This window comes from Crinia signifera, chromosome 3, assembly GCF_055691185.1.
Source record: "Crinia signifera chromosome 3, ASM5569118v1, whole genome shotgun sequence".
In the NCBI taxonomy this organism is placed as follows: domain Eukaryota; kingdom Metazoa; phylum Chordata; class Amphibia; order Anura; family Myobatrachidae; genus Crinia; species Crinia signifera.
In genome coordinates, this window is record NC_139219.1 from 94989391 (window position 1) to 95050338 (window position 60948).

The 60948-nt window shown below is 45.5% G+C and overlaps 2 protein-coding genes and 1 non-coding gene across 3 annotated transcripts in view; 2 read left to right on the forward strand and 1 right to left on the reverse strand.

The window, feature by feature from the left end:
- Window positions 1–9444, forward strand: part of TCP1 (t-complex 1) — a 13950-nt gene extending 4506 nt beyond the window's left edge. Inside the window, exons 2-12 of the mRNA XM_083176223.1 lie at window positions 1086–1171; window positions 2762–2890; window positions 3003–3100; window positions 3676–3786; window positions 4005–4186; window positions 4371–4497; window positions 6408–6583; window positions 7445–7568; window positions 8193–8385; window positions 8557–8720; window positions 9106–9444. Coding sequence (XP_083032349.1) covers window positions 1086–1171; window positions 2762–2890; window positions 3003–3100; window positions 3676–3786; window positions 4005–4186; window positions 4371–4497; window positions 6408–6583; window positions 7445–7568; window positions 8193–8385; window positions 8557–8720; window positions 9106–9319 — 1604 coding nt within the window. The 3' untranslated portion in view covers window positions 9320–9444. The remainder of the gene's footprint in view (window positions 1–1085; window positions 1172–2761; window positions 2891–3002; window positions 3101–3675; window positions 3787–4004; window positions 4187–4370; window positions 4498–6407; window positions 6584–7444; window positions 7569–8192; window positions 8386–8556; window positions 8721–9105) is intronic.
- LOC146065998 (small nucleolar RNA SNORA29) lies at window positions 1349–1482 on the forward strand. Its single transcript, XR_014472801.1, has one exon. It is a non-coding gene; the product is annotated as a small nucleolar RNA SNORA29 (small nucleolar RNA).
- Window positions 9445–33643: 24199 nt separating the features above from the next.
- Window positions 33644–47198, reverse strand: ACAT2 (acetyl-CoA acetyltransferase 2). Its single transcript, XM_083176224.1, has 9 exons — window positions 46887–47198; window positions 43585–43719; window positions 42932–43113; window positions 38321–38438; window positions 38086–38229; window positions 37536–37658; window positions 36941–37095; window positions 35600–35710; window positions 33644–34036 (listed from the first exon to the last, which is right to left on the reverse strand). The coding sequence occupies exons 1-9, from the start codon at window positions 46939–46941 to the stop codon at window positions 33863–33865; spliced, it is 1197 nt and encodes a 398-aa protein (XP_083032350.1). The 5' UTR covers window positions 46942–47198; the 3' UTR covers window positions 33644–33862.
- Window positions 47199–60948: the final 13750 nt, after the last annotated feature.

Sequence of the window (60948 nt, forward strand, 5' to 3'; positions counted from 1 at the left end):
GAATTGCTAGAAGGTCGACATGATTCTAGGTCGACATGGGAAAAGGTCTAAATGATTCTAGGTCGAAAGGTCATTAGGTCGACAAGGTCATTAGTTCGACATTGTTCAGGTCGACATTCACAAAGTCGACATGGGGGTTTTCACTGTTTTTTGAGCCGACATGTGCTGACAGGCGGTATTTCATGCCCTACCATCCACTAGGGCGTGGTGGGAGAATAAAATAGTGTGCCGAGCGTAGCGAGGCACCGTGCCCGACGCATTGCGAGCGCAGCGAGCGATGCAAGGGGATGCAGTGCACTTTAAACTGTGTCCATGTCGACTGTGTTGACATTCAGGTAAAAAAAACAGTGAAAACCCCCATGTCGACTTTGTGAATGTCGACCTAGACAATGTCGAACTAATGACCTTGTCGACCTAATGACCTGTCGAACTAATGACCTTTCGACCTAGAATCATTTCGACCTTTTCCCATGTTGACCTTTTAGCAATTCGACCTAATGGATTCAATGTAATGACATTCGACCATAATGCATTCGACCAAACGATCCCAACCCGTCTCAGCAGTGCTGCTTGCACGGTCCAGCTGTAGAGGTGCGTGAGACATACAATGTATGTACTTGACGTTCTATTGAATACTCTTTAAAGAGTGCAAGTAGGGTGTTGTCCAACTAGACTCTAGGGGCTGTATTCAATTGTTATCATGGCCGCTACATATACAAATATAGCTCCATCTGTCTGCCAGCATTTTAGCTTGCACCTCCTGGGGGTGGCAAGCTGAAATTTGTGAAGTCACCTGTTTGAGCACATAAATTGGACTTGACACTGCACACCTATTGGTTTGTTCAGGTTTAGCTGTGCGTTGCCTTAATGTGCACCCTGCAGTCTCGCACTGCGTTGGATAGATCAGGCACGATATTTCAATTGAATATGGCACTAGTGTGTATCCTGCTCATTGCCCACAGGTTATTTTTTATTTTTAATGCTTAATATAAACCTGCTCATAGTTTCTATTTTGTGAACTATAATGCATTTTTGTATTGTACATTTTTGCTTTTACTGTAACTTTTTTTTTTTTTTTTTTTCAGTGATGGCAGCCGCTTCTATTGCCAATATTGTGAAAAGTTCACTTGGACCAGTTGGTCTGGATAAAATGTTGGTGGATGATATTGGTGTAAGTACAATTTTTCACCTTGGCACAGTGTAATACTATATATATATATATATATATATATATATATATATATATATATATATATATATATATATATATATATATATATATATATATATATATATATATATATATATATATATATATATATATATATATATATTATACATCCATGATGATCCCATTTTAGTACCACTTTTTCGTTCTCCAGAATAAGTGGCTATGCTAATGGGGTAGATGAACATCTGTTATTGACTGAAGGAGTAGGTGGCTCTCACCTTCTGCTATATGATATAACAGGACATGTTTGTTGTGAGAGCAGGTGTTTTTTTGTTTTTCACATAAAGCATTATCAAAATTGTCCTTGCAAAGGATCATCAGTCAATTGTACACATTACAGCGTGGTGAGTTAGGACATATACAGATATCAAATATATAAGAGCAAAAAACATAGAAAAAGTGAACATTTAAAGAAAAGTATATGTTCAAATAATCCTTAGAAGGCACATAGCAATATGACAAACTAGAGGGATGGACACAGGCCAAACTAGAAGGACAGAACGGAAGAGAAATAAAGCAGGACAAGAACATAAGAGCATACCATGGCAATATAGAGAACATCACAATATAAATCAGTAAATAATACTACTGAGGTATGTAAAAGAGAGAAAACATACCCTGATCTAGTGAGGTTCAGAGGCCATTTGCCATATAAGAGATGAGGAGGTGTTTTCAAACCACTTGTAAAACTGTTTGCGCACAGTTTCATCAAATGAATTTAAGTATACTCACCATTTTTATGAAATTTAACAACCCTTCTGCACACTAGGCTAAGTCACCTGTGTCTCAAAATAAATCATGTGTATGGGGCTGATTTTTTTTTTTTTTTTTTTTTTATTTGTAATGTAACAAATGCATTATTGGGCAACCATGGTTATCAATGGAACACACATTATATCCTTCCCTCTTGGGCCCCTTCTTTTTAGGGATGTAAGAGTGCTGGATGAGAAGGTAGAGAACGGATCCATCTCAATATCATAATTAACAAAAATTGCATTTTTTCAATAACCAATCCATGATATATATAAATTGCGTTGCTCTACAAAGAGTAGCAGGGTCAGGCAGTGCAATGCCACCATCCTGACATATAACTTAAATTTAGCAAACACAATCCATGGCAGCCCCTAAACTAAAGGCTTTTTCTATATGACTCAAGTCAGCTTTAACCTATTTGTTTTGAAATCTCAATGTATGGCCTGCAAAACTTAATCTGAATGAGAGAATCTGGTGGACACTTTCTTGGTTCACCGGGGACTTTTGTTGTTCCTAGCGCAAAGTGCCAGCTTTTATACAGTTATGTTGTAGGACTAGATGGAGCGAACTGCTGGTACAGTATATCTCATTATGTAGCCAGTTTAACCTAGGTAGATCGAGCCTCGGTAAAATATGTATGGTACGAGAAGTTTTCTACCGAGGCAGTCCTACATTTAGTATAAAAAAAAAAAAGGATCCTGATTTAAGATTTTGTAGTAAGTAATCTAGTAAACTGTTTGCACAATTTCACTTATTGCTGCTTTTTGTTTTCTGCAGGATGTCACCATCACAAATGATGGCGCTACGATTTTGAAGTTGCTGGAAGTGGAACACCCTGCCGCCAAAGTCTTATGTGAACTGGCTGATCTGCAGGACAATGAAGTTGGAGATGGGACAACATCAGTAGTAGGTTTTCTTCTGTTTAACAAAACATTGAATCCAAATTCAGCATAGTAAACAAAAAGGAAACCGTTGCTGCTTGTGTTTTGTCACAACAAAGCCTCCGTTTTACACGCAGGTGATAATTGCTGCAGAGTTACTGAAGAATGCTGATGAGCTGGTGAAACAGAAAATCCACCCCACATCTGTAATTGGAGGTTATCGTCTGGCTTGCAAGTAGGTTGTTTTAATACTTTCATTATTCATAATTTCTGACCAATGGTTTTACCATACATATCAGTAACTTTGCATGCATTATGTGTGCTGCTATTGCGTACACAGTGTATATTTGCTCATTTTACTATTTTATGAAAATTGCTGAGTGATTTTCAGACATCGATTGTTTATTTTTTTTTTTATTTTTTTTTTTCTCCATGAAGGAGGGGGGGGGGCACTTTCCTTAGTAGACTATGGAAATTGTTTGGATGGTGGGAGAGCTGTTGCTGGAGTGAACATCAGTGCTCATTGCCCGCCCATGCATACTAGATTTTGAGCTTGTTTTAGCTCAAAATGGGAAAATCGAGCTACTTTGAGCTCAGTCACCTAGTTGGGTATGGGCCTTTAGTATACTAACCCAACCCATCAGGTTTCTGATCATTGTGACTGCTGACATCACCGTAGTATTCCTGTTTTATGTATTAACCCCATGCTTTGGGGTTTTCAGGTGTATATGTCCCACCCAAAGTGGCTACATTGCATACATGTAGTGCGTATCTCTGTTAAAACAAAAAACTTGCTTTTTTATCTAATAGAGAAGCCGTCCGATACATCAATGAAAACCTCACAATCCACACAGATGAACTCGGGAAAGATTGTCTGCTTAATGCTGCAAAGACCTCAATGTCTTCTAAGATCATTGGAGTGTATCCTTTTCATATTTTCACTAGTATGGATCAAAAATGGTGTAAATGTAGAACTTTGAGGCATCAATCTTGTGGCTATTGCTTGCATCCGAGACACAATTGTGTGTTTTTACAGAGTTGGGTATAATTAGTGTTGAATGGAGGTATGTTGTGTTTTACATGGCTTGTGCATAGATGCACACATTGTCTGGATTCTGATCCTTGACCTAATTGCTCAGTGACAGTGACTTTTTTGCCTCTATGGTTGTTGATGCTGCACTTGCTGTCAAGTATGTGGATCCCAGGGGTCAGGTTCGTTACCCAATCAACTCTGTTAACGTGCTGAAAGCTCATGGCCGGAGCCAGAAAGAAAGTGTCCTAGTCAATGGTTATGCACTGAACTGTGTGGTGGGCTCACAAGGTGAATAGTACTGACCATTTAACAAGCCTATGGTAGTATCATTTGGGCAATCGTTTTGTTAAGACTTTGTATGTGAACAGTTTTTATTTATGATATAACCTTTGGGCAGGGATAGTGTAAAGGGGCACACTGCACAGAGCGTCCTCCTAATCTTGCAATGGCTTTATCTATTGCTTTACTCTAGGAATGATCAAAAGGATCACAAATGCAAAAATTGCCTGTCTGGACTTCAGCCTTCAGAAAACAAAAATGAAGCTTGGTGTCCAAGTGATTATTTCAGACCCAACCAAACTGGACCAGATCAGACAGAGGTATGTTTGAGGAGACTAACCATGTAACAACTTATGGAAGAACATTAGTATATGAAACTTCTGTTTCTGTGCGACCCTTTTTATATATGCAGAATTGTTTTTTCTATCTATATATTCTATCTCTACATCAATTCCACTTTTCTTTAAGATGGCCACACACGGTGCGATGCGCACTGTGTTTTGGATTAAATTGCATCTAGTTCAAAACGCATGCCATGTGCTAAAGCAGTCTGTGTTTTGAACTAGATGCAATCTAGTCTAAAAAGTACATGTAGCCCATACACTTGTGCTTTGCGATGTGCACTCCAAAATGCTTCATGTGTGGGCCTTTTACTTTGTAAGAAGGCTACTCTCAGGATGCCTGCGGTCAGAAGACAAACTGCAGAATTCTGACACCTGGGGGGTAAGTATGCTAACCCATCTCACCCCACAGCATAACTTGTGCATTTTTTTTTTTTTTTGTAGTTGTCCCCATTTAATTTGCTGCCATACAGTTCTCATGGTATGAGCAGTTATACGCATGGGGTAAAGTATTATGGGGCTTTTGCTGAAATGGTGAGAATACATGTGCTTACACTAGATTAGCAAGAGCTCTACATCTGTTTTCCTGCATTTGCAATAGTCTCTTGCACCAGGAATTATTCTATTAAGTATAAATGGTATCTATACCATGTATTGCAAAATATATGGTCATATATCTCCTAGACGAGAGAGGGGGTAACTGAACAAGAAAGGAAATCTATCTAGCTATATATTATTGGATTCTTAATACTACATTTCTGCAGAGATACTGGATAGTGAGTTAGTGTCCAGTCTTGCGTATTTACTGTACTTAAACATATCTAGTATCGCTATTAAATTTCTTTGAGACACGCATTTACTGTACAGTATATACTGTCAGGTGACCACAATATTGCCCAGTAATGTTAGTAGCACACCTAAATAGACGTTGCTATTCCCAGTGTTCTGCAGTAATGGAATTCTCTTGTTTAGCATTAATGTATTCATTTGTCCAGATCTTATGATTGCATGTACAAATATATCAAGGGCCAATGAACTCTGTGCTTTTAAGGTGCCCACAGACGCATCAATTATCGAATGCGTTTTGTACTTTTTAAGCACAAATTGCATCTTATGTACAATTATTGGATGGTGTTTATGGGCTTGTGCGGTGCGATGCGTGTTCCCGGGAGCCCGATATTGTATGTCTAAAAAAAGTACGTGCTGCACGTACTTTTTAGACTACATCTGAAATTTAACATTACAAACATGGGTTCATCACATCGCATCGCATGCATCCAAGTGCACATCTCATAGCAAGCTGGAAGAAAAATTGTATAGAACCATTGTACAGACAAAAACGCATAGCACAGTACAATTGTAGCGTCTGTGGGCACCTTTAAAGCACAGGCAGCACATACTTTGTGCTGTGCGATGGGATGTTCACGGGAGCGCGCATCACTCTGCCTTGTCGCACCGTGTATGGGCACCTTAAATGAAACAATTATTGAGGACCCTTTAATGTGCTAAAGGCCTTTTTATCTTTGTACAATATTAGTGTTCTAGCAATTACCAATGCATGATATCTGTACTTACAACTGGCATTACTCTTTCTGAGTCTGGCATAAAAGTACAACTTTGTCACATAAAGCTACTCATTCAACAGTCATATCTGATAAAGTAGGTATACACAAGACGGCTATACACGATTTATTTTTTTATTCCATATTTTGCAATTACTAGTAGTTTTTATTTAAACATGTTAAAATGTCCTTTCTTCTGCTTTTCTTTAAAGAATTACATTCTCACTTATTTACCATTACCGTGTGGTAATGTTGCAATATTTCCACTTCATAGGTTGGTTACATTTTAAAAAGCCTGTTAAAGTTATTGTCTTTGTATTTTTCTAGGGAGTCTGATATTACCAAGGAGCGGATCCAGAAGATTTTGGCAACAGGTGCTAATGTCATCCTTAATACTGGTGGAATTGATGACATGTGCCTCAAGTACTTTGTGGATGCAGGAGCAATGGCTGTACGGAGAGTCCTGAAAAAGGATCTGAAACGCGTTGCTAAAGCAACTGGCGGTAAATGATTTTATTACTTTTTTTTTTTTCTCCTGTATTTTCTAAACCTTTATATTGCGTAATATTTGAGCATAGTTTTGAGTGCTGTATGATTAAGCATTTCATTTTGTATTTAATACTAATCGGTCATAGGGACCATTGATTCTTTTATGAGTGTAGTAGTTGGAATTCTGGACTGGAACAGTACTGGCCTTTCTCCTAGGCAGATCAGTATACACTTTATTAGGAAGCTTGTATGTTGACATTTTGGATCACTTATGAAACTAATATATTAAATTGTTCATTTATCACAAGTCACCGGCTAACCGGCAGCCTGGCTTGGCTGTCCTTGCGATTTCCTGAATTCCTTTTCATGTGCTTAGCTGTGTACCTTTTCACCCTAATATATCCCATTTGAAGGGTTAACTATGTTTAGGTATTTGGTAAATCATGGTGTATCAGACAAAAATGCAGAATACATGTATGGTATTCTAACACTGCTTTTCACCACTTGCATCTTGTTGGTTTAATAGGTTTTTGTAATAGTGTGTTGCGGTTGAGAGATGTAAAAATCAATCTTAGCACAGGCATTTCCAAATTATGGCCATCCAGCTGTTGTGAAACTACACATCCCAGCATGCCTTGCCAGTTTTTGCAATTAGGGAATACTAAACCAAAGGCAAGGCATGCACGGATGTGTAGTTTCACGTTAATCTAGTGACTGTAGTTGTCACCTTTACTTGGAGTTGGAATTCTAATACCTTTCTGAGGTCTACAGTAAAGCTTAAGTTTTCCATATTTGCTTAATTTCTGATAGGAACTGTAAATATTTAAAATGACTCCTTTTGTACAATATTTGACTATCCTAAAATTCTATTACAGCTACTGTTTGTTCAACCCTGGCAAACCTGGAAGGTGAAGAGACCTTTGAGGCATCAATGCTTGGACAGGCTGAAGAAGTTGTACAAGAGAGGATATGTGATGATGAGCTGATTCTTGTTAAAAAGTGAGTCTCCTACTTTGGGCTTGTAAGTCTTTCCCATTACATTTACTGCCATGCAGGTCCGTCTCATGGTCAGTTATACGCGTGGGATAAAGTAAAGAGTCTTTAACAAAACACGTTGAGTTTTAATTATAAAGCTTGACCCAGATAGCAGAGACTGCACACAGTACTGGTGAGACTTATTCATGTTTGGAGTCTTTAGTGATGCACATAGCTTGTTAACCGTTTTGTGGTCAGTTCAATTGGGCTGGGTTCACCTTGCTGGGAGTCTATATAATGGGCACCACACAGCAATTCAATTGTTTTTATCTTTTTGTATGCTTTAGTCGTGGGGGAGAAACCTTTCTACTAGAAGCTTCCTGAGGTCCAAAAATAAATGTGTGCAAAGACTGTTTGGGTGCCGTAACAGCTCGCTTAGCTGCACAAAGAGCTTATAGGGGTGTCTATGCTATTGGACACCCAAACGGAGTAACCGTTACATCGCTCAAGGTACCTGTGCATATAGACAGGCAAAGCAATTGACTTGCTACTGTTGTGTCAGTGCTATGTATTCAGTTTGAAAACCTTTAGGCAACATTTTTTTTTTATTGTGAAGAAATATATATATTTATATTTTTTGTGTTACAGTACAAAGGCCCGAACCTGTGCATCCATCATTCTTCGTGGAGCCAATGACTTCATGTGTGATGAAATGGAGCGGTCTGTGCATGATGCTCTCTGCGTAGTGAAGAGAGTGTTGGAGTCAAAGTCTGTTGTACCTGGAGGTGGTGCTGTGGAAGCTGCACTTTCCATTTATCTTGAGAACTATGCTACTAGCATGGTAAGACTTACATTAGTGTGTATATGCAATGTGAAGCTATGGAATACATGTAAGCATTGTGTGCGATAAAATTCTGTGATGGTTTGCTACTTTGTAAGTGATTTAACAATTTATAAAGGCTATGGTGAAATGAAATACTTTGCTCATGTGCTGTCATGTATTTATTACCAGGGTTCCAGGGAGCAATTGGCAATTGCGGAATTTGCAAGAGCACTTTTGGTTATCCCAAAAACCCTTGCAGTGAACGCTGCACAAGATTCCAGTGACCTGGTTGCTAAGCTCCGAGCTTTCCATAATGAGGCTCAAGTCAACCCAGAGCGCAAAAATCTTAAGTGGTAAGAACTTGGGTATATCTTTATGTACTTGATGTGCACCGCTTTCTAATAAGTCTACTCTTTGAACCGCTTCTACCCATAATGGAGTTGTCTTAAGGAACCCCATTTTTCTGAGTAGGTTGTAGCTGTTCCTGTCTTAGACATAAACATCCTTCTGCCATGATGGACACTAAATTCTATGCCTGTACTGTTAATATGGGCACATTCAATAAAATGAATGCCATAATTGGCAATGAGTGCTCTTTAATATGCAGAACTGTTTAAAGAGCAAATCGTGTAAATCATCAAAGTTTATTAAGTGCCTGACTTCTGAGGTGGGTGACTGTGCTGCAATTGCACTGAATTTAAAAACTATGTAATAAGTCCTGATTCCTTTTTTCCCCAGGATTGGGCTTGACCTGCTTAATGGAAAACCACGGGATAACAAACAAGCTGGGGTCTTTGAACCCACTGTAGTCAAGACAAAGAGTCTCAAATTTGCTACGGAAGCTGCAATTACAATCCTGCGAATTGATGACCTGATTAAATTGCACGCAGAGCCTAAGGAGGAAAAGGGGAAGTACCACGAAGCCGTGCAGTCCGGATCCATCGACGGATAATGCGTCCTAGCACTTTTCATTTTGTATTACTGTAATTTATGACTAGTAACTGTTTTTGTTCATTTTGCATTTGCACTCATGCGAAAACCTTCAGACATACACTTAATAAAAGCAAACTCAACGTATTTTTTTTCATCGTACGTTTTCTTGCATCAGTATTCATATTTCATATATTGGCAAATCTTGTACTGTTAAATTTCAGTTCACACAGCAAAGGTAATAGGTAACAATATGTATGAGTCATCATGGGCACTCTGATTTCTTTGTACGCTAATGGCTGTCCCACAACAGCATGCAGGGTTTATGCGACAAGACTCGTTACCTATGTAATAGGATTTGCAAACAGGTTGAACAAAGCACCGTCAGAGCTATCCATGACACCTAAGCAGCAAAATTGTGGGGTAGTGGTGATTGTAAGGTTATCAACAGTGATAGATATCAGGTTGCCAACTTACAACCCTTTCAGACAACAAATGCCAGAGCGTTGGCACATTGGGGGAGGAGGTGACACGGTCTCCAAGTACTGCCTCCTCTATAGTGTGAACAGGACCCAGGTCTATCGACCAGCAATCTGGGTCACAGCTGTGTTCATCTCTGGTTGTGACCAGAGTTGGAATGCTGGGTTGCTTGACCCAGGAAATGTCTTCCACACCGCAGACCATCCTGGATTAACACTGCAATAACCCGGGTTGATTTGGTGGTCTGAAAGGGGTATTTGCTTGTGAAAATAAAAATATATATATTTTTGAAAGGGTGAGATGACCTTAAACCTGAAATTGCATTTGGTTTTGGCTAACTGCGCTTTTAGATTAAAGGTGCATACAGATGTTGATGTGTGGTGATTGTTTTTTCTAAACCAGGGGTCGGAACTTTTTACCCCCAAATATATTTAGACATGCCAACGCTACCCCCTTGATTTGTACCACACACTGTGATGGCCACTACTCCATATGCCCTACACTGTGAATATGGGATGCGGTCGAAATACCGAGTGCCGCAATGCCGGCACTTTGTCCCTCTATGGGTGTCCACGACACCCATAGAGGGAGAATAAAATAGTGTGCCGAGTGCAGCGAGGCACCGCCCCCCCCTTGTCGGCATTGCGGAGGTTGGGATTTGTCGTCGGTGTTCCGACTGCCGGCATATCATACTGGACCTGTTAATGTGCCACTTACCTACATGCTCATTTTTAGGGGGTTCTTTCCCAATGCCAGGAGTTACATGCTTGATTCCAAAGGCATCATACTTGATGCCGAGGAGGATTTATGCTCATTGCCAAGGGGGTAGCAGTCTGATAACCGGGCGAAGTGGTGGGCTGCCCAGCTGTCTTCACAGCGGGTCCGCAGCAGCACAGCTTTATAAAATTGTGACAGCTGGGCAGATGTAGTGGGCTTCCCAGCTGTCTTTAGAGTGAGAGGGTCCGCAGCAGCATAGCATTAAAACAGTGTGACAGCCGGGCAGAAGCGGTGGGCTGCCCAACTGTCTTGGGAGCGGGTCCACTGCTGTTTGAAATCTCGCGCTGTGCTGCCAGCCACTTTAACGGTGGAGAACACTGCCGATTAGCGAGATTTGTGCTCACTGACAACAACTCTCCATCCAATCGTCCAGCGAAAGCGACTCGCACTGCTGTCGCTATGGCATTTACACACACACCGATGTAGGGGCAGTTTTTAAGTGACTTTGCCAAACTTCGCAAAGTCCCTTAGAAAATGCCTCTTATCGGCATGTGTGTAGGGGCTTTGAGCGATCTAGTCAGATTGCTTAGAAAAGAGCACAAAATCGCTCGATGTGTATGCCCCTTTAGATTTGCCTGCAGTCTTTTTTTTTTTATTCGACCAGGCATGTCCAAAGTATGGCCATCCAGCTGTTGTGAAATTACACATCCCAGCATTCCTTGCCATAGTTTTACCATTCCCTAATAGCAAAACTGTGGCAAGGCATGATGGGACTTGTAGTTTTACAACAGCTGGAGTGCCATAGTTTGGACATGCCTGTATTAGACACTGACTAAACGTGGCCAAGCATCGGCATCGAATGTGGCTGAACATTGCTATTCAGATTTAACTTTGTTTTGCTTTTAACTATATAGTAAAAATTTCTTAGCCAGAATCCGTATCTGAGTGTGGGTTTTGGATTCCGCACTAGGTTCATCCCACCTAGGGTGAGGGAGATCAAGAGCGATCTAGTCTCGCCTGTGGTGGGGGGCGGCCTGTGTAGCCTATAACCCAGTCTCAAAAAAGTGTATTATTCCCAAGTTGGGTGCAGCTATTCTGAAGAGTTGGTGGTGCTTCCCTGAGTCCAAATGTACAATAGCAGTGGAAGGGAGAAAAGAGGACTCTCTTTGTGGGGCACTCTTACTATGTCAAATGATAGTTTTTAAAACGTAACTTTTATTAATAGTTTCCTTTAAGATAAATGGGACAGAAAGGCCTTCTGTATAAGATAAGATTAAATTAGTCCCTTTTGCAGTGAGCCTTTATCATATATGCTATGCACTGGGGGATGTGTTTAATTAATAGGAAGGGTGATTCCCCCTCTGGGGGGTCTTAAATGAACAGTGTGCACCCAGTGTGGCCTGGCTCTAAAGTCTGTCTGGGGATCGTTATGGAGGCTACTGTTTATTATTCAAATCCTGTGTTGGGTAATTTAAGGGGTATATTCCCTATTTTTGATAAAGGATTCAAAATATTTTTATGAGGGTAACGTTCTCTCGGTGGAGGAGACTGCTATTATATCAAAGTACCTGATATTAAAAATTGGGGTCTGGCTGCAGCAAATAGATGTTTGTGATAGACGGGTCTGGCTGCAGTACAGAGGTGTCTGTGACAGCAGAATGTATCTTCTGATTACAGATACTGTTTGTATTCTGCTACATTAAGGATGTATTTGTGAATGTTGCAACATAGTCTTATTCAGTGTTGACAAAGCCTTGTTATCTCTATTGCTTTAGTGTCCTGAGGAAAAAATGGTATGTTTTAAACAATTCACATTCCAGGGATCACCTTTGCTCAATAGTGTATGTGAGTTGCTTGTGCCCCACCACTGTATCTGTATTAGCCGATGACCCTTACGGCAGATCAGAGTTTTGAACGTTTGTCACTGTTGGGTGACCAGAGCAGGTTGCAATCCTGAGCACAAGCGACAGGCGTATATTCTGTGTCTTATCAGAGATCACAATCAGTTACAATTGCACCAAGAATAAACAATCAATCGCTTAAATTTCTCCTCCCAGCAGCAGGGGACACTGCAGTCTACACGTGTGGGATAGTGTGGGTGCATTGGAGGAGTCGGCACTTTAAGAAATTTGAATACAGCTGGCTCCTCCCCCCGCTATCCCCCAGCAGACTCCAGTCTTAGAAAAAGTGCCCGGAGGAGTCGGACTCCCGGGCTATGTCTCCTAAGGAGATTAGGCTTTTCATTTATTTTTTTGGTTTTTTTTTTTATATATGCTTGGACACAGACAGGCTGGGAATGCCTGTCTGCGATGTGGGACCCTGGAGGGACATGGTCGGGCCTGCATGCAGCCTCCCTCCACTGTCCAGCCACCGGAGCCTCCGTTCCGGGGACCCGCCCGCAGCTGCATGCGGTGTGCGTCGCGGGTCCTGGGCTATCTCCCCCGAACTCCAGGGACGCCGGTGACATGTAAGGGCGCTGCGCGCCAGACAGGGGGCGGCCATTAAGCGCGATGGTCGGTGGCAGAGAGAGCTGAGTCGCGGTGGTGACGTCAGCGCACCCTCCAGTATGCCGGCTGTTTGGGGCGGGCTTGGTTTTCGCGCCTCAGCGTAAGAGAGGAGGGCGGAGCTTGCTTCTCTCTCTTATCTCTGAGCTTTGGAGCTGTGAGGTGGTGTTTGCGGTGCTCTCTCTCTGCAGTTGCTGTACAGAACGGGACCTCTGTTACCTGTGCAGCTCAGCGCTCCCCAGCGGACTACAGGGACACTGTAAGTCTTAAGGGGTACATTACACACACAAGAATCGGGGGTTATTAATTGGCTCCTCTTCCCCTGTAACTTGCCAGACTTCAGGGCTACTTTACTGGGTATTTCCCTGCTGTTGGGCTGTATTTGGGGTGTTCTTGTGTGACTGGTGTTGTGTGTCTGTCAGTATTGTTACATTAACTGGGCAGGATGGCAGGAAAAGCAACTTCATCTAAGGCTGCTTTGAAGGTTTATTCCTGCAAGAGCTGTAAGCAGCAATACACACAACATGTTAAAGGGTGTTCCCTCTGAGATTTGCTATAAGGCTTCTCAAATTACTGCTGCTCCTGCAGCACCTGGGCAGGCACCTGCTGTTTCCTCAGAGGTGCTGCAATCATTGCTGTCTAATCTGAATGCTGAAATGGCTGCCTCTAGGAAGGATAGAGAGGTGTTTCAGACTCAGCTCTCTAGATTGACCTCTGCAGAGCCTGCTTGGGCTCAATCCTTAATTCAGTCAGTGGACTCTTTAACTCAGTCTATGGCAGGTCCTGCTAAGAGACCTTCGGCTGCTGCTGTAACTAAGAGAAAGGCTATGCCCTCTCTGTTTTTGGCTGATGATTCAGACCATGAGGATTATATTATAGAGGAAGGAGAGGTTCTTCCCCCTGTGGAGGATATCCAGCCCTTGGATGTAGGGGAGGATGAATCACAGGGTGTGGAGGGGCTTATTAGAGCTGTTAGGTCCACTCTGAAATTAGAGGAGCCTGAGGTTACTCCCCAGGTGTCCATTTTTGGATAAGGACACTATATCCTTTCTCTCCTGAATCCAGGACCAAGTGGGAGACTCCTCCCACTCCGGATATCTCGCTATCCAGGTTATCTAAGCGAGCCACGCTGCCTGTCCCCGGGGTGGCCTCTTTGAAGGAGGCGCAGGATAGGCGTTTAGATTGCTCACTAAAGACCATTTATTCCACGGCAGGGGTCCTTTTGCGTCCTGCTTTGGCCTCTGCTTGGGTGGCCAGGGCTATGGAGCAATGGGCTGCTGATCTTGTGGCTGGTCTGGAGCAAAATATGCCTGTGGCAGATTTGTTGCCTATGGCGGAAGGCATCAGGGATGCTTCAACGTACATAGGTGAGGCAGCGGCAGACGTTTCGACTCTAGGAGCCAGAATTTCTGCGTCAGCTGTGGTAGCCAGACGGTCGGTCTGGTTGAGGTCATGGCAGGCTGAGGCTGAAATTAAAAAAGCTGTTGAAGCCTTGCCGTTCACAGGGGATATGCTTTTCGGGCCAGAGCTCGATAAACTTATCTCCCAGGCCACGGGGGGTAAGTCTACATTCTTACCTACAGCCGCTCCTCCGCCTAAGAGGCGGCCCCTCACTCAGTCCTTTCGGTCCTTTCGAGGCTCCTCTGCCTTTAGAGGCAGGCCCAGAGGAGGTTTTACGGCCTTTAGAGGCCGCAGAGGTAGAGGGGCGGGAACAGCAGCGGCCGCTGCTGCTCCAGCACGTCGCCAGGAGCCCAAGGCTTCCGACAAGACCGTGGCATGACGGTCTTCCGGCTCTAGTGGGAGAATCCAGGGTGGGCGCTCGTCTGTTGTTGTTCCCTCAGGTTTGGGAGACTCACTGCAGGGACGAGTGGGTCTTGCAAATTATTGCTCAGGGATACAGACTTCAATTTTCAGCGCCACCTCCAGTAAGATTCTTTCCAATGGGCCTTCCAAAGCTGGATCAGACAAAAAAGGCCTTACAGGATTCAGTTCAAAAGCTTTTGGACGCTTCTGTAATACCGGTGCCAGAACATCAGAGGGGACAGGGGTTTTACTCCAATGTGTTCGTAGTCCCCAAGCCGGACGGCTCCGTAAGGCCTATCCTAAACCTCAAGGATTTAAATCAATACATCTGTTACAACAGGTTCAAGATGGAGTCCATACGGTCCGTGATTGCATCACTGGAACCGGGAGAATACCTTATGTCGCTAGACATAAAGGACGCCTATTTGCACGTCCCTATTTGGGAACCTCACCAGAGGTTTCTAAGGTTCGCAATACAGGATTCTCATTTCCAGTTCAGGGCTCTGCCCTTCCGCCTGTCGTCCGCTCCCAGGGTCTTTACCAAGATCATGGCCTGCATGGTGGCGGTACTCAGGTTACAGGGGATAACGATCATCCCATACCTGGACGATCTCTTGATAAAGGCTTCTTCTCAGGACAAATTGATAGCAGACGATCTGGCCACATGTTCTTTTCTGGTCCAAAATGGTTGGATCTTGAACTTCGGCAAGTCTCAACTCAATCCAACACAGAGGCTTCAGTTTCTGGGCCTTATTTTGGATACGGAGCAGGAGGCGGTATTTCTTCCAATGGACAAGATCGCTGCGCTGCAGTCAAAGGTACGACAGGTCCTAGCTCCCGGCAGAGTTTCGATCCTGTTGTGCACCAAGATGCTGGGGATGATGGTAGCCTCTTTCGAGGCCATCTCGTACGGCAGATTTCATACCAGAACGTTCCAATGGAACCTACTGTCACAGTGGTCAGGGTCGCATCTACAGATACACGGGAAGATTACCCTGTCAAGAGCAGCTCGTCAGTCACTTCAATGGTGGCTTCACACTCCCAATTTGCTCCAGGGCCGGAGTTTCAGTCCATGCAGTTGGACGATACTGACCACCGACGCCAGCCTCAGGGGCTGGGGAGCTTTTGTTCTCAACCAGACTTTTCAGGGCCGGTGGTCGGCTCAGGAGGCAAGCCTTCCGATAAATGTCCTGGAACTAAGAGCAATCAGGTTGGCTTTGGGTCAGGCATACAACTTGCTCAGGGGACGTCCGGTAAGGGTCCAGTCGGACAATGCGACTGCGGTCGCATACATAAATCGACAGGGAGGAACCAAAAGTCGTGCGGCCATGCGCGAGGTGCGTCCTATCTTGGAATGGGCCGAGGCGTTTGTCCCTCGATTCTCTGCGGTGTTTCTGCCGGGCGTGGAGAATTGGCAGGCGGATTATTTGAGCAGACAGGACTTCCACCCGGGAGAGTGGGCCCTTCATCCGGAGGTTTTTCATCAGTTGACGGTCCGGTGGGGCATGCCTCAGATGGATTTGATGGCCTCCAGGTTGAATCGGAAGGTACCTCGGTATTGTGCCAGGTCTCGGGATCCGGAAGCTCTGGCGGGGGATGCATTCTCCATCCAATGGGATTTCCAGCTGATATATGCGTTTCCGCCGTTTCCACTCATAGCAAGACTGCTCAAACGCATAAAAAGAGGGTCCGCTTCAGTAATTCTGATTGCCCCGGACTGGCCGAGACGGGCCTGGTATTCGGACCTCAAGCTTCTTCAGGCGGATGTGCAGTGGCGCCTCCCACTCAGACAGGATCTTCTACAACAAGGACCATTCATCTACCCCGGCTTAGAGTCTCTACGTTTAACGGCGTGGCTGTTGAAGCCGACTTGTTAAGGAGACGTGGAATACCGCAGTCTGTAGTTCCAACTATGCTGAAAGCTAGGAAGGAGGTGACCGCTTCTCATTATCACAGGATTTGGAAATCCTACATAGCCTGGTGCGAAGCTAGATCAGTGCCAAGGGCAGTGTTTCATCTTTCCCATTTGTTGGAGTTCTTACAATCGGGTTTAGAGAAGGGTCTCGGACTGGCGTCTTTGAAGGTCCAGGTGTCTGCCCTATCGGTGTTTTTTCACAGAAGACTGGCTCTAATTCCAGAGGTACAGACCTGCTTAAAGGGGGTTGTTCGCATACAGTCTCCCTTCATTCCGCCCTCAGAGCCATGGGATTTGGAGTTGGTTCTGAAATTCCTAAGATCTGATACTTTTGAGCCTTTGGACTCGGTGGATCTAAGGTTCTTGACGTGGAAGACGGTCATGTTGATGGCGCTGGCTTCGGCCCGCAGGGTGTCGGAGCTTGGGGCTCTTTCCTGTCGTTCCCCGTTTCTGGTTTTCCACAAGGACAGGGCGGAACTCAGAACTCGCCAGGGTTTCCTTCCGAAGGTGGTTTCTTCGTTCCACGTGAACCAGCCTATTGTGGTTCCAGCCCTTTCGCGAGATATGAGATCCTTGGACGTGGTGCGCGCTCTGCGTATCTACGTTTCCAGAACGACATCGTGGAGAAAGACGGATAGTCTTTTCGTGTTGTATGGAGCAGGAAAGAAGGGTTGGCCGGCGTCCAAGCAGACGCTGGCTCGGTGGTTGTGCCTCACAATCAAGGAGGCCTATGCTAGGGCTAACCAAGTCCTCCCTTCAGGGATTTCCGCCTATTCAACAAGGGCCGTAAGCACATCGTAGGCTGCGGCCAGAGGTGTTTCGCTCACACAGGTTTGTAGGGCGGCCACTTGGGTGGGTGCTAGCACCTTTGCCAAGTTCTATAAGTTTGACAGCTTTGCCAGTGAGGAGGCATCATTCGGCAGAGCTGTTTTGCAGGATTCTCAGCGCTCTCCCTCCCGGGTTTAGTGCTTTGGTACTATCCCACACGTGTAGACTGCAGTGTCCCCTGCTGCTGGGAGGAGAAATAAGGAATTTAGTACTTACCGGTAATTCCCTTTCTCCGAGGCAGCAGGGGACACTGCACGCCCTCCCAGCGCTTTATTCCTGCCATCTTACAAGTTGTTTTACTTTAACATTGAATGTTTGCCGATTGCAAGTTGTGAGTTCTTGTTATGAGTTATTCTTGCTAATCTTTTCTCTTCTGCGAAGTGTCTCCTCTGTTCCAGGGATCGAGCCCTGGCCCCTATCCTCCCTCGGTCACAGTTTCTAAAACTGGAGTCTGCTGGGGGATAGCGGGGGGAGGAGCCAGCTGTATTCAAATTTCTTAAAGTGCCGACTCCTCCAATGCACCCACACTATCCCACACGTGTAGACTGCAGTGTCCCCTGCTGCCTCGGAGAAAGGGAATTACCGGTAAGTACCAAATTCCTTATTTCCCAGTGTATATGTGCAAATTGCACAGATAATGGATCACTTATATTTAGCAGTATATTCTTGTGTAACCAAAAGGTTTTTTAAAACAGTGTTCTGGTATTGGTCTGCATGACCTGCGATAGTAGCAATTATCTGTTAGTGTGTACCTACTTTTAAGCCCAATGCCTGGAAAGATCAAATCAAAACAAACAGTGGTTCAGTCTGTTAGTCACTGTTTGTCAGGACCGTATTGGCAGAAGTTGCACTGAGATTTCCTCCTATGGATCAGCCTGGCCCTTTAGTACCAATCGGATTTTCTGCTTTCTACTAGTCATGCAAAAGTGCATAGGACTAAAGATGAGAGGGTCTCCGATTGGACTGCAGGGTCATAGAAATATAGGCAGAGGTTGACACTCCTTTTATTGCCCGAATATATTTAAGCAATGGCCTGTTGCTAAATGTAGCAGTGCAGGGTATTATGCTATAGACTTCTTAGGCAGTCGGAGGAGTGTCAGGGTAAAAGGTAAAGGGTATAGGACGGTAATTGCAATCTAGATCGCGGTATAGGTGGTAGCAGAGAAAATGCTGTGAGTTACAGTGGAGTGCTACCTTCTGCTGTTAGTGAGTCATGCTCTAGCTGCGGACTCAGTAATGAGCGAGGTAGATCCTGTAATTATTCAGCAGAAAGTACAGGGTGAAATGATCGCTTCTGCTGTTAGAAATAAATGCCACAAACTTCCCTGTTGTCCCAAGACAGAGCAGGGAAAGTCAGTGTGCAGGTCTCTAATGAGAGAGCGATTAGGTACCTGGCTGTGTGCCTGGGATGGCAGAAGGTGCAGACAGGGGTAGGTCCGGTGTCCGTCTGGGGTGTCCTGTCACTGTAGTTGGCCCGTGTGGGATGCGGCTGTGTTACAACTACAGTGACATAGTAAGAGTGCCCCACAAAGAGAGTCCTATTTTTCTCCCTTCCACTGCCAGAATCAGTATCCACAGCTTAAGGCTGAGGCATGCAGGACTCCCAACTAATAGAGGAAGTGAAAAGGTAAGCATTATCAGATGTGTCAAATGCAGCAGAGTTCTGAAGATGAAATGAGGAATAGCCTTTCACATTGCAAACCTGGGTCCAACCTTTTCGCACTGAACATGGGATGCTCATTACACACTGTGACCTGGGTTTTAACCCTCCTTTTAACTTGGGTTGCTTGACTTGAGTTATTCACTTTGGTGCTTTCACACGGGTGTGGTATAGGGTTCCGACAGTCGGGATCCCAACAGTCATTAGCCCGACGTTGGGATCCTGACTGGCCGGACTCAGACAGTCTGGCAAGTGCAACAAAGCCCCTTGCGGGCTCGTCGCCTTGCTACGCTCGCCACCTATTCTATTCCCCCTCTATGGGGGTCATAGACCCCCACAAGGGAGAATAGCCTGTGGCTGTTGGGAACCCGTGCGTCGGTATTTTAACAGTCGGGATCCCGATGTCTGGTAAATGACTGGATATAGTCCGGCACCTCTTTCACACTGCACCTCAACCTGGCATTTACCGAAGTTATTTGTGCAATGTGAAAAGGGTTTTTATATATATATATATATATATATATATATATATATATATATATATATTGGCAATAACATACCATGTTAACACTGCGAGTGTGAACTACTCGGCATTTAAATGCCGGGAGCTGTGGCGAGGGACCCCCGTTCTCACTGCTAGGCAAATTCCCGAGTGAAGCAGTTCTACCTGGTAATTTGCCTCTAAACACTGGTCTACCCGTGTCTGCATACCCGGATCTCAAATGGGTAAAAAGAAGGGTTTTACACGTGTATTAGATCTGGGAATGCAGACACGGTTGACCCTTTCACACTGCTAAAAAAAAAACATGTTAAAAGGTAAGTTACCGGGTCGACATGCTAGACCCGGGAATCTGCCTGCAGTGAGAACGGGGTATAATTATCTTAAAGTTGCATGAGATAGAATGGTAATTTGAGAGTAGGATTAATCGCTATGCTTGAATAACAATGTAAAGGCAACAGAGAAATTACAGATTTTAGATAAGGTTGAGATACGCAATTGCAGGGTATAGTACTGCAGTGCAGAAATGTCTTAGTTAAGCCGAACAGCTCTCATTGTAAACTGAAATTTGACTTTGTCCCTTTTGATGCCGATTACAAAAGGAAAAGCTTGCACACACATGCAAGATGCAGGAAAATGCAACAATGTTTATTTCCTGTTAAAGGCAGGATACTCCGGTTAACTGAAATCCAGAAGTATTCCACAAGTAGGTCAGTAAATCTTGAGCAAACCTGTTCATTGAGCTGCAGTCTGATCTTATAGAGCAGGCGTTCCCAACCACGGTCCTCAAGGCACACCAGAAGTACAGGTTTTAGTGATATCCAGGCTTGAGCACAGGTGACTTAATTAGTACCTGAGTGATTCTGATTAATCCATCTGTGCTCAAGCCTGGATATCACTAAAACCTGCACCGTGGTTGGGAATGCCTGGTATAAAGGACCCCCATACACTAGTCCGACTGGTCTGAGGCACAAGTCAGACCTGATTTCCCTTGAACTCCCCCTGCAGCTCCCCAGGAGTCCTTGTATCTGATTTGGCACTTTTTTACATGCAATTTATCACTTGTAATAGGGCTGCCGGAGGAGTTCAAGGGTAATTGGATGCGTAACATCGCAGGTGCTAAAAAGCTCCGCGATGTGCACCTGACTGCCACACACCTGATATAGCCTACTTTTTGGAGGTTCAATCTCCAGGTCTGATCTGATGCACACAGAGCAGCGGACTTTATGCCAAATACACACGATTTGGTCAGTTTTATCTTGGAGCTATATACTTTGGGTGAAGGACTCGGTCCTTCACCCAAAGTATATAGCTCCAGGAGTATATTGTTGTGGCCTGTTGTCACCTAGTGCTAGTGGCCAATAACTGGTGGTGTGCGCATGGTTTTGCAGCCATTCCCTCCACCCCTGCAGCACCTGACCACAGCTATTCCCAAAAAAATTCAGAAAAATCCAATATCTGAAATACTTCTGATCCCGAGCACTTGTTAATCAGTGCAGATGCTCCATGCACTGCAAAACAAATATCACCATTATACTAACAGTTTAGTCTGCCCCATACATAAAATTTACATGCTGTTAAATCAATGCTGGCTTGTGCAACAGGTGTAGTGGATGGCCTGTACACCGCAATGGCTGAAATATTGGCTGTGTTGGCATTCAGACACAGCACTGGTACATAATAGCCAACGGACCAGAGATAACTATCGTCCATCCATTTGATTGGGCGATGTATTGGCTAGCGTGTAAGCAGCATAAGTGTAATCAAGCGCACACTGTGGTCTTCGCTCGTTCAGTTTTGCTACAGTAGTTATGTTACTGAAATTTTCACTGAACCTCTCGGCCCTGTTCTGTTGAACCATGGGTGATGGAAATCTTGTGTATGTTATAGTGTAATGTACTTTTAATAAAATACAGTAGTGGAATAAACAAATTATCTTACATACGTAATTGTGATAAAAAATATTAACTAGTAGTTTTGTCAAACAACATCCATATAAAGGTGTGTACATAGGCAGCGATGTGGTGGCTGCTAGGATGGGGGGTGGGGGGGTGACACACACATGATGCATTGAACAGCATGGCCTTCCTGCATTTGTTGGTGATTTATGCTCTAGAACAGGGGTTCTCAAACTATTTTCCACAGGTAAAAGGTCAAAATGGTTATATAGTCCACATCCAAAAGGTCGACATGAGGTTTTTATTGTTTTAGGGCAGGAGTGGCCAGATTCTAGTGTCCCGGGATCTACTTTTAGTTCACATATTTAGCGGAGATCTACCAATGGGCCTGATTCGGAGGTGGCCATATACTGATATTTAGTTTTGCTATTCCGCATGCATGAAAGTACCGGAAACCCCTTACTGCAGACCCGATGGCGGGCACAGTGGCACATGGCATTGCTGCCAGTAGAGATGGTAACTGTATATTTCTGCAGATATGAATATATAAGAATCAGCAACTGCATATTACATACATACATACATACATACACAAACATACATACATACATATATACATACATACACAAACATACATACATACATACATACATACATTCATTCATATGTTTGCTAGGCTGCTAACATACACAACCTACCAGTCTGTATCACTGGAACCATGACCACAGCCCACAGTTATCACTCCTGAGCTGTCAGCAATCCACGTGGGATCATGCCTATATTATATGCAATTCAGAGTTTAACATCTTCCAAATGTAACACAGAATTAATATTGTTTTTCCGTGTTGCTACCGCTTTGCAGTACCCAGTAACCCCTTTCACATCGCACCAATTACCGGGCCGAACTGGCAAGAAACCGCCATGAACCTGGTAATCACAGTGCGATGTGAAAGGGGGGTACTCTTTACCTAGAAGGGCGCCCACGATTTTGATCATGGGCATCGTTAGTAAAAAATTTTTGCGTCGGTCGCATTGCATGCGTCCAAAAAATCGCATGCAATGCGACCGACGCGATGCCCGCGATTTCCCATAGGAAACAATGTTAAATGTCCCAATTGACCCGATTTTCCTGTTCAATGTCTCAATTGACCCGATTTTCCATAGGAAACAATGTTAAATGGCCCACAGAGGCCAAATAGGCACCCTGAAGTGTGAAATGGCCCCCACAATTGTTAACGCCACCCCACGATCAACGTGGACCAGAAGCGTGGCGAGCGCAGCGGTACGCGTCCTACGACCTTTTCATACCTCCACTATCCACGTCGGCGTGGAGTTGAGAATAGAAAGTGTGGCGAGCGCAGCGAGCCACCGAGCCCGAAGCGTGGTGAGCGCACGCGGACAGCTGTGAAGGCCGCGAGGGGACGCGTATACCTGTGAAGGTGTCCGCGTCCCCTCGCCACGCTTCGGGCTCGGTGGCTCGCCACACTTTCTATTCTCAACTCCACGCCGACGTGGATAGCGGGGGTATGAAAAGGTCGTAGGACGCGTACCGCCGCCCCTCGCGGGCTCGCTGCGCTCGCCACGCTTCGGGTTGACGTTGATCGTTGGGTGGCGTTACCAATTGTGGGGGCCATTTCACACTTCAGGGTGCCTATTTGGCCTCTGTGGGCCATTTAACATTGTTCCCTATGGGAAATCGCGGGCATCGCGTCGGTCGCATCGCATGCGATTTTTTAGTGCATGCGATGGCCGCGATGGGCGCCCTTCTAGGTAAAGAGTACCGAAAGGGGTATAGGTTGCTTTTTATTTTACCCTTGTATGTCCTATTGTCATGTATTGCTAATTGCACATTGTAACCTACGTAGTGCGTCCAAGATGGCCGCCTGGCCTGGGACTCTCCTGTGTAGAAAGAGCCGTGACTGGTTCTGATAATTTTGCAATGATCTCTCCTAATCCCAATGTGCGTAGGAGGAATAATCCTTGGCATTGATTACACAAAATGTCTGTCACACCTTTGTATTTTATTCATTGTTTCTGTATTCTCTGAAAACCTAAACTTCTGTAATACGTTCATGTTATCTGTAACGTTTCCTGTGCCGAATTGGAGAAAATATTGTAGAAATATAATTCTTCTTCTTCTTTTTCTTCTTCTTCTTCCTCTTCCTCTTTCTCTTCCTCCTTTGTTAAATCTTCTTTTTATTTGTATTTATTATTATTATTATTATTTATCAGGAGTTAATAACCCATATATCATATAACCGACTTGCATTATTCACATACAACACATACAAATATAATGTTTCCCTACCAAACCTTGAGCGCATATTAGTCAGAGGAATTGATTCATTACTCCATAAGCCCCACCCATTTGTATGGTTACCTCAGAGATCAGGGTGTAAGCCTACTCCATATGCCCCTCCCATTTGTATGGTCACCTCAGTGATCGGGGTGTAAGCTTACTCCATAAGCCCCACCCATTTGTATGGTTACCTCAGTGATCAGGGTGTAAGCCTACTCCATAAGCCCCTCCCATTTGTATGGTTACCTCAGAGATCAGGGTGTAAGCCTACTCCATAAGCCCCGCCCATTTGTATGGTCACCTCAGTGATCGGGGTGTAAGCTTACTCCATAAGCCCCATCCATTTGTATGGTCACCTCAGTGATCGGGGTGTAAGCTTACTCCATAAGCCCCTCATATTTGTATGGTTACCTCAGAGATCGGGGTGTAAGCCTACTCCATAAGCCCCGCCCATTTGTATGGTCACCTCAGTGATCAGGTGTAAACTTACTCCATAAGCCCCACCCATTTGTATGGTCACCTCAGAGATCAGGGTGTAAGCCTACTCCATAAGCCCCTCCCATTTGTATGGTCACCTCAGAGATCGGGGTGTAAGGCTACTCCATAAGCCCCGCCCATTTGTATGGTCACCTCAGTGATCGGGGTGTAAGCTTACTCCATAAGCCCCACCCATTTGTATGGTCACCTCAGTGATCAGGGTGTAAGCCTGCTCCATAAGCCCCGCCCATTTGTATGGTTACCTCAGTGATCAAGGTGTAAGCCTGCTCCATAAGCCCTGCCCATTTGTATGGTCATCTTAGTGATCAGGGTGTAAGCTTACTCCATAAGCCCCGCCCATTTGTATTGTCACCTTAGTGATCAGGGTGTAAGCCTACTCCATAAGCCCCGCCCATTTGTATGGTCACCTCAGAGATCGGGGTGTAAGCCTACTCCATAAGCCCCGCCCATTTGTATGGTTATCTCAGAGATCGGGGTGTAAGCTTACTCCATAAGCCCCGCCCATTTGTATTGTCACCTTAGTGATCAGGGTGTAAGCCTACTCCATAAGCCCCTCCCATTTGTATGGTCACCTCAGTGATCAGGGTGTAAGCCTACTCCATAAGCCCCTCCCATTTGTATGGTCACCTCAGTGATCAGGGTGTAAGCCTACTCCATAAGCCCCGCCCATTTGTATGGTCACCTCAGTGATCAGGGTGTAAGCCTACTCCATAAGCCCCGCCCATTTGTATGGTCACCTCAGTGATCAGGGTGTAAACCTACTCCATAAGCCCCTCCCATTTGTATGGTTACCTCAGTGATCAGGGTGTAAGCCTACTCCATAAGCCCCTCCCATTTGTATGGTCACCTCAGTGATCAGGGTGTAAACCTACTCCATTTACTTTCCATTACCACCTCTGCTCTCATTTACCCACCAGCCCTCACTGCGACCTCCTGACCTTTTGGGGCATTTATTAATATAAATAAAGACAAATTCACACAAAATATATTTAAAAAATAAATGAAAACTTTTATTTTAAGTAAAATATATATATTATTTTTGCTCTGCATTATAAAATAGGGAATACTGGAACAGGATTGTTCCACAACTCTTACACACTTGTCCTATAAGAGGAACAAGATGGTGGAGTCATCCATCAGCACTCAGGAGAGGAAAAACCCCCTGTGGGGGAAACCTCTGGGGACCCATGGCTGACGGACTGCCCGTCCCTCTAGGCATTAAGAGACTTTGCAGAGTTTGCCCAAACCACCCACCCACTAACCTTATATAACCCGTCATCCCTTCTGTCACCCCAAATCTGTATTTTAACTTTTTTCTCAGATGATGAAGAACGCACCCGATGGCACCGGGGGGCACGCGCATGTCCACAGTAATGGGGGAGAGAGACAAGGTAGGGGGGAGAGACAGACAAGGTAAAGGGGCGAGACAGACAAGGTAGGGGGCGAGAGAGACAAGGTAGGGGGAAAGAGACAAGGTAGCTAGCTACCCATTAGTATTAGGACTCCATGTAAGAATCAGCCAGAACCCCTTTAGGACTCGCCTCTGGTGCTATAAGGGGTTAGGGCTGCAATGATATATATAGGACAGCTCTAACTCTGTTTCCTATGTCCCCGCTGGGTCTGATCTCTATACACATACACAGACGGCCGCCATGTATGTGCATTAGTCAGTAACCCATTGCCAACAGGCTGCTGGCAACACAGCAGAGGATACAGCGGAGGAGGGGACACCGCTGGTCCTCGCTGGAAAGATACTGTGTGTGATGGTAAATACCAGCGGCATATCCTGTGTATCACACGGACACTAACACAATATGCTGCCAGAATTTAGTATCACTCTTACATGGAGCCCAAACTATGATATAACTATAACAACAGTATCATATAATAACAAAGTAATGGGTACAGCACCGTATACATCTCTCCCACCTCTGCACATTAATAAGTAGGGATCCGTACGGGGACTTGATGCAGCATAGGACATCTAAGTGCCTTGTGACACGTCCTAACCGCTCCATACAGGGTTTATCCAGTGCCATCCAGACACCGCCCTTAGGTGTCCCAGGTGCAGCCCTAGTGACTGCTTAGTACTGCCCCCCTAGGTGGGAGATTTGTTTTTATCCAATACTGTCCTGTCGGTCAGGTGATCAGTCATATATTACAGTAGTCGCGCTCCGAGTCTGCCGCCGCATCGCACTAACCTGCCCTTATCTCTGTCCAGTCACTAACCTTATGTGAATATGTCCTCCTGCTGGTGAGCTGCGCACTGCCCGAGTCCTGTGAGGTGAATGAGTGAGACAGCCTCAGTACAGCCCTGATTATGACATCACTATACCCTCACAGACCCCACCAGGGCTGGCTGTTTGTGGTTTGAGGCCCATTATGACATCACAGCTCCTTTGTCTTTTGCATGACTGACCTAAGGAAAATGTGATTTCACTTCTTATTTTAAATATTACATTCACATCAGAATCTAATGTATTATTTGATGGCAGGATTTCCCTATAAATCTTTGGGAATGTGAGGTTTTATATGAACACAATTTTCACTGTAGTTACATTGTTTTCTAGCAGGGGTGGCCAGATTTTTGTGTCCCGGGATCATACCTCCCATCATAACCCATTCCAGGAGGGACAAGATGCTCTCTTTCTGGACATTCATGTCAGTGACAGTTGCAGGGCTGCAGCACAGTCCACAATTCAGATAGGGGAGCCCCACCAACTGACACCTTAAACACCAGAGTCTGGACTCACTGGCAGGTGTGGCTCCCCTTTTTGAATTTGCGACATTGGTGCAGTCCCACCTCTACAACTACCACTGGCAGCAAGTCCAAGAGCAGAGCATTTTGTCCCTCCTGGAATGGGTCATTTTGGGAGGTATGCGGGATCTACTTTTAGTTCACATATTTAGCGGAGATCTACCATTGTTAATGGGCCTGATTCGGAGGTGGCCCATATACTGATATTTAGTTTTGCTATTCCGCATACATGAAAGTACCGGAAACCCCTTACTGCAGACCAGTAAATCTAACTGTACGATGGCGGGCACAGTGGCACATGGCATTGCTGCCAGTAGAGATGGTAACTGTATATTTCTGCAGATATAAATACATAAGAATCAACAACTGCACATACATACATACATACATGTATACATACACAAACATACATACATATATACATACATACATACACACATATACATCTCTTATATATTTAGCCAGATCTGTCACTCATCCCCTGTGTAGGTAACGTTCCCGCCCAGCAGGATACACAAACCCGCCCCCCCGGCAAAAGTGTTCTATGTGTATAACGTTCTACACATCCAGATCCCACCCCCTTGACATCACCTCCCCCCGCCCAGCCAGGGCTACAGTACACGCCCACCATCCACCATTACTCCACAGCCACCATTACTCCCGCAATTCGCGGGACCCCCGCGGCGCCCCCCGCGATACGCGGCACCCCCGCGACCCTCCCCTCATTCGCGGGACCCCCCGTGACCCCCTCTCCCCCATTCGCAGGACCCCCGCGTCCCCCCTCCCACGATTCATGCGACCCCCTCCTCCCACGATTTGCGCACCCCCACCCATTCGCCCGACCCCCCCCTCCCGCGATTCACAGGACCCCCGCAACACCCCGCCTCCCCCGATTCATAGGACCCCCGCGACACCCCGCCTCCCGCAATTCGAGGCACCCCCAGCGACCCCCCTCCAGTGATTCACGGCACCCCCCCTCCCGTGATTTGCAGACCCAAGCCCCCTCCCGCGATTCGCGGACCCCCCCTCGGACCCCCTCCTGCAAATTGCGCCCCCACACGACCCCCCCTCCCACGATTCGCGGGACCCCCACGACCCCCCTCTCCCGTGATTCACGGGACCCCCACGACCCCCCTCCAGCGATTCACGGCGCTCCCCCTCCCGTGATTTGCGGACCCAAGCCCCCTCCCGTGATTCACGGCACCCCCCACAGACCCCCTCCCATGATTTGCGGCCCCATGCGACCCCCCCTCCCGTGATTCACGGCACCACTGCGCCCCCTCCCGCGATTCACCACGCCCCTCTCCCATGCTTCTCTGCGCCCCCCCTCCCGCGATTTGCAAACCCCGCCCCTCCCAAGATTCACGGCACCCCCCCCTCCTGCGATTTGCGCCCCCCCGCGCCCCCTCCCGCGATTCGCGCCCCCCCCTCCCCCGGAATTTGCGGACCCCCTCCCGTGATTCACGGCACCCCTCGCAACCCCTCCTGCGATTTGCAGACCCCTTTCCGTGATTCACGGAACCCCACAGCATCTCCGGCGCCCCCTCCCGCGATTCGCGACCCCCCATGACACCCATCCCCGCGATTCACACACACCTCCCACGATTTACGGCACCCCCCGCAACCGCCCTCCCACGATTCACGGCCCCCATGACCTCCCCCTCCCGCGATTCATGACCCCCACGACCCCCCCCTCCAGCGATTCACGGCGCCCCCCCCCTCCTGTTATATGCGGACCCAAGCCCCCCCCCGCGAACCCCGTCCCGCGATTTGCGGCCCCACGCGCCCCCCCCCCCCTCCCGCGATTTGTGGCACCACCGCGCCCCCTCCCGCGATTTGCCACACCCCCTCCCGTGCTTCGCTGCGCCCCCCTCCCGCGATTTGCAAACCCCGCCTCCTCCTTAGATTCACGGCACCCCCCGCACCCGCCCTCCCGCGATTCTCCCCCTTACTCCCTCCCAGTGCGAGGAGACGCTCGCCCACTGCCGGGAGCTGCATACTGTCCGCCACCCTCCTCCAGTTCTAGGGATGCCCATCGACCATCAATGATTTCAAATCATCAATGGTTTATGGCCGATGTTGAATACTTTTGCCATCGATGTGGGAGGACCAGATGGTTTCCCTACATCAATGGCAAAGGAGAACGAATCAAGTTTCACATTTTTTTTAAGGTGCCGGGACACGGAGCATAGCTCCGCCCCCCTCCCCCACACCCGGAAGTCCCGCCACCGAGTTCTGATTGACCCACGGCCTATTCAGTCAGATATATTGGATGACCATTGATAGCTACAAGAATCGATGGTTATCCAAGTAATATGTTACTACTATCGATGGCATGGTGCAAAATCGACATCAATGCCAACCATCGATGGCATCTGCACCAATGCCCATCCCTACTCTGGAACAGCCAAAAACCTTTACTACCCCTCATGCCCACACACCTCTATCATTGCCCTGCCTCCTGTTCTCCTGCCCCGTAACTTCGGCCAGTGGGAAGCCGCTCACCCTGTGTTGCCCACATTCCTCTATCATGCTTTACCACCCAGCATCCTGCTCTCATGCACCCTAACTCCCACTCAGTAGGAGGAGACACTGACTCAGGGCCACCATCCTGTACTCCTGTGCTGCCACACTGGACCCTCACCCACTGGCAGAAGCTGCACAGTGTCCCCCACCCTCCTCTTTAGTCCCCCTTATGCCCACACACCCCTATCACTACCCAGCCTCCTGTTTTCCTGTGTCGTGACCGCCACCAGTGGGGAGCCGCTGACTCAAAAACACCCTACTATACTATTGCACACACACACACCTAAACAACACGCACCCCCCCCCCCCCCACACCCACAAATGTCACATTTACAGGGCATCTTTCATACAATTCTAACCATATTTCTCACAATACAAACGGTCACAAATTAAGGGGGCACAGCCCCTTACGACGGTGTGAAGAGCGTCCGTAGATGAATCACCTAGTACATACATACATAGCATCCACCTCTGAACCAGGCTCACAGGCCCTATGCTTCCCACAATAGATTTTGTTTTGCTGACCGCCCTTACACACATACTGTAGGGCCATATTCCGCTTGCCTCGCTCGGACACCAATTCATTTGCAGAGTGTATCTTAGCCAACTGCGCATGCGTACCATTCGCAAGGCGCATGTGTAGGCTTGGGCAACCGTGCACACTCGCGACCTTACTAGTAGAAATACGCTAGCAAACAAACTAGTGCAAAGTAGTCGTAATGTGGGCGTATGGATTGGCGCGGCCACAAAACTGGGCACAACTGGGCGGTAACCGGGGCGTATACTGGGGTGGTGACTACATGTGCTGGGCGGTGGCTTTGCTGCACTGTGCGAGCGCTCGGACTGTTTGAGCTTAAAATCATTCGCTCGGTAAAAGTAAGTCTCACGCCTCGCAGGCCAGCCGATTCTCTGCCCCACATTCGCAGGGGCGATCAACACGGACAATTGCTAAAATACCTACACAATATACACCCATGCAGCATACAAGTTTCTCTACTATTAGTTATATAATTACATATATAAGAATGGTAGATGCTATATGTGATTGGATTACTAATAGTATTACTAATACTGGCCATAGTGACCTTCAAATGAAATTGGTTTTATATTGTTAGATTTTATTTTGTATTTTAATTGCTTTGATACCTTTATGTTTATTTTTGGATTACATTTGATTTCTATTTTAGCGCAGTCTGTCTTTTTCTCTCTTTGTGTTCTTTCTATATGTGGTCCAAGTACCAGCATCTGACTGCTGCCTGAACAGAATATTTGTGATTGCTCATAATTTGTTACACTGTGGTCCAACAGCGCACAGCCATTTTCTTCTGTTATAGGATCTATTAGTCAGTCAGCGACTGATAACCAGGACACAAGCACGGAACCACTCGGATGTTGTATCATATTAACGGAGCAGGCGGCGGCTGTACTCCAGCAGCATCAGCCTGCAGCCACTGTACCACCCATATCAGACAATTACACACCACACACTACATCCAGGAGTCGCTCAGGGTGTACTTAGTGCTGTGAGGAGCCTCTGTGCTGGTACAGAGTGGTAAGCCCAGCATATGTGGGTGTGGGGCCAGACTGATATAGAGCAGCTGCAGAGGGCTCTTCACAGCACTCCGGTGACGTCATGACATCAGGGGCACTACCGGGAGCTGGCGGTCTGAAACGTCAGATGTTCAAGTTCACATGTATTTTGTTAATTTGGCCGTGATCTACCAGTGTATGCCCCAAGATCTACTGGTAGATCAGGATCTACCTTTGGGCCATGTCTGTTTTAGGGTGTCTATTAGGGCGGAGTGAAAAAAATTAAATTGAGAAATTCAAAATCGGCTAGTGTGGGAAAGTTGTGACTTGACCTGAATAAGAAACGTGCAAAAGCTTTTTGATCTGAGTCAACATCTTCTGTTCTGGCAAGAGGCCTGAAGTTTCACTTTTTTTTTGGTGAAAAAGATGAAAACTGTGAAGATGTTCCGATCTAGTTAAAATTATGTCATGATGTCTTAGAGTGGTTTATTAATATACTTTAGCTTAGTAAAAGATAGTACGAACTTGTCTTCGTGCAAAGTGACTGACTTTGGCGGGAGAAAAAAATCCCTGATAAATGACCCATTTTCATGGTTTCAATTGGGAATATGGTGTTTTCTCCAGAACGTGTTTTTTTTTGGGAGAGGATGCTCTGTAATTGATGTGATCAAGAAAAGAAACTTGGTGAAAAAAAACAGGGTAAAAACAGGGTAAATCCCTTTTGTTTGCCTTTAATAGAATAGTGCACCTATGTGTCTTCTAATGTCCAACAAAATCATTACTGAATGCTCCAGTAAGTTCAGTAACAATGCATTACACTCTGTTCTTTAGGTACAGTATTTAAAACACTTATGTTTATTGTATTGTCAGTGTATTTGTTTGAAAAACAGTTTGCATCCCCTATGCTGGAAACATGAAAGGGCTGCATTACGGCATATAGTTATGCCAAAGATAAGCCAATATATTAACAGTTAAATACATTGAAGTGTATTATGATGTAATAAACAAATACATCTAATGTTTAGTGATATTTAAAATGATACATTAAACAGTTTACACTGTTACTTGTAATACTTATTGTAACAGTTACTGTTTTTCAATAACAGACTGCAACAGTTATTTCTTATTAGCAAGATCTGACAACCAGACACTCTTATTAATAAGACACAATGGGGCAGATATATGAAAGATCGTTATGGGGGAGAAGGGGTATCAGCGCACGTTATGTGCCCGTGTCCATATCGGTGCTGCTATCTAAATGATAGCAGGCTGAATGTATGAATGGTCAGCATCATTACTAGTGAAAAGATAATGAGGATTTTCTGTGAACTGTTGCCTTTTGGCCCTTATTCAAACCTGATCGCAGTAAAAATTTGTTCTCAAAATAGGCAAAACAATGCTGCACTGCAGGGGGGCAGATGTAACATGTGCATAGTGAGTTAGATATGGGTGGAGTGTGTTGAAACTGAAATCTAAATTGCAGTGTAAAAATAATGCAGCCAGTATTTACCCTGCACAGAAACAAAATAACTCACACAAATTTAACTCTCTCTGCACATGTTTTTTCCACCAAGTTTCTTTTCTTGATCACATCAATTACAGAGCATCCTCTCCCCCCCCCCCCCCAAAAAAAACATGGTTTAGGAGAAATCACCATATTTACAATTGAAACCATGAAAATGGGTAATTTATCAGGGATTTTTTCTCCCACCAAAGTGTCACTTTGCACTAGGACAAGCTCGTACTCTCTTTTACTAAGCTAAAGTATATTAATAAACCACTCTTAAGGCCCCCCATACACTACGCCGACTTGTCCTAAGGACAAGTCAGCCTAATGTCGGCCCCGACTTCCCCTGAGCTCCCCCGGCAGCTCCTGATATGATTTGGCACTTGATGTGCCACTTTTTACATGTGATAAATCGGATCGATTTATCACATGTAAATCCGGGGGAGCTGTGGGAGAGCAGGGTCTGGGGGGAGCTTGCAGGCGGGGGACCAGAGACCGGAGAGCAGGGTCCGGTCCATGTGTGATGCAGAGGGGGTAGTCAGGTGGCGGGGAGCGGGGTCCGGTCCAGCTGCAGGAGGGGTAGCGAGCTAGAGAAACATCCTATTCAAAAGACTGGGCGGGCAGGGCGGTCGCTTTTGAATAGGATGTTTCCTATTCTCCCGCTCGCCGCTACCCGGACTCTGTTATGCGTCGTGCGCTCCGTGCTCCCCGCATTCTGCTACCTAGTCTCCAGTCCACTGAATTACCACACAACATTCCAACAGGCATCTTTCCATAAGACTGACATATTTTGAACAGCTAAACGGTGACGCATAAATCCCACTTACAATTCTAAAATGCACAGATGCTTTCATTGTGTGCTGTGTTTGGAGAGTGGACTATGATATCAATTGCACAGGACGCAAAACAAAATTGTGAAACGAATCCACCTGTATCAAACTAATCTTTAATAAAAATTAAATTAAAATAGTATACTGCTTTTTACATGTTTGAGTAATTCCTGCAATTAAAATTATATATTTGATAGCAACATACTAAACTTAAAAAATAAAATAAAAAAAAATTAATATTACATGAATAAATTGAGGATGAGAGTGATATATAACATAAACCTGGAACCGTGGTGTTAATGTGAATAGCAGTTTAGTTTTTCCTTTCAATGCACATTGCTATTCCCATGCCACCACCTATACAGAGAGCTGCGACTCCTTTCTTCCCACCCGTTCTCTCCAGAGCATACAGGAGGGTGACCAAAATGCGACAGCCGGACATTCCAAGAGGGTGTCCGAGGGCTATAGCGCCACCCTGAATGTTGACCTGTAAAACAAAAGTAACAATTCTGTGTAAATCTGTTGAGTTAGATACATGTCAAGATAATAGATTTATTTGTTCAAGGTCATTCTTGATGTTTTATTCCACCCTCAGTAATTGATACTAATTTCCCATAATTCCCCATGTCATGAATATGTCTACACAGACTAGTAGCACTTCTCAGTGACTATAGGTGCATACTCAGTGGGCGTTTTTGCCCAGTGTGTATGGACAGAGATGATGGGGACAATCATATACACACAGTGATTTTTGTACCTCCAATTGATTTCCCCCAGAGGTGGATTGCAGGTTGCTATGGAAAGCTGCTCATCTGCTGGTAACACCAGCGATGACGCAGGAGCACGTATCAGCGCTCACCGCCAGGCCATACACACTGGGCGGCTTTTGAGCTAAAAGCAGCTCAAGTGGTTATAGTGATCTGCTTTCAGCTCAAAACATCGCACCCGATTCTGAGGTGGATGACAAAACAGCTTTTGGGCAGTTGGGCAATGTTTTTGTATGCTGGGCATTCACACAGTTGCACTGCACATGTGCCACAATGGCCTTGTTATAGCACCCGGAGCGTGGAATAGAACGCACTGTATTTGAGAGATAGTGACTGTAAAGGTGCATTTTTTTTTCATCCCCACCAACCCAATGCGGCGGTCCCGTGCGCATTGGGTCAGACCCTACAGATTGAACCTGCTGGAGGTCCAATCTGTCGGATCAGACCCATCAGTGGCACATCATGGGTGCTTTTTAGCACCCACAATGTATTGGTCCAAACTGCAGGTCCGCTGTTACACACCTATGTGCAGCAGTGGCGGCTGGGAAGCGTCGCCAATGCAGGTCAGGCACTGGGATCCCTGCGACGCTGGGCATTAAGTCAGATGGGTCCCTGCGGCACCTGAAACTAAGTAGCACCGCGCCGCCGCCTGGGGAATAGAGCTACTTACTTCCCATTCGCTGCACAGACTCCACTGACTTACTGCCCAGCACCGCAGGGACCCTGCAGCCCGCCCCGCACAGACCCCCCCTGAGCCGCCCCCCTCCTCCGCGGCTAGCAACTCCCCAGGGATATACATGCAATAAATCACATGCAATTTATTGCATGTATAATTTGGCACATCAAATGCCAAATCGTAAGCAGCTTCCCAGGGAGCTGCCAGGGTTCTCTCAAGGGCAAACTGGTACTTGTGTATGGGGGTCTTAAGTGGGAGGTAAAGTAGATGTGGAGTGATACTGTATGGTAATTTCTGGGGTGTGTCACTGCTTCACCTTATTTGGTGGTTCTGCTCCTGGCACGCTACTCACAATGGATATTAGGTTGCACAGAGGCCCGATGGTGCAACCTGCAGTGAGCATCTCTGTACAAAAGACTGCAAAGATGCAGCAGCGGCATGAATTGCCTCCACCTTATCATTCAGCAGCAATATGTCACATGGTTTCCTTAATGCTTTTGGCGTTTTCTTGATGTGAGGTCTACATCTAAAAGTTGCTTGCTGGCACATTGTATAGTATGCACACAATTTACCATAATGAAATCTTCATGGAGTTACTATAACCAACCTTATCTGGGTTCAGTCCTAACTCGTTAACAACAGCTAAGGCTTGTGCTGCAAAAGCTTCATTGATTTCAAATACGTCCACATCATCCAGACTCCATCCGGCTTTTTCAACCTGCGTGACAGAATATAATCCTTTTTATTTTCTGCTGAATCGAAGTAAAATTAAAAAGATTATCCTTGAACAATGTCCAGAGTCAGATCATCCAATCAGGCTCCTGTCTATTATCCAACAAGTACTCAGGAGCCTGGGTTACTCTTGCTTGGGCAAGACTTAGAGGTGTATTCATGGCGGGTGGTGAGCAGCGGCGAAGGGGGTTTGTACGGCGAGGATAGCTTTCTTTAGTGGGGAAAATGTATAAATGACAGTACATTCACTGAGTAATACAATGTAATTTCACCCAGGGTTTACCGTCTATTACATTTCTTGCAGGATGGATTTAAAGTTATGACCCCTTATTCTTTCTTTCTTATTCTTGTGTTATTGGTGGTTTGCCACAAATCCAAGAATAAATACTTCTAAATAAAGAAAGAAAGAAAGAAAGAAAGAAAGAAAGAAAGAAAGAAAGAAAAAACCTCTCACATCATCCTTTGTGCTATAACCATTTAGTTGCTTTTCACGCACACACACGCACACATGTGGGCGATTGTTTAGCGGTGGCAAGTGTTGGAATTGTAAATAGTCTCAGGCCTGAAAATAGCAGAACAAGCGGCATCAATAGATAATTGCAGTAGTCAGTTGAAGAATTGATTATCACTGTTCCTCCCACTACAGATTACACCGGGCAGTCATCACTAAAGTTACCAGAATGTGGTCTAATGTATTTTCATAATAGTTGTTCAAGCTGAATTGAGTTTAGATCAGATGTATGTAATATGTTCAGGTTCAAAGCTATATTTACTACTCTGGGCATTGTGTAATGGGCATTACTGGTGGCATTATGCATAATAGACACTACTGGGGGCATTAGATGTATAAGCAGGAGTACTCGGGGCATTAACTGTAGCATAATGCGATATGGGCATTTTGGTGTGTAGCATAATGTGTAAAGGGCATTATGGTGTGGTGCATTATGTGTAAGGGGCATTATGGTGTTATTGGTACTATTATGTGGCCATGACCCTTCTCCATGAAGCCACGCCTCTATATTTTTGGTGCCCACTGTCTCTAATTATTTTTCTGGCACAGGGCACCAAAATGTCTAGTTACGGCACTGTTTCAAAACATACTTATAAATTTCCCTATTTGTTCAACTAGATTTCTACCCAATTTGTCACTATACAGTATGTGTTCATAGTTATTTACATCCTTCATTTGTGAGAAAAAGTAAATGCGGAAACTCACAGCTTTTTTAATAGCCGGGATAGGTCCAACTCCCATAACGGAGGGATCCAAACCAGCCTGGGCAGTGCAGACTATCTCTGCCATGGGAGAGAGATGTCGGTCCCGTGCCTTTGATTTCCTCATGAGAATAACTGCTGCTGCTCCATCATTAATACCTGCAAGAGGCAACCATTTAGAATTGCATTATAGATAATTAGCTGCAACACATAATGCTTTGTATATTGGGCCCGATTCAGACACATTTGCCAGGCTGCAGTGCGCCATGTGCGAACTATACACCCAAAGGCAGCGAGCAAAGGCTAGCCTTTACTCACAGGGTAATTGATACCCTGCGGGTGTTTGGGGGCATGCCTTCTGCATTTTCTGGGAGACGGCATGCCCCCAGCTGTCGGGAGGGTTGCTTCTCCCCACAGCCTTCGCAGCACCGAGTGAGTTTTGGCTAACTCAGCGCTGCGAGCAGGGGAAATTGTTTTTATTTTCCCCCGTGTGCAGAGGCTACCTACCTGCTGGGCTCCAAAGATTTGCATGCCCAGTCAGCAGGTCTGAATCAGGCCCATTGTTCTAAAAGCCCCACTGATAACAAACATGCACTGACCGGAGGCATTAGCTGGAGTTACAGTACCAGTCCCATCCTTGAGAAAATAAGGTTTCAATTTTGCCATCGATTCTAAATTACTTCCATGTCGAGGAAATTCATCTGTTGCCACTGACACAGGACCTGGGGAAAATCAGACAATATGGTCAATAATGGGTTTAAGAATCTTTTACTAGACATAATAAACAGGTCAGATGTGTGTGGGGTCATGGCCAGGACAGGGTTTTCCATTAAGAATTTACTTTCACTCAGTAATGGCTGATGGCATAATCTCCATGGTGATCAATGTTTTTCTTAATGGTCCAGTGTATACATTGCAATATACCTTACATACCTCATCATACAGAGGGTATAGATGAATCCATATGTGCACAATTCCAAACAGAGATGAGTTCCGTTACAATATAAAACAGTGAGGATGCACACCTCGAAACTCCGACTACCTCATCATTTACTGTACACTGTGTAGTCTTTATTATTACTTATTAAACAAATACAAGTTTATAGAAAGTATTGGGGCATTTGGAAATGAAGTTGAAATGTCATATACCTTTCCTGGAAGGTACCTCGACGGGTACTATCTCTTTGTCAAAATAACCAGATTTCTGTGCCGCCTCAGTTCTGTTCTGTGATTGGACAGCGAGACGGTCCTGTTCCTCTCTGGAAATCTTCCACTGCTTGGCCACGTTTTCAGCTGGAGTACAGATAATAAAAACACATTTCAGATTTAGCGCTGTATAAAAATGTATAATTTCATAGGAATTCTTTACAGGATATGAACTCACCAGTTATTCCCATGTGATACTTGTAAAATGCATCATTAAGACCATCACAAAGTATACTGTCCTGTAGTGAGGCGTCTCCAACTTTCACTCCGGCACGCATGTGGATTACATGAGGAGCCTGCAAGTAAACATCATTAATTAGTTGTTGGAATAGAATCTTTCATGCAGGTGTAAAATAATAACAACATGCAAACATTCACATCATGTGCAATTCATAGCCGCTGAGACAGAAGATGTAGCCTGAATTTACTTTCCTCTGTCTGACAATTATACTTCCCAAGTGTCAGTGTGATATAGCCAGTTTCTGTATAGTCATCCAATTTCACTTCTATAATCTCCCTGGGAAGCACTAGATTTTAGCTAATTATAGTCTGCACCCCCAGCATTGCTCCCATATACAGGTACTGTATGTGCCTATTTCTACACTCGTCACTGCTTGCATTCATCTTGTGAGTATTGGTAATAAATATTTCTAGGTTTTCTTAATCCTTTGAGATCCTCAAAATATCGGCTAAAAATGCCAGCGCCACTCAGCGACTGTTCTTTTAGTACAAATAAATACAACTACAGCCACGTCAATTAATTAACGTTGGGTTAAATAATGCACCCAAAAAAAGAACGGCGCTGGCATTTTTAACGGATATTTTGAGGCTCTCACAACGTTAGCACTCAAAGGGTTAATCTACTTGTAATATAGACCATGGTTCACAGGTTGTACAATATAAATTGGTTATCTTTTGTAAATGTAGGCAAATATTTAAATTGTAGGATGTTAGAATATGATAAGCAGTCTGTGTTGATTTTGTACATCCAACCTGTGCATGAATGGAGCCCTCTGGCTACTTCCATCTCCGCTACAAAAACATATTGGTTGGACAATTATCTCAGGAACCTATGCAGACATTGTTGAGAGGTTCACTTGATGTTCAGTGCAACTACTAACTATGGAATGACTACAGGTAGTTTAAAGTAACTCATACCCCTTTCAGACATACACAAAAATCCCAGGATTTTCACGTGCACATGCATAATCCCAGGACTAGCATTTGTCTGAATGGCTCTACCCGGGATTTTAGTCGACTAAAATCCTGGGTCCTGTGCACCCGCAATGCAAAAAACCCAGGATTGTACCGGGTCTCCTGGGATTTTCCCAGTCTGTAGAGTTAACAAGGATTGGTTCACTAAACAGCAAATATCCAGTGGGCAGCTATTCCCAAATAACCATGTGATACAACAGCATTACACAGGAGGGCATCTCTCAGTGATCAGCGTGTCAACCTTGAAATGGATGGGCTACAACAGTGGGAGACCAGATCAGGTTCCACTCTGGTCAGCTAAGAGCAGGAAATGGTAGCCACAGAGCTCACCAAGACTAGACAGCTAATATGTGAAAAAAATAGATAAAATAGGTTTTTTACATTTTCAGCTGTCTAGTCTTGGTGAGCTCTGTGACCACCGTTTCCTGCTCTTTGTTGACCAGAGTGGAACCCAATTTGGTCTCCCACAGTTGTAGCCCATCCACTTCAAGGTTGACATGCTGATCGCTGAGAGATTCCCTCCTGTGTTGTTAGGTAATTAAATTGAACAGTGAAGCTAAGGGTTGGTCTCTAGCTATGCAGACTGGCCACAGCAGTAGCGACTCAGACGCCAAATTTTACATGCAACCATCTAAATATACATGCCCTGAAACGCATGCATTTTCCAAGCCACTCCACTTAAACTTCCTGTTACCACCTCCACTTCCTGTCAAAAACTCATTGTGAGCACGATCGCTAACTGCAATCACAGTACATGCACAGTGCGATCACAGCACACATGGAATTTGCCGATAAATCACTTTGTTGAGTGAACATTGCATCTAAACTTGATTTAGACCCTATGTCACATATCATCTTAAGCTGGTTCTACAAACAGGACAAATAATTGTAGTTTACACCAATGGTGACCACATTTCCCAGATCCTACTCCGATAGAGCGCCTTTGGGATGTTGTGATACTGGAGAGTTAAAGCAATAATTTAATTATATTAATAAATAAAAGCAAATGTTCAGACAAACCATATTGCAATGCAAGGGGTGCAAATACATTTATGGGTACTTGTGTATTATCACAGCGCCCAATTTCCTTAAGTACGGTACCATACTGAAATCGCATCACATCGCATGTCACGTTATAGTGACATATGCGATTTCAGTACCACACCCGTTCCCGCTCCCTGTCATTCCCGCCCCCTGTCAGAATCATCACAGAATCAGACAATGTCTGACAGGAATCCCTCAGACCTGCAGGACAAATATTGGAAATGGCTGTACCAGTGAACATGTTCAGCTTGCCTCAGACAGAGGCGAAGGCTATTCAGTTCTTCCAGCACCATGATCTGCTTCCGCTGACGCAGAATTGCACTAATGGGCACCCTATGCGGTTGTCAGTTAAGGAATGTATGTGGCGGTGCCATGTGAAAGCATGTCGTCTCAAGGTGAGCCTCAGAGCGGCCCATTGGTTTCCAGGGTGCCGCTTATGCTTCGTCACCTTGATTCGGTTCATATATTCCTGGGCCCAGGAGCTCCCCTCAATTGTGTATCGTGAGCGTCAGCTGGAAATATCCAGAAATCTGCGGTCCTGTATAACCGATGGATGCGGGAGGCTTGCACCATGGACCTTATAGCGCAGCCCCAGTGGTGTATCGGTGGTCCTGGGCACATTGTGGAGGTTGATGAAAGTTTGTTTGTCAAGCGAAAGAGCAACGTCGCCATACTTTACCACAGCAGTGGATTTTTGGCGGAATTTGTTGCAAAACTGGACAGTGTTTCGTTACAATGGTGCCCAGACGTGATGCCACCACTTTGATGGCTGCTCTAAAATGAATGAGCCAAACACAACTATTTATTCCGACTGCTGGGGGCGTAGAGCAAAGAACAGGTGGAACTGGCTGGTTATCAGCATGCACAAGTGAGCCACAGGTTTAACTTCATTGACCCGGCCACAGGGGTTCATACGCAGAATGTCGAGAGACTTTGGGGCGCATGCAAATGGCGCAATAAGCGCCAAAGAGGCACAGCACGCCACCATCTCCAATCATATTTACAGGAGTTCATGTGGCGTAAGACTTTGGGTGGTGATAATCCATTTGACCGCATCCTTCGAGCACTTACGCTCCTTCCTAAAGCAGATTGACAGTTTTTTTTTATATATTTTCTTTCATGATTTTTAGTCATTAATGTGGTTATGTTGTAACTTTATTCATTGTTATTATTATCATTATTTATTGTAATTAATGTCATTAATTCATTAGGCTTTTTCATTCTAATTTATTAAGTAAATTACAGTTATTCGTTAACACATGTCGTCATTACGGTGTCAGATGTATGATATTGCAGGTGTGAATATGTTCCTAAAACACCACTACTATCCACGCCACCCCAAAGTGTGGCGAGCGCAGTTAGCCCCGCGAGGGGTGGCAGAACGCGGCCTCCGACCTTTTCATACCCCCACTATCCACGTCGCGTGGAGTCGATATTATAAAGTTTGGCGAGCCCGAAGCATGGCGACACGGATTACTTTACATGTATTCCGCGTCCCCTCACCACGCTTCGGGCTCAGTGGTTCGCTGCGATTGCCACACTATATAAAATCAACGCCACGCCGACGTGGATAGTGGGGGTATGAAAAGGTCGGAGGACGCGTTCCGCTGCGCTCGCCACGCTTCAGGGTGGCGTGAATAGTGGTGGTGATGCAAAAGAATGGCATAGGTGTTTTCAATAGTAAGCACCCATCACATCTCATAGCATGGGTGCTTCTACAATGAAATATCGGATCGCATCCACTGCATGGTGCCATGCGATCACATGCGATATTTCCTTGTATAAGTACTGTTGTGCACTTAATATGCACTTCGAATCATCGGATCATATCTCATAGCACGGGTGCTTATACAATGAAATATCGCATTGGATCGCACCCTGTCTACGGTGCCGTCCGATCCCATGCTTTATTTCATTGTATAAGCACTCCTGTGCACTTAACATGGACAACGCATCACACGGCACCATACACGCTGTGCGATCCGATGCGATTTTACAATGGAGAATAGCCCTGTACGCTTAAAGCGTACTGGGCGCCGTGATAATACACAAGTACCCGTTTATATTATTTGCATGCAGGTTAAATACTGGCTGATTTTCCATGTAGCCTATAAATAAAAGCTGGACAGTTTTATTTTTACACTGCAAATTAAATTCATTTCATAAATTTTTTTTGCTTTGCTCCCATCTCAGTATAAGGCCCCTTATCCTATATTTTACCGGAACTCTGTGGCAATCCTAGAAGGGGGTGTACCACTCTCTGGTGTTACCAAAAACACCAGCTGCTCCAAAGTGACAGTAACCAGGTGCTGTACTGTAACATTCTATGCCGCACTCAGCTCATGTAACAATATAAGAGCCCAGCATCTGTCCGGTCCCTGGACTGATGAATATGGAATTAAGGCCACACCCCCTCCAGTGATTCTATGCCACACCCTCAGGAAGAACTTATTGCGCATTGGGTGTCAAATTGCCACCACTGCTGGAACTCAAACTGTAAAGATCATGTTAAAGCATATAACATCCTCACCTGACTCATGTTCTCCATACCACCAGCTACCACAATGTCAGCTTCCCCTGCCAGAATGGATTGTGCTCCTAGGCTTACAGCCTTTAGTCCTGATCCACAGATCATTTGGCAACTCCAGGCTGGAACAGTGTAGGGGACCCCGGCGCCTACACTGGCTTGACGAGTAGGGTTCTGCCCAGTTCCTACAAACAGAAGGACATATACAAATCAGATAAATGTTTACAGTGACTTGCACCTTTTACCAAAGTACATTGCTGTTGGTTACCAGCTCTGTTTTATTCCTCACTGTGAATATAAGGTTCAGACTTCATTATGTCTACTATGTTAGATCACAGGTTCACTTTAAAAGCATAGGTTATGCTGCAAACACATAAGAAGTTTTAACCTTTTTACCGATTTGCATTTTGTTTGCACCCAGCTAATGAAATGTGGTATAATAAAGCCACATTAATGCGATAGCTCCAGCCTGATGTCCCTCCTATAGCAGGATGTCCAAACTGTGGCCCTCCAACTGTTGTGAAACTACACATCCCAGCATGCCTTGCCATAGTTTTAGCCTTCTCTAATAGCAAAACTGTGGCAAGGCATGATGGGACTTGTAGTTTCAAAACAGCTGGAGGGCCATAGTTTGGACATGCGTGTCGATTGCCTACCTGCAGTCAGAACATGTCCAAATATCACTTCAGAGACCTCATCCGGCTGGGTGTTGGCTCTCTTTAATGCCTCAAGGATCACAACTGTTCCTAGGGCATGAGCAGGTAATGTAGACAAGGCTCCATTGAATGAACCTAATTAAAATTCAACAAAAAACAAGCATTGATTAATCAGAGCACTCAAACAAAAATAACATGAATAAATGCAGAGCTAGGAAATAGTAGGCCAGATTTTTTACATATCAGATGCATTATAACTATGTGTGTTGCACATTACTATACTATAGTGCTGTACAGTGAGGGATTCATAATTCTGGTAAATAACGGAAAATGGGGTGAATCCTATTAAGGCACCACACACAAGGGGATGAGTTGCTGTAGCAACGGCATCAGAACTCGCTCCTCTTTCAGAAGGATCTTTTCAGGGGCTTCAAACAAAAGTCCATGTGGTTTATTTACTAAGATGGGCATTTTATTAAAGATGGATGGGTGGTGAAATGTAGATTATTTTAATTATCTTCTAGAACACAGGCTCTCCAAGTCGGTCCTCAGGGCCCCCCACACAGTGCAGGTTGTGCAGGTCTCCTCACAGAAACAAGTGAAATAATTAGCTCCACCTGTGGAGCTTTTAAAATCTGTCAGTCAGTAATGAGTGCACTTGTCAGGTGACGTGTGTGTGGTCCAGAGGACCAAGTTTGACAACCACTGTTCTAGAAGATGCTAAATAAATACTTAAATTCTGATTGGTTGTTATGCGCAACATCTCATCTTCAATAGAACTCCCATCTTATTAAATTTACCCCCATGAATGTGGTGTTATTACCATAAGTAGTGGGTAATTGTATTGACTCCAATGACATGGAACAGTAAGTGAAGATGGACCTGCCTAAATGAGTTTAAAACCCTCATGCCCCATTGAATAATGAACCTTATAACCAGTGACATATTTCAAAATGAATAGACTGTTGATATTGCTTACCTTTCTGGTCAGATTCAGCAACCCTCCCCTCCTCCCATTTCATCTCCCCACCTCAGCAGCATCCTCATCTTTCAGCAATAGGCTGTTATGCGCATGTAAGCTGGAAAGGTCATTGCTGTTTCCATTGCCAAAAATGGTGACTGTATCACTATCGCCATCTACAGATGGTATAAGCCTGGGGTAGCCAACTCCAGTCCTCCAGAGCTACCAACAGTTATTGTTTTCCAGATCTCCTCACAGAATCACAAGTGAAGTAATTAGCTCCACCTGTGGATCTTTTAAAATGTGTTAGTCAATAATAAGTGCACCTGTGCAGCAGCTGGGTTGTCTGGAAAATGTGAACTCTTGGTAGCTCTCGAGAACTGGAGTTGGCTACCACTGGTATAAGTGGTACAGTGGCAAACCATGGTAAGCTCGGTTTATTACCAGTTTGTTAGTGGTAATAAACTTTTGTTGACCTAATGCATGTCAACCTTTTCATGTGTCTATATTTTGACCTTTTGTCTGTCGACCTAAAGACCACATCCTGCTCAGGACCCCAGAGCTCCTATGACCTTGTGGGTAAGTGGATCTTTGAATTTGCCGCTTGGATGATAACTATAATGATCCTTTCCAGAATGGTACCCCACTGAGCTGGACAGGAAAACAGTGATCTTCAGGGTTCTGTATATGGCAGATGCATGCACAGCGGAGCAATACACTGATGTTCGGGGGAACAACCCGCGCAGTGAATCTGCCCCTTTGCATTTTCCCTCCTGCAGCACAAACAGGTATATTTATGAAGCAGCGGCTTTGGCGGAAAAATTTATAATGGACACGAATATCAAACGGAAGATATGCCAGCCTGTGCCCTTAAAAATCAGTGCCACGGTAAATGTACCCCAAGTAATCAATGTTTTTGTGCTAATGAAACTTTTCTAAAGTGTTGATGCTGTGGAACAGGAATGTGTACCAATGTAGAAATACTAAATGCTTTCTCATTCTCAAGATTAAAATCATTTTACATAATAAGTTCTCATGGTTGCCTACCTGACCCACCTTTCTTATCAATTACTTAGCTCCCCACAGGTGCTGGCAATCATACATTACCAGGGAAGTCCAGGATCAGAGCATTTTCTCCCTGAAGGAGAGGGTCGGGTAGGCAACCCTGATTTTACTATCAGTCATTGGCACATCTGGCGTTCAGTATTTTGGAAGAAGCTAAAGTCTGGCTCTAGCCTTGGTGCTGCTCTATAGTAAAAATGTAGCTAATGAAATAAATTACGTTCACCTTGGTAACAGAAATAAGAGATAACTATATAACAGTTGCAGACAATAGAGGTTTAGGAACATACACTGTGATTAGAGTCAGTGCCCTTTAAATTACTTTTCATTCGCCTTCTTTCCAAAATTTCCTCCATTTTACCTAGTACAAGTTGTAGTTTGGACTATGGCATTTGTGTTGCCTCTACAACAAAAGATTGCCCAAGAAGGGGGACTGGAGAAAAATATTACAAACCGTACGTTAGGTCAGTCAACGCCCCCTCCTATACAAATCAGGGTTGTGTGTTTGTGTGACATGATGGTTCTACACTGACGAGCAATCAGAAGGCAAGAAAGGGACTCGGCACATCCAATCAGAAAGATGATGCAGATATGGTTCTACGCTATTCGTCCAATCAGCTGCAGACACCATGAGGGCTGATCAGCATCAGTGACAGCAGCACCACACAGAGCTCATGAATATTCATTAACCCGGATACTACTACTCACACAGGGCAGCCTGAGCAGCGAGCCGTTCCACTCCCACCTGGAATGTGAGTGTACACACCAGGCAAGCAGCACTGTCACTGGATCTAATCCAGTCCACTTCTGCCCAGCTGCAGCTACATGCAAAAGCCTACAGCAAATATTGCTTGGTTAATGCCCCCCCCATCTCTCTCTCATAGCATGTCTTACAAATGTGACCACAAAAACCTAAATTAATTTCACTATATGTTTGCAAAACTTATTTGCATAACAGAATCAATATTTAATCTTCATGTGTACGAACAGAGCATGTTAATCTCCCCATGTACAGTAATTAAAATGGATCGTGTATATACATAAAAGGAATGACAGTATATGCACTCATACCCACACGTGTGTTCGGAGTTTCGGAAACGTAACAATACAATACATATAAATCATCAGCATAACGTCCTTTAAATGCAGAATATACAATATTTGCAGGCATCTGCGTAAACATTATCTGGGAAGCGGTGTCCTTCCATCATATTAAATATCCTACACATATGGGGCTATTGCCGGCATACAATACATGGAGAAGCGGCTGTTACTGTACCTATAGGAGTACGGGCAGCAGATACGATCACCACTGGGTCCTGTGCGGGACTCATCTTCCAGGTCACTCCGGTTTCCTCTGCTCCAGAAACAGCACAGCTGCTGCTGCTGCTCTGACCCTCACTAACTACTGCAGCGTGCAGCACTGCTGAGCTATCTCTCCCTACAGATCTCTGCTCCAGAGTCCAGACACAGCACTGACACCAATCCTCAGAGCTGCACACATGTATCCAAGCTCACTCACTGACTCTGACTGTAGGCTGCAGCACTACTGTATCTACATCACAGTTGCCCATCTCCCTCTCTGAGTTGCAAGGTTTTGCAGCTGACTAAATAAACAAAACTGCCCCACCTGCAGGCTTGGAGGTGGCACATCATCTTTTATGTGTGCAGTCACTTGTTTAAAATGCGAATGATATCCAAAGTATCAAAAATGTTGCTAACGACCTAGAAAAGTGTTCTGCAAACTCAGTTCTCCTAGACCCCTAAGGCTGGTTTCACACACTCCGGCTCATGCCGGACGGTGAAATCCCGCACGGCCAGGGAGCCGTGCCGCACACATTAGTTGTGAATGGACACTATTGTGTGTGAAACCAGACTATTGTGTCCATTCACACGGGACGACCACGGCCCGGCCGCAGCAGGATCCCGCCACTGAAAGGGACGGCTGCCGGGCTGTGGCCATCCCCTCCATGATAAAGTACACGAGCCGGAGTGTGTGAAACCGGCCTGAGGCCGGTTTCACACACTCCGGCTCCTGCCGGACGGTGAAATCCCGCACGGCCAGGGAGCCGTGCCGCACACATTAGTTGTGAATGGACACGTTCCGGCCGCACGGCTGCAGCCGGATCCCGCCACTGGAAGGGACGGCTGCCGGGCTGTTGCCATCCCTTCCATGATAAACTAGTGTTTGCGGCACGGCTCCCTGGCCGTGCAGGATTTCACCGTCCGGCAGGAGCCGGAGTGTGTGAAACCAGGCTGGTTTCACACACTCCGGCTCCTGCCGGACGGTGAAATCCCGTACGGCCAGGGAGCCGTGCCGCACACATTAGTTGTGAATGGACACTATTGTGTCCATTCACACGGGACGGCCACGACCCGGCCGCACGGTTGCAGCCGGATCCCGCCACTGGAAGGGACGGCTGCCGGGCTGTGGCCATCCCCTCCATGATAAACTAGTGTGTGCTGCACGGCTCCCTGGCAGTACGGGATTTCACCGTCCGGCAGGAGCCGGAGTGTGTGAAACCAGCCTAACGGTGCATGTTTTTGACGATCTATAGATCCAACTTGAAATCCCGCCCTGTAAATTAATATGCTCGCTGTGCGAATGGATATTTACACCTAATGAAAAATTCATAGCTAAGCAAATATGTCAAAATCCCATTGCGAGCCGCTTACATCGAATGATTTTTCCACTGTTCAAGCTAGGAGCAGCCAAAGACTTACTTAGCGAATGCGATGAATGCAGGCAAATCTGGCCTGAAACTGCTGTCACATACCCTCCCCTAAAATGCTTGGGCACGTCTACCATTTTTTTGGCATGCCTGCATTTTTCTTAGCATACCCACTAAAAGGCCAGTTACCATCCCCCAGACCCCTACTTCCTGTCAATCACCTTGCGAACAGCTAGCAAAGAAAAATGCAGCAGGATTCCTTCGCTGTCAGGCCTATGCATTGCAGCCCTTATGCCCTTGGCAACTCCTGGTCCCATATGTCGAGCCAAATCTTCAGCTGTTCCATGTTGCTGATGATTATTGCAGCTGCTGAGTAGGACATTGACCTGGTTCCATTACTGATCTCCTCCACTGGGATCTGGACCACATTCTTCTCTTCAGCAACATGATTTAGGTCCCATTGGGCTAATCTTTCATTTAGGGACCCTTGGTATCCCCTGAATTGATCACAATATGTTTTGCCTTACACAGTTCTTGCAGAATTCCCATTTTGTTGTTTTTGTAGTTTGTATTGCTGTCTCCATTATACTTTGATTCCTTGGTTCTGTGCTTTTTACTTGCGTGATCTCACCGCTGCCACCAAATGTGAAGATACGCGGTTCCTAATCACCTTTAGGGACAGTGATTTATTAAACAGAATGGGTGATAACAGCTTAGCATACTCCAGTAACACAATCCAGCAATACCCTGGCAGAATATCACTCCTAATGGGCTCTACACAAGTAGCAATATTTTATTTATTTATTAACAGTTTCATATATAGCACAGCAAATTCCATTGCGCTTTACAAAAGGAGACAGTGATACAACAAACAGGGTATTTACAGACAGTCAAAAGGTAGGAGGGTCCTGCTCTCAAGCTTTCAATCTATAGATATACGGGCATTTTATGAGTGATGATACTTAATTTAGCTACATCGCTCAGAAAATGCTACTACATTCATGTGTGTGTAGAGGCTATAGTGATGAGCGTCACTGCGCATCGCTATCTGCTGGCAATTAATAACCAACATGCTTATTATTAATCGGTCGGGGCCAGTGTTCTCACCTGAAAACACTGACTCTTACAGATCACTCAGCACACAGCACTGTGGGCCTTATTCTGGTCGATGCGTAAATTTCCGAATTCTTTTGGATGGCGTTTTTTAGCCGTCTGCGCATGCGTAGGCAACGGTATGCGCATGTGCCACGCACGGTCTCCGTACTCGTTCTCACTAATACCGTACAGAAATGTGCACCGCATTCACTCGGGAAATATGGGCGTAATATGGGCGTCATTCGGAAGTACACAGGAGTGTAGTTTCAAAGTGGGCTAAACTGGGCGTAAACATGGGCGTACATGAGGGAGTGCACTAATTCTGGTAGGCGTGCATTCGGATAGAACACAGACTGCAAACGAACCAAAAGGCAGGAAATATGCGGTCTCCATAAGCAAGTATTGCTTTGCAGACACCACTCGGTCATGCGCTAGGCATTCGGATCGCCCAATTAGTACGGCCGCACCTGAACCAATGTCAGCTGAACACAATACAATCCACTCCTCTACTCATTACTCATTAATTACACTTATGTCATTGCTTCAATTGGAACCATTGCAGCCTAAATGGACCATTACAAAACACAGGTTGCCTAATTGCATAAGTGTGTCATGTGACAGATTTATGAGTTCAGATAATAGTCGTGAGTTTTGCGGAAATACACCGCATCGGTGCGTACGGCCAGCTTCCAGTCCGTTCAGACGCTGTAAGACCGTGCAGAATATGTGTGTGTCCACCGCACACGCAAGGTTTGGATGTCGTCCGTAAACACGCCCTCTTCTTAGAGAGTGAGTCCGTCCGAATGCGGAGGACCTGAGGGCGTTTCTTCTTACAATGTCCGCACAGCGTGGCGTGCGGCCCGCTCCGAAAGAATTCGGAAATTTACGCACCGACCAGAATAACCTCCTGTGTGCTGAGCGATCATGCTGAAGTGTTCTGAGCAATTTAGTATAACTCAGAATGCTTCAGCATTGCTACTTGTGTAGGCCCCATTAAAGTATGGAAATCACATATACAGTTTTTAATCAAGGTGAGTACATGAGACACAGAGACAACCTGTCTGATCAGCTTTGAACAAAGGAGAGGTCACTACACATAGCTGGATCTCCTGTGGTTTGGGTAAACAACAATACATTTTGTTGAACAATAGAGTATAAACAGAAGAGACAATGGTACCAAACATCACTTAACCTTTGGGGTGTTTGGAAATAAAAGAAATGTTACGGCTAACACAAATAAATTAAGACTGGTTTCAACACAGTTTGAGGTGGAACTGGGAAATGCAATAAAGGGGTACGGGTCACAGGGTCGACAAGAGGAAAGCCAACATGCATTAGATCAACCACTGAAGGTCGACATGCATCAAGGTTCGACATGTATTTATATTGAGTTTGTCATTAGGTCAACACAAGCAGTAGGTCGACGTGGGGTAGGTCGACAGTCAAAAGGGTTTTTCACTTTTTGTATCCCGAATTATCCCAACCATTGCTTTTTCACTACTGGCATGGTCAAGTATGTATGCACTTGCCGATGCCAGCTCCCCTGCCATGTCCCTTTGCCCCTGATGTTGCTGGGTACACATTTTTTTTTTTACATTTTTATTGGTTTTCAAAAATAAAATATTATTAATATTATTATTATTATTATTATTATTATTATTATTATTACCATATAAAATGACATGAAATTAGGCATGTGCACCGGCCACTTTTAATGTTTTGGGTCTGTATCTCCACCCGTGTTTTGGATCTGGATCTGTTTCAAAATACCACATTTCCATTTTCATGTTTTGTGTTTTGGATCTGTAATTAATTAATTTTTTTTAATCGCAGAATTTGTGCTTTTTTTTCTCCTACGCTATTAGTAACTTCAATAACATTAATTTCCAATCATTTCCAGTTTATCCTGAATACCTCACAATGTTGTTTTTAGGCCTAAAGGTTGCACTGAGGTAGCTGGATGACTATGCTAAGGGACATAAGTGGGCGGCACAAACATGTGGCCCATCTAGGAATGGCACTGCAGTGACACATAGGATGGCCGTTTGAAAAACTAGGCCCCAAAGAGCACATAATGCCAAAAAAAGAGGTGCAAGTTGGAATTGTCCTTGGGCCCTCCCACCCATATGTTGTGTAAATAGGACATGCACACTGTCTTTAACAAGCCAATCATTTGTTGCCACACGACTTCACTGTGGCTGAAATGATTGGTTGGCCCCCACAAAAGAAGAAGCAAATTTCATCTCCCTGTACAAACTGGTTTTACAGAGGTAAGCTGTTGTCCTCATCCTTGGATCCCCCCCCCCCCCCCACCACCCCCCTTCAGTATGTACATCCTCATCCTCACAGATTATCAATTCGTCCCTGCTGAAATCCACCAATACAAGTCCCTCTTTAGTCTCTCGAGGCAATTGCTGGTCTTCGTTGAAGAATTCATAATTCATTTTGATGAACATCATCTTCTCCATATTTTGTGAAAGCAACCTCCTATGCTGCTCGCTGACCAGGTTTTGGAGTACACACTGGAAGGTGTACACAACTCAGGTAAAATAGAGCCAGTTTGTACAGAGGCTTCCAAACTGCCTTTTTTCTTGCCAGTACAGGTAAGGTCTGTCTACTTGGATGCTGTCACCAAAGTAATCCTCCACTATTTTTTCAATGGTGACAGCATCGTATGAAGTGACAGTAGACATGTCAGCAATTGTTGCAGGTCCTTCAGTCCGGACCAGATGTCCAAACTTGTTCCTGCCTGCCCTGCATCACAGCCAGCAGCTCTTGTAGGAAATCTGAGTTGTTTCCTTGCAGGTGTGGGAGAAAATGAAAGAGGAGCTGTTGCCGTGTCATGTTCCACTTCAGATGACAATATCTTGACCAGCATGTTTTTTGCACCTCTGTAGACTTTTGTCTGCCAGAAACAGAGGCGCAACATAGGCTTTAAACCATGGATCGAGCATGGTGGCCAAAATGTAGTACTCTGACTTTTTTTTTTTTTAATTGAGTTTTTATTTTCGATTTTACAACAAACATAGATATAATAAAAAATATGACGATACAATACACAATACGATACAAGACACGGCAGTCATCATACAGAGGTAGAAGATCTAGGATGTTAATTACGAACATTACATAACGGGAGATACGAGATAACAGATGCATATACATATACCTGGAACAACAACTATTAAAATATTTGCAAGCTAAGCACTGCGAAGTAAGTTATTAATAGATTACTCGATGGCCCTTCTATGAGCTTATTTGGACGATAATTAGAGATTCTAGCTGTGAACAAAGTGGTGTCATAGTGTTTAGGGAAACTAGAAAATAATTATTATGGTGAAAGGGAAAAATGACATAGTGACAAAAAGAAAGAGAAGATCTAGCCATTTATTCTGGGGGATTTTTTTTTGGACGCCTATATGGCGAGAATACTCAAAAAAGTGCATAAGTGCGTAAAGTGCTATGTGCTGCTTTGCCTGGAATTCCAAGACCCATTTATATATTTTATCAATCGGCCAGGATATATTTACAAACAATTAATGTTAATGTTTAAAGTGCAACGTGGATAGGGTCAAAGACCTGTTTAGGGACCGAGAGGCGCAAAATATGTGCACATTTGTTTGGTTTACGTGGATCCAATCTAGGTAATCATAAGCATAATAATAAATAAAAAACAGAATAAATTGCAATTTACTGATAACTAAGAAAAAACTGTGAAACCTTAGCATATACCGCCAGAAATAATACAATTAGGACTAGAGAAGCTCACTGAGATCTATTAACCTATGTCTATCCTTTAAACTGAAAGAAAGCTGATCTATGCCAGGGATGCCAGATGGAAAGGAATTTTGTGCTACGCCCCGTGGAGGCATAGTGGTATTTCTCATGTTCGAATGTCGTATTCACCAGATTGAGCCATTCATTGAAAGGCGGCCCTCTTTTTGCCATCCAGTAGCGAGCTATGACTACTTTGGCTATTGCCGTGAGTTGCAGGAGGAAAAGACTCAGATCGCTAGTCATTGACCCTTCCTCCCACAGCCCCATTATCAGGTTAATGTCAGTAAGGTTAGCCTGTACCACTCCTAACCCAGAAAGTACCTGGCCGACCCTCTCCCAGAATTGGTCTACTTTCTCACAGGTCCTCATTAGATGCCAAAATGACGCCCCATTTTCACCGCACTTTGGACAAATATCGGCACCAGATCCCCTCATCTTTCTTAACCGTACTGGGGTCAAATATGTACGATGTATAATATTGAACTGGACTTGTTGTACACGTATAGAGTTTGTTGCCTTTTTTGGGACTGCCAAGGCCGCCTGCCAGTTACTCTCTTTAATCTCGGGAATATCTACTGCCCACTTTTGCATAAGCTGAGTTAGCCCGTCATCAGGGGCAATGGCCGATAAATATTTATATAATTTTGAGACACCTTTACGAGGGGTAAGTTTTTTTAGAAAAACCTTGATTGGGGTCTCTATAAGCCATTGTACCCTGTCCCTTCCATACCCGGAGATTGCACTCCTCAACTGTAAAAACCTGTAGAACATTGACCTTGGTAAGGCATACTCTGCCTGGAGCTGAGCAAATGGTTTAAAGTTGCCTTCCTGGAATAACTGGGCCAATGAGCTAATTCCATATTGTGACCAGAGCCTCCCCCCTTGCTGTCTGGTAATTTCCGAGGCTATGGGTAAAAGAAGGAATGAAGATTCTGGATCATAACCCCTGAAGTTCTCTGTAGTACACACCATTCTCCAAATTCTCACAGCTTGGGAGACTATGGGAGGGTAGGATCTATTTAGTGATCCGGCTAACAGGATCTGCATCGGGGTAACATTTGGATCTATACACCTTATAAGCCTAGTTAGTTCACAAGGCTGTTCGTCCGGTTTCACCCATATCCTCAAGTGCAGTAGCTGGGCCGCAAGATAGTATCTCCTGAAGCTTGGGAGGGCCATTCCCCCCTTATCTCGGTCTCTACATAGAGTGACAAATTTCACTCTCGGGCGCCTACCACCCCAAATGAACGACGACACCAAACTGTCCAAACTTCTAAAATATTCCTCTTTGATGTATATTGGGGAATGTTGGAGTAAGTACAGAATTTTGGGCAGGGTTATCATTTTGATTATATTCACCCGACCGTGTACCGTTAAGGGGAGCTTGGCCCAACACTTGAACTTAGCTCTTGCTTCCTGTATTGCTGGAGTTATATTATCTTTTAGGAAATCCTCTGCTTCTACTGATACCCTAACCCCCAAATATTTAAAACCTAGGGTCTTCACCAGTGGTACACCGGGCCCGCATCCCCCCAGGGTATCCTCTCCCAACACCATCAGGTGCGATTTGCTCCAATTCACAGTGAGCCCCGAGAGTTCTCCAAAAAGACCCAGTTGTTTGATCACAATTGGGAGATCTCTATTTGGGTCGGCCGTACCAACCAAAAGGTCGTCGGCGTAGAGAGATACAAGATTGTATCTCAGGTCTCTTCCCATGTCCTCACCTTGTAGTTTGGATCTTAACAAGCAGGCGAGGGGTTCTATCGCTACGGCGAAAATCAATGGGGAAAGGGGACAACCCTGCCGAGTCCCTCTAAACAAGGGAAATGGCGGGGATGTGAAGCCATTAATTGAGACTCTGGCTCTAGGATTCTTGTACATAAGCCTCAACCACCTGACAAAGCCCGACCCAAACCCGAATGCCTTCAGGGCCCCCCATAAGTAGCCCCACTCGACGGAATCGAACGCCTTGTTTGCGTCGAATGAGGCTACCGCGGCATTGAGCCCTTTCGCCTTCATGTGTTGGACATAGGAAAAAACCCTCCTAACGTTGATCGTGGTAGATTTTCCCCGCATAAACCCGGATTGATCAGGGTGTACTATTTCCTGAATCACGGTGCCTAGACGATTTGCCAACACCTTGGCGACTATCTTAGCGTCAGTGGGCATGAGCGAAATAGGCCTGTATGAGTCCACGCTCATAGGATCTTTGTCCTTCTTTAGGATGAACACTATAGATGATTCAGCCATGGAAGGAGGCAAATCATCCTCGATCATCATGGCATTGCAGAGAGCCACCAGGCGAGGAATGAGAGCCTTGTCAAATTTTTGAAACACCTCACCGGGAAGGCCGTCCAGTCCGGGGGCCTTACCCATAGGAAGGGATTTGATTACCCCCTCTACTTCTTCACTAGTAATTGGGGCATCTAGGAGACTTTGGGCATCCTGGGTCAATACGGGGAGATGTAGGCCCTGAAAAAATTGCCTCAAATCCTCCTCACTGGTTTTCTGGACTGATTGATAGACTTTGCCAAAATGGCTAACAAATTCCTCCACTATCTCTGGGGTTGATGACAAAATTTGGCCTTGTTCAGTTCTAATACTAGCTATGATGTTGGAAGGCTTATCCATCCTAAGCAAAAAGGCCATAAATTTGCCCGCTTTGTCGGAGCCAGTGTACCACTGGTGAGAACCCACTTTGAGCCTGCGGAAATTGACTTCCTGTAAATATTCCAACCACTCTGTCTGTATCCTTTGCCATTCCACCCTATCAGATTCTAGATTACTAACCTGATAACTTCTTTCTAGATCTAGTGTTCTAGCTTCCAAATCACCTGCCTTCTTACGATGGAGCCCTTTCAAGAATGAAATTTTTTTAATAAACACCCCCCGCAGATAAGCCTTAAAGGCATCCCAAACATTCGTACTGGATGACGATCCATCATTATGCTGAAAAAAGAACAGGATTTCAGCCTCGATATCTGCCTGATTGATCTGAGAGAGCCAGTAGGGCCGGAGCTTCCAATGCCTGAACCCCACGGGCTCCACCAGATCAAGCTGCATGACCAGGGGAGAGTGATCCGAGATCCCACGGGCCTTGTACTCGATCTGACTGATCCTATTTAATAGAGTATCCGATACAAAAATCAAGTCAATCCTAGAGAATACGCCGTGGGTGGCTGAGTAGCACGAGAATTGGCTGGTTTCCGGGTGTCGCAATCTCCATGGATCCCTCCACCCAATCCCCTCAATGAATTCTGCAAACCTACTTCCCTCTTTACATACGGATTTATTGGATTTACCCCATCTATCCCTTTGAGGTGATATTATATTGTTGAAGTCGCCCAAACATATCAGGTGGTTATTGGGAAGAGAAGTGGCAAAGTCCACTGCGGCCCTGAGGACATCATAGGAGAAAGGGGGAGGGATATATACTGCCATCAAGCTCACATCCACATGGTTAATACTAGCGTCTAAAAAAATATACCTGCCCCCAGGGTCAATTTTAGCTGAGCGTGTTTTGAAAACCACTGATTTCTTTACTAAAATAGAGACCCCTCTAGACGCTGTTGAGCAGGGGGCATGGAATACTGTGCCCACCCACGGGCGTTTTAGTGAGAGCAATTTATCCCCACACAAGTAAGTCTCCTGAAGACAAATAATATCAGCGTCCAGGGATTTGCAGTGATTTAAAACCAGTGAGCGTTTAATTTTATTATTAAGGCCTCTGACGTTCCACGTTAGAAATTTAGTCATCACCTAGATTCCTTATCAATATTGCCCATAAGTTACTCATAAAGACTCTCCTACAACTCTTCCTCCCATCTCTCTCTCCTCCATCCTTGTAGGCTGCCTTGACGCACAACACATAACACATACAGAAAGACATTACAAAAACCCCTACCCCCCTCCCCCACCCTGTACAACCTAACACCCCTGGCGTACCTGGAGCCCTACTCCCCCCCTTCAATGATCTAACCCAAAACTAGTATCTCTAGGGGCTAATCAATAAATGGCCACCCATGGCGTGACCGGCTCTCCCCTCTCTTATCAACTGAGGATCTTTTTTCCTTTTCTTGTTTTCCCCGCTATCCCCCCTCCCCCCCCCCACACGCAAGAGAACCCAGCAAACATATCCAATATACATCATATGAGCTGACAGGCTTGTATACAACAAGGCAATAATAAGAAATTAAAAAAAAAAAAAAAAAAAAGGGGAGCAACAAAAAAAAAAAAATTAATATAAACAGTCGTGTGACTCTGCTAGTTGGCAAGAGGGCCCGCACCAGGGTAAGAGCCATCCAGCCAACCCGCAGCGTCTGCAGGAGTAAAGAAAAATTTAGTCGTTCCATTGACTTCTATTCTCAATTTCGAAGGATAGAGCATGGAATATTTTAAATCAAGCTGTCTGAGCCTTGCTTTTATGTCCCTGAATTTTGCACGGTCCCGTTGAATATCGATGGGAAAGTCCGGGAAAGCCGATATTTTCTTGCCCATGTGCCCAAAATCTGCTTTATTCCTGGCCAATCGCAGGATACAGTCCCGATCTCTGAAGTTGAGAATTTTGGCTATTATAGTGCGTGGTGGACCTCCTGGAGGAGCAGGGCGGGATGGCACCCGATGAGCTCTTTCAATCGCGAATTGCGCGGAGAATACCTCTCTCCCGAATTCCTGCACTAGCCAAGTCTCAAGAAATTTTTCAGGATTACTGCCTTCAATCCTTTCTTCGAAGCCAATGAATCTTATATTATTACGTCGAAGTCTCCCCTCAAAGTCCGACATTTTAAGTCGCATATCCGACAATTGGCCAGACATAGATTTAACTTGATTTTGAAGAGGGGCCATGGTATCCTCTAATGATGAAACACGGTTCTCCACCTCTGTGACTCTTTCCCTAATTACTTGTGCATCCTGTCGTAGCAGGGAAATGTCAACTTGAACTTTATTAATCTGCACCATCAGATTTGATTCGCATGAATTAACTGCATCAAGGACTTGCTGTAATGAGACCTCCGTGGGCCGAGGTTCGGCCGACCCTTTAGAGGGGGTAGTCTGTGGGGTGTTGATCTGGGAACTATTAGCAGCCTGAGTCTGCGAGCGTGCATATTTTTCCAGGCGGGTTGCGGCCGCAGTCTGGCCTGTCTTGCCCATTTTGGTGCGTTCTTTCACTCTTCCTTGCTGCTATTACTTCCCCCCTTATACTCTCCTTTCACTTTTCCTGTGCTTAATATCCCGAGCCCTCGCTGAGAATGCCTTTTCACAATGTACCAAATTAGATGGAGAATTTGAGTATCCGATTGCTCTCTCAGCCACAGAAATGGAAATTAGTAACAAAGTCAGACAGGGCACCTGCAGGGACCCTTAGAGCAATATAGGATATTTGCAGTCCAAAGGGCTACTATGTGTCAATATAAGCCCAATACAAGCGGGGCAAGTCCTAGTACTCTATTAACCCACCGGCAAAACAATAGGAGAGGTACCTTTTCCCGAGGGACGATGGATCTGGGGAGTCGATTCTGCTGTAGGCGGAATGGTCACCCGCGGCACCAGGACGCCGATTTTTGCGGTATGTTGTACAGCTTCAGTAGGGTATAATTGCTGGGGACCGGAAAGGAACTTCCAAACGAGTTTTGGCCGGACAGTTCATAGGGAGAGTCAGGCAGTCTTGTACCCCAGCATCTGCTGCTGTTGCAGCGAGTGGTGAATCCAATGTACAGGCAGGCAGGGGATCTCAATAGGTCAAGCAATGTGCTGTGTCATCAGCCAGCAACGATATTACCGTCAGGATTCAGGGAAAGATCATTGAAGAGATTGCTGCCAGCTCCCCTTCTATTACTGTACTGGCTACAGCCAGCGTCACCCGGCAGCAGCAACGCCAGGAATCGCCTTAGGAGAGTTGCTGGGGGGACCGCAGCGAGTTCCCCTCTGTCTCTGCGCGTCTCAGCGACTGCCGGCGTCTCCCTGCAGCGTTTCTCACCCAGCGGTAATTCACGCGCCGGAAGGTCAGACCAGGTGAGGAGGAAGCCGGGCTCGTTGTATTCACCTGCGGGCGGCTCCGTAGTCCCACCAGCCGGCGGGGTCGCTTGTATGAAGGAGAGAGGACCGGAGGCACGCAAACGCAGCGTCAACAGCTTGAGACAATGAAGCGGTCTCACATCCACTTGCTGCAGCCGGGCACAGGGACCTTTTGCTGGATCACTTTCACATGCAAAGGGCGGGAGAGGGACGAGGATCTAGGAGAGAGCCGGCATCAACCTCCCTCACTCCAACGCCTCCGTGGCCACGCCCCGTAGTACTCTGACTTAATAGACTGACCACCCTCGTATCCTGACAAAGTGACTGAAAGGCTTTATCCACAAGACCTACATTCTTTGCAGAATTGCCACCCTTTAGCTCCTCCTTCACTTCCTCCAGCTGCTTCTTCAGCAGCCCGATCAGGGGAATGACGTGACTCAAGCTGGTAGTGTTGGAACTGACTTCAGGTGTGGCAAGTTTAAACGGCTGGAGAACCTTGCACAACATGGAATTAGTCTCTACTGCGCTTGAGTCAGGTGCATCCCCCCTCCTTTGCCTATGTCATAGGTGGCTGTGTAGGCTTGAATAGCCTTTTGCTGCTCCTCCATCCTCTGCGGCATATAGAGGGTGGAGTTCCAGCGCATCACAACCTCTTGATTGAGGTGATGGCAGGGCAGTTTCAGGAGGGATTGATGGTGCTTCAGTCTTTGGCAGGCAGTGGCAAAATGGCAAAAGTGTCTAGCAATTTTGCGGGCCACTGCAAGCATCTCCTGCATGCTCCTATCACTTTTAAGAAAATTCTGCACCACCAAATTTAACGTGTGGGCAAAACATGACACGTTGGAAATATGCCCGCACTGCCGTTGTCTGATACCACAAATCCCCAGGAGAGTAAAAGTATTACTGGACTATATAGTCCAAATTAAATGGAAAATGACCCTGAATCGAACAGGGTTTAGCTGCTTAATGCAGCATCTTCCAATGCAGCGGGCCATCTAATGATTTCTCTTGCAGCAGAGGCATGCAAGGGGAATCGGGGTGTGTGTGTGTGTTAGTGTCTCAGGTGCTCGGTAAGCTGTGATGTTTGCAGTTTACCGAGCCAACCTGAATTGAGCCCATTGTGCCTTGCTTTCTGATTTGCTAGACAAAGGCCTACTTTGTTAAAAGGGTCTATTGTGCATCATACTGTCAGAGACTACAATAGCCACCATCTTTGCAGTAGTCTCAATGAAAAATCGGTACTTGTTTCCTATCACGGCGCCCATGATTTTCATCTTATGCCATCGTATCGATCGCATCGCATGCGATCAGACCCGATTTTTAATTGTACAGGCACCCTGATGGGTGATTACTATGTTAAATGCACCCCCAATGTTAACCCCACCCCCACTATGAACGCCAACCCGAAGCGTGGCGAGGGGCGGCGGTACGCATCCTCCAACCTTTTCATACCCACACTATCCACATCGGCGTGGAGTGAATTTATATAGTGTGGCGAGCGCAGCAAGCCACCGAGCCCGAAGCAAGGCGAGCGGACACGGATTACTTCACATGTATTCCGCATCCGCTCGCCACGCTTCAGGCTTGGTGGCTCGCTGTGCTCGCCACACTATATAAAATCAACTCCACGCCAACGTGGATATTTGGTGTATGAAAAGGTCGGAGGACGCGTACCGCCGCCGCTCGCCACGCTTCGGGTTGGCGTTGATAGTGGGGGGTGGCGTTAACAATGGAGGTTCATTTAACATAGTAATCACCCATCAGGGTGCCTGTACAATTAAA

What these genes read in the sequence shown, in the direction of transcription:
- ACAT2 (XM_083176224.1), bottom strand. Translation starts at nt 46,941, where the DNA reads ATGAGTCCCGCACAGGACCCAGTGGTGATCGTATCTGCTGCCCGTACT. An exon ending in TGGACATGTTCTGACTGCAG is followed by an intron (nt 43,114 to 43,584) that starts GTAGGCAATCGA and finishes TTCTGTTTGTAG; the next exon opens with GAACTGGGCAGAACCCTACT. An exon ending in GTATGGAGAACATGAGTCAG is followed by an intron (nt 38,439 to 42,931) that starts GTGAGGATGTTA and finishes GTTTACTTGCAG; the next exon opens with GCTCCTCATGTAATCCACAT.